The 72,089-nt window shown below is 32.2% G+C and overlaps 2 protein-coding genes and 2 long non-coding RNA genes across 7 annotated transcripts in view; all 4 read right to left on the minus strand.

Moving 5' to 3' along the window:
* LOC127714746 (uncharacterized) overlaps nt 1–2,559 on the minus strand; it is a 17,212-nt gene extending 14,653 nt beyond the window's left edge. For 3 of the 4 annotated variants that reach the window (XM_052220798.1, XM_052220799.1, XM_052220796.1), the window contains exons 1-2: nt 2,381–2,559; nt 273–600 (exon numbers count right to left, since the gene is read on the minus strand). In XM_052220798.1, coding sequence (XP_052076758.1) covers nt 273–592 — 320 coding nt within the window. In that variant the 5' untranslated portion in view covers nt 593–600; nt 2,381–2,559. The remainder of the gene's footprint in view (nt 1–272; nt 601–2,380) is intronic. The other variant, XM_052220797.1, reaches the window with a different exon arrangement.
* A 17,687-nt stretch (nt 2,560–20,246) lies between these two features.
* LOC127714755 (uncharacterized) lies at nt 20,247–23,636 on the minus strand. The gene is made up of 3 exons (XR_007987923.1): nt 23,578–23,636; nt 21,668–21,760; nt 20,247–20,352 (listed from the first exon to the last, which is right to left on the minus strand). It is a non-coding gene; the product is annotated as an uncharacterized LOC127714755 (long non-coding RNA).
* Nucleotides 23,637–35,143: 11,507 nt separating this feature from the next.
* Nucleotides 35,144–54,694, minus strand: LOC127714756 (uncharacterized). The gene is made up of 2 exons (XR_007987924.1): nt 54,549–54,694; nt 35,144–36,701 (listed from the first exon to the last, which is right to left on the minus strand). It is a non-coding gene; the product is annotated as an uncharacterized LOC127714756 (long non-coding RNA).
* LOC127714750 (uncharacterized) lies at nt 46,070–47,850 on the minus strand. Its single transcript, XM_052220802.1, has 3 exons — nt 47,690–47,850; nt 47,124–47,219; nt 46,070–46,710 (listed from the first exon to the last, which is right to left on the minus strand). The coding sequence occupies exons 1-3, from the start codon at nt 47,718–47,720 to the stop codon at nt 46,445–46,447; spliced, it is 393 nt and encodes a 130-aa protein (XP_052076762.1). The 5' UTR covers nt 47,721–47,850; the 3' UTR covers nt 46,070–46,444.
* Nucleotides 54,695–72,089: the final 17,395 nt, after the last annotated feature.

A 72,089-nucleotide genomic window follows, 5' to 3' on the forward strand; every position in this document is an offset into this window, starting at 1 on the left:
CTTATGTAGATCGGTTTTTGATTTCGCAGTAGTATAAATACACTTTTATTAAAAAGTCTACTAAGACAAACGATAGATTCAATTGATAATTCATATAAATACTAATTGCTGAATTGGAATTAAACTAACGCTTGAGTAAAAATACCGCGAATTAACATTTGGGGATTTCGGAAGTTAAACACTTATTGAGTATATATAACAATACAATTAGATCCACATTGGCTACCATGTTTTATTGGAATTTAGTCAACTCAGAAATTGAATTCACTAACCTTTTGAAACGTTCCGTGAAGTGTAATTGAGAACCTTGTATTTTATAATATCCAACAGGTGCAATTTCCCGCCAACTGTCAGTATTGCAACTAGCAAAAACCGTGTTGAGAAACGACGACTTTCCACAACCTGGAGCTCCAATCACGGCAATGTTTAGAGGTAATCTTCCTGATCTGTCATTTCCTACAAGTTGCTGGCACTCATATATAAGATTTAATTTCTTAGAATACTCGGGATCATTTTGTTGATTATTATATATATGGAACACTTCGGTTTGCTTTTCTTGCACATTAGCATTTTCCCATTTATCATCGTCCATTTCTATTCCTGAGAAAATGAATATAGGACAATATCATAAACAGTAAAAGTTAAAGCCTCTTAATTCGTCTTACAACAGAGCCGATCTAAACGTTAACTGAAATTCAGAATATCAATATTGTATGTGACCGTTAAGCGTAAATTTCGTACAGTACTAGGATATTTTGCTAAACTCAATACGGTAAAAAATAGTCCAGATATGTCTTAAAAAGTTGTTTTAATAGATTTCAACACATTTCTAGTATATTTTACCAAAGGGTTTATGATACAACCAATTCAAGGATTAGAAACAAACTTTGAGCAATCGCAATTGTGTTCTTACCGGCCGACAAAGCAGATTACAATGTGGTATTGTTATGACGCGATTACTGAACTGAGGTTCTTGGGAATGGAATTGTAAATTATCCTACATTGAAGGCAGTACGCTCCACAGAGATTCAAATAGTAAAACAGTCACCATCACGTCTCAAATTAACGCCTTCTCTAAATACCTTCAATGTATTGCCTACTTTAATTTTGAAAAAAATGTCAAATATCGATTCATCTCAGCTGTTTGTAAGTGTTTTTCTTCTTGTGCTGTTAAATTTAAGAAACGTGTTATAATTTATGCGGTACATCATATGAAAGTTATGAAACCCATTATGTTAAGGATTGTAAAATCTCGTTCGATATTATAGATCAAGTAATAGCTTTTGATTGTCCTTTCAATTTGGTAAAGTTTTTACCTCACGACACTCTTCAATACTAACACAGAAATGTTTTATTCAATAAAAATGATCTTTTAATAATCTGACTGTTATTGCTATTTGCTGCAATTCATTTAAAACTTTTTTATGTAACGTATAATATGATTTTTGTTAATGTTCAGAATTTATTGTCCTCCAGAAAGTGATGAGTATAGTAAATTATTCATAGTGTCAATTTGTTTTATCATATTTCTAGGCTCACGACGATTTATAGCTTGGCATTTTGTATATACACGTCACAACTGTTGATGAACATTTGCTGTCATCTAGATATCTTGCTGTCTGGTTTTGTTTCTGTCGTTGGGCATGGTTTTAATTATTGACAAAAATATCCTACGGAATTCACAACACAGTGTCGACTTCAAAACTAAACGTTTCCTATTCACGTCTTTTCGTGGACAAGTATTTTCCTATTTCCTATGCGGTAAGATTAAAGAGAATTTAATGATCTATAATTAGTTAGCGGGTGTGGATTAAATCTGAATTCTCAAATCAATAAAGAATAATAGAACCGCTTGAAATCTCAAACAATCTCCAATGCTCTTTAACTCCGTACTGTATTTGGCCTTAGTCTTTTTTATTCGAGATCACTGAGGAGGCTTTTGTAGAAGAAACGCGCGTCTGGCTTACAAAATTTTAAATACTGGTATCTATGATGAGTTAAATAAGTTCGATTTGGCGATCGTTTTTCGATTGCCGATGGTTTGATTGATTCTTGGTCAGCTGAATTACATCAAATGGTATATTAATCAACTCTCGTGCTCATATATTATGTATTATAGTAATAAAATGAAATTTGACGTGGGCTTTTTTGGTATTTTTTAATGGATGTTTTGAATTTCGTATATTATATAGTCCCTCATTATGTCATTCTTGATAATTTAGGTGTTAGAGTAGCCATATATTTAAGTTGAATCCTTTAAAGAACAGTTCTATCAAATTGTTCATTGTTTTAATTCAATCCAAACGGATAAACAAGTTAAATTATATTTACATGTCACATTCCTAATCAAAAACGAAAGTAGCAAAAAGTTATACCATACCTTATTTTCATCAAATTGTGTTCAACAACGAACAACGAATTGTCCTCATTAGCTTCCTTTTTTGTTTGTTTGGTTCCAGTTTAAAAATATGAAAACCATTTCAAATATTGTATACAATACACTATTTTAAAATTTACCTTTATTAACCTTTACAAAAAGATCAATTAGACCGTAACAACAAGGACATACTATGTAGTTTAAACATCGATCAATACCTTTATAAAGGGGAGGGCCATAAAGGGTTCATATTTCTTATACTAAAATCATTATCATTTAAAATGAACTTATCAAAGATAATGTTAATGAATAGATGTTTTGCAATTACTGAAGAAATTTATGAGGAATTTATGTGTAGATTTTCACGTGAGAGCGAAATTATACGTGTGTGTTGGGATCATATTTCTTAAACTGAAATAATTTTGATTTTAAAATGAACTTATCTAAGATAATATTAATGAATAGATGCATTAGAATCACTGCAGAAAGTTAAGAGGATTTCCGGTGTAGATAATGATTACCTTGTGAGAACAAATTTATACGCATTTATGTGTGTGTTTAGGGAAGGGGGTAAATTTATGTCTGTCTAACATCTAGAAAATGAAAATAGGGGGTCGATTGAGAACACAAGTTTACAACATAAGGCTAGGGATTATTACAGTTACTGTATGATTAACTTTTCATTTCTTCGTATCAACATTCTAGCAGATCCTTCTTACAGAGTATATATTACACAGTCGATACGAATTTCCAGAGTTGCGTTTCTATAATTATTTCCTTGATAGAGAGTTCTAAAAAGGATTTTATGGTTCCAAATAGAAAAAATGAAGTCATCTTCCGCTTAACGGACATCATCACGATTTGGCTTCTGTCACGCAGATTACTACGGATATGTTCCAATTGTCGTTACAACAACCCTGTCCTCTTTTCCTTCAATGTGACATAACTTATGAGACTCAACACAGAATGTGTACTAACGACGAAGTACATGTCGTTGTTTACTAATTGAGTAGTGCTGCCCACCCTTCCGAAGCTTTTAGGATCCCCACAAAGTTTTTTGGTGAGGTTCGTGTTCCTTAGTCTTAATTCTTATCTCATATTGTTTTGTCGACTTGTTTTTTGTCGTCTTCAGTTTTTTTGCCATTGGTTTACCACTTTATGAGTTATGAATGCCCCACAGTATTTTTCGACTCTATTTTTTACAGCTAAATGTATTTCTAAAACTTATCATCCGTCGATTGATTCTTTTTTTTTAAATGACAAAAACATCATGAGGTTGTCAAAATGTTTTGACCCTATTTGTGTTTTTTTTTTAACCCGGGAGTAGATATAGATATCTTATCATACTACATGCATTTTTTTTTTTTTTGATTAGTCTCGATACCCTTAGTAGCCTGGACATTTGACTAGGGGCCAATTAGAAAATCCTACGAAAACCTCATTGTTAGAGAAAGTATTTTGTATTCGCAATGTATCTGCTTTGTCATGATTTTTCTTCCACATATTGTTTTAAATGTTACATTCTAACATCATATCACAACCTAAACAACATCTAGCAAACATTTTTACTCGCACCGGTTTTATTGAGCGCCTTAAGCTTGCAAAGAGATGGGGTCGTCTATTTAAGGTTAGAGGTCTAAATGTGATATTGTGAAAATAAACAGTAATAAAAGAGTTGTTCCTATGCTTTTAACTTTTAAAGTGCGTGTAGAGATTATATATCATGAATTAATGAATTATCATGCCTTAATGTGCCTATGATTTCTTCTTATTTATTTTCTATTTCTTTTTCTAGACCGATACACCGATTTTTATCTATTGATTCACAAGCCACGATATTACTTTTGCCTCTTCAAGTCTTTAAAATGTAGCCACTACTTTTCGTCGCCTGTTAATTTGATTTGTAGATTTCTTTGTTAATGTATTACTTATAGTACAGACGTGTTGGATGGTCTTAGTGGTTATATTTTACAATGTCCTTCGGTGGTAAATGAGTTATAAGGTGCTTATTTCGTTACTTTTAATATCATACGTCTTGGCATCCTCGGCTTTATAGCGTTAGTTTCAACGTTTCTGATGAAGGTAAATCCATAAAAGCGCTTCAGACACACCAACTTACATAGAGTTATTTCCCATTACCCATAAAACATGACTGTATCCGATAAGTAAGAAACGATAACATACAAAATAAATCAGCAAAAACAGTTCAAAATTCAGTCAAATTCCACAAAAAAGGTATTTAACTACGAACAACTACCAGATTCGAATACATCTGAGACAAACTTACTTTATGACAATTGGTGATCATGGTGTTGAAGCGAAGCTTTTGGCAAACAACCTACTTAGTAAAAAAAAATAGAGAACAAGACTTACGTATATGGTACATGGTATTCTAAAAATAACGGACCACACACTTCAAATAACAAGAAGGATACTATTAATACTGAATTTAAAAGTAAATAAATATGGGGAAAATTTATTTTTTGAAAATAGCCAGGAAACACCAGCATTTGTTTCTTATTGTTCACATATATATGATGTTTAATAATAGGTAGATATTTTGTAAAACAAGTTTAACTCCACATCTTTTTAGGGGTTCGGGTTGTTCAATAAAGTTTTTTTTTTGTCTTTCGTGTTTTGCCTTGTTGGAGTTGTCAGTTTCACTTCAGCTTATGAGTTTTTAATGTCCCCTTGATATTTTCCGCCTCTTTTTTTTTTTTTTTTTCTTTTTGTGTGAAATAAGTTTGAAAAGCTGAAATATTATTATTTGAGTATAATTTTATTTTAAAGTTCAGGATTTTTTTTTATCATTAGACTATGAAATGTATTTCCCTTGTCAAATGCAGTATGCACAAAAACAGGGCTTCCTCGGTCGGGTTTGTGCTGCCGAGGGATATTGTATTACAGAGGAAATTTGATTAAACTGATTCATAAATGTAAAAAAAACAACTCATTATTGCGGTCGTTCAATTCTTTGTAATGAATTAACGTATGATATGTCTTCACAAATGTTATCACTACCTATAATGAGAACAAACGTATATTCATACTCTATCAGGCACTAGCACACGGACAGTTATGCAGTTTACTAAGCACAAAATTTACTAACCTATCACATCAAGCATGTTTCTACTTTTTCTTAAATAAGAATATTGAATGGGCATCGTTATTAACTACAAGAAGTTCATCGTTGTGATGATCGAAGTCTATACTCACGGGGCGGTCAATGCCATCTGAGCTATCCAAAATTACTCTGGCTATGGAGTTTATTGACTGCCGTACAAATATTGTGTCATTGCCATGACATGCTACCAATAAATTATCATCTTTGTCGGTTGTTAATCCCGTTGGATAACTTAGACCTTTGAGATGGTTTTTAGACCGTTTATAATTTGTTAGATTGTAAACGTGAATGCGCTTAGTACCTGATTTAACATAGTAAATATTTCCCTTATTACTCAAACGGATGTATAATTCGCTTTTCATATTATTAATCTGTTTTACTATTTTACCAGTATCTTCAATATACATTAAGCCTTTATGTTCACAGTTTACTATTAGATTGCTTTTGAAAAAAACGAGTCCGCGACAATCGTCATAAACATTAATTTCGTGTACAAACTGCCATTTATCTGTATCTATCACGCATACTTGTTTATTATAAATTACAGATACACCTATGTGATTGCTATTAATAATAACAATGCTATGTTGTATTCCAATCAGCAGAATTTGCCCCCTTTTCAAATCATCTTTGTTGTAAATCATACATCTAGGATTAGACTTCTCCGCTATAGCTATGTCATATTTGTTTGGCATCAGTTTTGCATCATTTATAACAATATGTTGGTTCCTTTTTTTTTAATAAAAACGAGTTTTTGAAAGCAAACTTGAATGATGATGAACCTTTTTTTAGAAATTGATGCCCATTGAACCTGCGTTGTTTCAGACACTGTTGAATTGAGCGGCAATTCTGCAGGCAAAGATGATTTATATGTAAACGGCAGATACAATGGTGATTCAGGAATTGATAAGGACAATGCTGAAGTAGAATCTACTGTTACGTTTGGTTCCCGTTTTACTGCTGAGGAGCAAGATATTCTGTCTACATTATCCAGAGATATATCCATCTTGTTATTTGGTTATATCAAAATGCGATCAATACGTATGGTCAAGGCGTCGTCTGTTTTCTCATAGGACAGTTTTTTGTTTGTAATAGATTTTTAACAGCATTCTTTTAGGGTCTGGTAGCGTTCGTTATAATTTTCATCCATGCATATCGATACTTCTACAATTCTTGAATGTTTTTGCCCTATAGACAGTTTTATAGTTTCTTCAATAAATTTTTTGTTTGTCGGTAATATATTTTATTTCGGCTGTAATATCTGTTACTTGTTTAATTAGTTCACCTCTGTTGTTTTCATACTTTTTGTTTATTTCTTGCTCCACTTCATTTTGAAATAAATCTAGTTGGTAATAGCCAATCTAGTATTTTTCAACTCTTCTTTGCACTTGTTATTGGTAATTTCTAAATCGCATTATCTGCTGCCTCAATGAAGCCATCTTTGCGCTCTTTGATTTCTGATAACAGGTTTTCTGTTGTAGTTTCCAGTTTGCTGTCGTCTGCAACGTAATCAACTTTGTTAACGTTGCAACAATCTTGGTATTGTCTTTTACAAAGTATACAACATAGCTTTTCGTGTTTAGTACAAAAATATTCTAACGATGTATCGTGATGTTTATCACACAATACCCATTTGTTATTTTTAACAGTAAAACCCTCTTTTTCCTTATCACATGATGCATTCTTAACGGAACAAGTAGGCAATTCGGATACGATGTGATTTCTGCCCAATTTGAATGACACGTGTTGGGATTTACAAATATGACATAGGGTTTTTCACAATCGGTGCACCAAAATTCTACTGATGAATTTCCTCCCTGATCATGACATGGTTGGCACTTCGTTATCTATAACACAGTTAAAATTATTATGTTTGAATGTAGCTGTAAGAAATTCAGTTAGCGTTGGTCAATGTCAGCTAAGAATCTACACCGATGTTTTCACATATATTATTATTTTTAGAATTTTAATTTCTGCAAAGACTGTCATTGTTCATGTTTGCCAAAATGATAAACGACAATTTGAGAACTGTTAAAGAGGTTAATGTTTTCAATGTTTTAATTTGTTCAAATTCAATTTCCAACTTGGACTCAAACAAGGGCAATAAAAGAGGGACGAAAGATACCAGAGGGACAGTCAAACTCATAGATCGAAAACAAACTGAAAACGCCATAGCCAAAAATAAAAAGACAAACAGACAAAAAATAGTACAGATGACACAACATAGAAAACTAAAGACTAAGCAACACGAACCCCACCAAAAACTTGGGGTGATCTCAGGTGCTCCGGAAAGGTAAGCAGATCCTGCTCCACATGTGGCACCCGTCGTGTTGCTTATGTTATTACAAATCCGGTAATAACATAAGCAACAATAATTCTTACTCTCACTAAGCAAATTGGAAGGTGTTTTCTCTCCTTGTGTCAATATTCATTTCAACCGTGTACTTTACCACACCAGGTGTGTTGGCAATGTACGGCTCGACTTGATTAAATTTCTGTCCCTATTAGAACAATAACAATAACAAGATGTTTTTGTGATTATAAAAAATATTAATGGAACTCACGGATTTATTCGGTAATTCTTTATCGCTTGAATGTCTATTCCCACAGCAAACGTGTTGTATCTGCCATCGGTGGTAATATCTAATTGAGTCATTTGTAGACGAAAACGCATCTGGTGTACACTATTCAAACCCTGGTATCTATGATATTACAAACAACAGAGCACTTGTGATTATATCGGTGTATCGGGTTCGTACTGGTGTTATTTCAAAAATAATTTGTTGGAAGTCCACACAAAACAAGATGTTGAAGATCATAAAAACCCGAGTTTTTAAATTGTTCCAAACAAGGGGAAGGCAATCTATTATACGTGGAATTAGAAACACTTTAGTGTTTCGAAAAATTTAACATTTTATAAAAGGTAAATTGATAGAAAACTGAACATATCAATTGTATAAACATACTTTCGTGCTTATATAGATTTATCTGCTTACATTATTCCAAAATTTAGTACAAAAAATATCTCTTAACCCAAAAATATATCCCAAAAGTATACAACGATTTTTGTCTTTTACAAATTCTCTTGCTCAGATGTCCAGAAAAGTAGATAAATAATACTTTTATATTCATGATGACTTTTGGTTAAAATGTTGGGATGGTGTCCACTATGTCAATCGTGACTTGAAAGGTTAAAAGTTTCAACAAAAAAAATACAAATGGTGGCCCAACGATCCAAAATGATTTGATGCCAAAAGATACCAAAGTTTATATTGATTCCCTAGAAAAAAAAACACTATACCATGGATCTCCATATGAAAGTTATCGCTGCTGAAAACTGTTATCATCGGTCCAAAGATGATGATATAACATACAGTAAGTATGATTTTTAATGTGATATGCCAAAACGAAGTTCTGTTGTATAACAAGTTATATCACACTATTTCTGTGTAAAATTGTAGTATGTTGGACAACTGAAACATAAATATTTTTGGCCAATTTCAGTCCTTCATGAACCTTCTCCGTTGGTTGAAGTAACTTGATTTCAGAGTGAGAAGGTTGACATGGGGAGAGGTTATAAGTTGTTGTAATGTCAGTTCCGAAAATACAAACTTGCGAGAATTTGCATGCGTTCTGACATCAAAATATTGCATGGGTAAATAAACTCATCATAGATACCTGGATTGAAAACTATGCTTTCGATTTCTTCTCTCTTTCAGGCTCCCCGAAAAGCCAAATGTAAAAGTTTCTTCAATCTTGTTAAATAAACTATTGTTTTCATTTTCATTCAAATTATGGAAAAGATTTTTTTAATCTTTACCTTTCTTCCTCGCCCTCCTACTATTTTGAGTCGCTTATGGCATTTGAAGTCTATCATTATATAATGAGGACGAGCAGGTCGGGATAAGCTTCATTCTTTCAAACATAAAACATAACTCGCTAACCAATGAGAGAAATAAAAACATATACTAGTAAATGAATTGTCATAAAGAAAAAGGGCAACCTGCGTGTTGTAGGCAATAATGCAAAAATACGTAGAATATGTAAATCCATAAATTATAAAAATGTATGAATTATGGCGGAACTTACCCTTAATATGTATGTCATAATTGTTTTGAGAACAATATTTGTATCGCCGAAAGTAAACACGAATCACTTTGATGGAAAGGAGACAAAATTAGATTTAAAGATAAAATGTGATTTGTTTGCTTATCTATTTTAAATCAGGTTGGTATTGTAAAATCACTAACGACTAACGTGTTCATGTCCTCAATTATAGATAGCAATGTTCACATGAACGTTGACATCATATAGGTATATATATATATATATATATATATATATATATAAATATATATATATATAGTCGTTCAGTCTGCAAATTACATTTCTCAGATGCATTTGCCGCATAACTGCGGGTCTAGAATGCGTTTACAGAATAGGGAAGATAGGGGGAGAAGAAATAAAAAGAATAGAGATTAATAGGCAATGATATTAACAATAGAGAATAAAGGAATAGATACAAAAAGAATACAGAAAAATTGGTCTAAATAGTTGAAGAATAACGAAATGAGGGATGATTCCAAATCCCGAAACTCATTGCAGTGGTTATGATATTAACATATAAAAAGATATCTTAGAGTTTAATGAAAATCAGCATTGATTATCCATATGAATTCCGCGAATTATTTGTACATTTTCTCTCCAAATCACAGAAATCAAAGTCAGTCTTTATCAAGGAAACAGTTCCTCAAATTTTATTTGGATTTGTTAACTGAAAATACAGTTCAATAATCACAAAACGAACATTTGTCTATGACAGGCGAAATAACCAAATACAATGTTATGTTTTCCCATGTAGGGTGAAAATCAGACCACGTATGTCAGAGGTATTTATCTTTTCTATTTTTTAAGTCTAGAATTCCAAAAGAATTGTTGTGTAACGATAGTATCTTCAAAAGCTTTCTTCGTTGATAAAGGCGTTTTTCATATCGTTAAATACAGTTATTTTATATGCCAACTTATATTATTTTTGTGTCCTGAGTATTCTTACAATATTCAACATAACATTACTATAACCAATAAATTATTTTTCAGATAATAAAGAATAAGCTTTGTCGACATATTTTAAACAAAAATCAAAATAATATCACCTTGTATTATTACATTTAAAATAGTAAAGACCAATATCTCGTCAGACACTTCACCTGTAGAATTGAGGTTATTCAACGTACGATTAAAGTTGATAGGAATTTATATAATACAATACACTAAGTGTGTCTGTTGGAAAATATAAAATTTATTTGTACGAGATTTAAGAAACAGGACATACAGCGAGCTTGTCTAGCCTTTCTTATGTTTAGTTTCGAATACAAATTAAATTTATATAAACCGACCGTGGATGTACTTATACATTTAGTTTAAGTCTGCTAACTTTTTTTTTTAATTTCAAATTGTTATCTTTGACATGGTTTAACGCGGACCGTGGAGATGACCACTAAATAAAATTTTATGTAATCAGTAAATGTTGCCATTGAGTTCGCTGTTGGAGGATAACGGCGACTTTCATTTGTAAAGTTACAAATAACCAAAAAAAAACATATGTATATCTGTTATTTGTTCAAGAGCAGGATTTACAATGTTGTTGTTCCCATTTATAGAATATAAAATAAGTGATGTTGTATGAATCTAATGAGACAACTAGCCAACAGTTGGACGGCCTTCAGTAATATGCAAAACCCATACCCTATAACAAGCCATATAAGACCTCAACATGACAAAATGTACAACAATTCAAACAGGAAAACCAACGGCCTACTTTGTTCGCAAACGAAGACAATAATAAACATCACCAAATGACAACCACTGAATTAAAAGCTCCTGACTTGGGATATGCACACACAGAATGTGGTGGGTTTAAATATGATTTTCGGACACCTACAAGTCCCCTTCAATGGCACAGTGTTGTAACAGCACAACATCAATATGTTGATCAAGCATTTTATGTATTGCATCTGTCAGCATTTTATAATATAAATTGTATACTTTCGTATCATCATAATACATGTTTTTAAGATTCGAAGATAATGTACAGACAAATGATGGAATAAATGAACAGACGGAACCCCTGTTAGAAAGTAAACAATGTGAAGTCTGTTTACCTTTCTGTGCTGTAAAAGATAGGCGAAAGATACCAATGAGACATTCAAACACATAAGTAGAAAACAAACTGACAACACCCTTTGCAAAAAAGGACAAAGACCAAAGGACAAACAACAGTATACAAAACTATAAACTGAGCAACACGAACCCAAACAACCAGAGGATGATTTAAGGTGCCCCGTTAGGATAGCCTTATCACTATTCGATAAGATGAAAACTGTATTTATAAATCGGTACATTATCTTGAGTAATTCAATGATCATGCTTTTCCTAGACTGTATGCCAATCTGATGAGTAAATCTATTTCCTTCTGGGTTTTACAGTTTGTTCTTATATTGTTCTGCTACACCACTTTCCAATGTTAGGGGTTGGTGGAGCGCTCACTAAACAGGTTTAATATCGACATCTTTAAGAATAATAAGATTTGGTATGATTGCCGAAACTATCAACCTGAGACCAAATGATGCGGTGTTTAAAAAAAGGTCGCTGTATGTTAAAAATCTAGTTTCAAAAGTCTCTCAAAATTGGCAAAACCTTCTCAAATGTCAGTTCGACAGTTTGATTTAGAACGTACATAGTGGAAATGAATTAATAAAGGGTGATATAATATTGTAAAGATACAATATATTTATCGCAGTCTATTTATAATACATATTTATCGTCCTATCGAATATAGTGCCTTCAAATTAGCTTTCATTTTTTATGATAAGGTGATAAATACAGCCATGAATTTTGTCAAAATCTGTGAAGTCCTATTACATGAAAATTTAATGATCTTAATTAAGCAAAAATAGTAGTGTGAATTCCATACACGAATTTCTTTCTCAGACGTGACTTTTTACTTTGTGTCAGAAAAAAAAGCCAGACTTTGAATTTAAACAATAAGTGAAATCAACCAATTTAATTATGGAACGCAATGCAATCTTTTGAGATAAGATCAATAACAACATATCAACAAATCATTTAAGACAAAGTTTAATGTTATGTCTGATATTGAGGATCATAACAGGGTCATAAGTTGTGTAGTTATATACGACAAAACCGGTTTGGGGGGGGGGGGGGGGGGGGTAGGCATACTTAACATATAACATCTTAGAAATAGTTAAAAGGTGTTAAACATGTTAAAAGTGGGTTCCAAAATTAAGACAACACTAAAATGAGAAACAAATTCATAGTTGGAGACTGCAATAACTTGATATATTTGGTCATGCATCATCATGACACAAATAAAGTTACTCTTGTGTTTTGACATTAGCTTTGATTGTCAAATCTCAATTATACAAACAGGTTCTAGCATATCGATCGTTTCAACTAACGTCAGATATCAAATATCTCTATTGAATGCATTCCATAAATGTCTAGCATTAATAATGTTTTCCCCATATCATCCATTTTTTGCTATCCAAAGAAGAGTTCAATAGCTCATAAAATGTCAATATCAAAATTTAAGCAGATTCTAGATTTCTTTTCTCAAGATTTGAGACCTAAATACCTTCAATGCTAGACATAAAGTAAAAGTCCAAGTTGACCCTTCTGGCAATTAAAAAAAAAACCAATATCTCGAAAAGGAGTTTTATAACCGATCAATATTTCTAACTTATTTTGTTCTTTAACTGATGACCTTTTTTTTATAGTATCAATTCTAAATTAAAGATTTTTTTGAATTTCACAACATCCTTATAGAAAGAAACATACAATATCAAACACTACAATATTAACGTCTACAAGATTTCGGTAAAAGAATCTTATAAAACGTAATCCCTGAAAATAAGAAAAACACCGAAAAATACAAATTGAGACTTAATTGTAAAAATAAGTAGGTGTGTATGATTGCCAATAAGACAACTATCCGATACAGTTAAAACAAAGCGGGTGTCATATTGTAATATGCAACTGTACGGCTTTTAGCAAGGAGAAAACCCCATACCGTTTAGTTGGCTATAAAAGACCCCGACATGAAAAAATATGAAACAATTCAATTCGGAAAATTAATGGCCTAACAAATCTATTTACGAAAAACAAATATGGCAGACATAAACCAACGACAACCACTTAACTAAAGGCTCCTAACTTAGGACATGCAAATAAAATATGAGGCGGGGATGAACATGTTTGAGAGCGCTCAATTCTCCCCTAACAACATAAGAACACCCTATAAAAATCAGTTGAAAAGGGCTTAACTCATCAGATCGAAAAAAAGCAGAAACACATCTAACAAAAACACTGACCGGACGTTGCAGGGTATGTATACATCGTTAACAGCAAAAAAGACACTGAGTACAGATCTGAGAGTAGTTGCAGTAACTGACAGCTAGTACAAAGCGAATAGCAACTATTAAAAAAAAACATGTATCTAAGACTAAAATATCAATCAGTTCACATCCAACATCCAATGGATTTAGTGTTTTCTATCGACCAAACACTTTCGTAAAGTCTATAATTACCTATACCACTATTAAGCTTTCATGTATAACCCCTTCGCATGATAATCAAGAAGAGAATACATTATTCATTAAATATAGTATAAAGTAAAGTATGACACTAATATGAATTGAAACTTTTATATTCGAAACAATAAAATTGACAATTTTGTCTTGATGTTTTGCATATATATAATAATTTAGAATGAGATAATTATTCACAATTATTCACACTGATTTCAATGCCACTGAAAATTTATTCAAAATCTACTTGTAAATGGCAAATAAAAAGTGAAATGACTCCAGAAAGACATAACCGACAGTATTGTTCATTGTTCACATTTTAACTAGGTATGCACATTTTCTCATTAATAAAGCATTCTGCATGAATATCACTATTTTGTATCATAATAATTTTACTTTTTCTTGAAAATGAATATTGAACTAAAATGGTTATTCACTACAAGGAGTTCATCATTTTCTTGATCGTAATCTATACTACTAGGCCCGTCAATTACATCTGGTATGTCTAATACTGTGTTGGCTGGCGAGTGAAGTGAGTGTTTCACAAAAATCATGTCCATTTCCATACATACAACAAATAAATTATTTTCTCTGTCAGTTGGAAGTCCGGTGGGATCAATTAAATTTTTCAAATAGTAAGTATACCGTTTATTGTTGATCAGATTATTCACATGAATATTGTTGGTGTTCATTTTAGCAGAGTAAAGATTTCCCTGAGTATCAACATGACAATATAAGTCCCCCTTAATATATTTATTCACTTTGACTACTTTACCAGATTTTGCAATACATATAAAACCATCATTTGCGCAATTAGCTATTAGAAGGTTGTCAAAGCAAACAAGTCCTTTGCAGTCGTCATGAACTAAAATTGCCTTTACCACCTGCATTTTATTAGTATCTAAAACGCACACCTTTTGCTCAAAAATAAGAGTAATACCTATAAGTTTGTTGTTCACACATGTAATAACTGCAATGCTATCGGGCTTACCACTTAACCGAACTTGACCTTTTTTCTCACCATCTTTGCTGTACAGTATACATCTAGGATTACTCTTTTCCGCTACAGCTATTAAATACTTGTTCGGCATCCATTTTGCATCAGTAATGCAAGTCTTTCTGTTTCTTTTCTCGATGAAAAACGAATTTTTGAGATAATAATCGGATGAGGATCCTTCTGCATAAAATGCTGCACAGGGAACCTGAGTTCTTAGTTATGTTACAGAGATTGACGATGAAGATGTCACTGGTGAAATATGCAAAAATTCTCCAGGCAAAGTTGTAGGACAAGTCATAAGCAACTTAGGTTCATTTATAACACGCGAAGTTGATGTTGAATCTGGAACGGGCAAAGACAGTGTCGAACTAGCTGTTTCTGATACATTTAGTTCGAGTTCAATGATAGAGGAACTTGATTCTATCTCATCTCTTTTGTCTTGAGAATTTTCCGTATCGTTATTGCTCTCCTTTAAACTGCGATTAATGCTTATGGTTATACTATCCCTGGCTATCGCATACGACATACTGGTCATACCATTTAAATTGCATTCCGGTAGAGTATCTGGACTTTCGGTACAACCACCTTCACTGTGTTTTAAACGTATAATCCTTAAATATTGTTGTCCTACAGACAGTCCAGATTGCTTTTTAGTATCTTCAATCAGTGTTTGGTGGTCGTTTATATATTTTACTTTCGCTGTAAGATCTGTTATTCTCTGATTTGTTCTTCTAAAATCGTATTCGTGTTTTTTGGAATTTTCTTTCTCGACCTCATTTTGCAATGAATCTAGATATTCATTAATGGTAATTCTAGTATTCGTTAACTCTTCTATATATTTATCTTTTATGGTTTCTATTTTCATCAAATTTGATTTTTCTTTAACAGCGATTTCTGTTAAATAGGTTTTGCGTTCTCCGATAGCAGATAAGAGGTCCTTGTAGGTAGATGTCAGTGTTGTTTCATCTACAATGTCATCAACTTTTTCAACTTTGCTACAATTTCTATGGTATTGGCTTTTACATAGAACGCAGCATGCGTTTTCGTGATTGATACAGATATACTCTAAAAATTTATCTGGATGCTCCTCGCACATATCGCATCCATCTTTTACTACACATACAGCCTCTTCCTTCACAATGTGAGATACCACAGATTCCTCGATGGAGGTAAATGTGGACACATTGTGACTTTTGCTGAGCTTAAATGATAGGTGTTGTGATTTACAGCTTTCACAAAGCGCTTCTTCACATTCGATGCACCAATAGTCTGCAGCTGTTTTTCGGTCCTGTTCACTACATGGCTGGCACTGCATTGTCTAAAAAAATTACAATACATCAAATTTAGTATTGATATGCATCAAAGTATTAGTGACGGTTATTTTTTGTCATCTATGGTCTTATTCCTTTGGAGGGTTTATTACTTATCTGTTACAGGGTTCGTTATTTAAAATATTATATTAATAAACTGGCTGTTTCAACATTTGTTTTAATCGTCCGATATATGAAGATTTACGGTAAGCTATTGGTAACAGATGTAACCCTTAACAAGATACATGTGGTCGCCAAAAAATTACTAGAAGATCGAATGAACCAAAATCAAGTCACACTTTGTGTTAGTTGACAATGGAGATGAAACTTTTAAAGAATAATCCTACTTAGTAGATTATTAATTTTTCGCAGAACTAACTTAGCACTAAAAAGGCAACCTTGAATCATAAGTCGTTTTTTTTTACCTTCGATCAATAAGACGAGTTGGGTCTTCCTTCACAGTATTTTTAATCGAAATTACAGGGCGTAAGAGTTACTGTGAAACTACTACTCTAGAGGTGTGATATAGATAATTATAAAAATAGAAATTAAATTACAAAAAATAATTAATCCCTATCCTCATGTTGAAGCTAGAGAAAACATACGAATTATCTACTCCTTACAATAGAACTAAAATCATTCCAAACATAAACTAAAAAACAAATTGATAATATTCATAAACCAGAATAGCAAAAAGTAAAATCACAAAAATACTTAACTCCGACAAAAAATTGAAAGTCCCTGTTCAGATAGCAAAATCAAAAGCTCAAACACATCAAACGAACGGATAACAACTGTCACACCGTATAGCAGGTTATTTTCGCGGGTGTAAAATTTCGCGATTTAGGGGCAACAAAGTATACGAAAAATTTTTGCGGTTTTTATTTTGGCGGATTCTTTAATCCCAATCAATTATTTTGTCGGATACTAAAATGGTTACAGTTAAAAAGTTGTAAACATTGAAATGTGTCTATTGTTATGGTTAAATGATTGTTTGACCTGCATGACGTCTGATTTACTGGTGTAGATGTTACGGTTGATTAGTTAGGAAATGGACCAGATCTTTGATGTACTGATAAGATCATACAATTATCATGAGTGACTTGTATTTCTTATATAATTTGACATTAATCAATAAGGATAACACACCTGACAGAGTACCTTACACTCTCATATTATCAAATATTTTATTATGGAACCAATTAACTAATTAACACCTGACAGCCAGGAAACAGTAGCCTATCGCATTCATGTTGGTTAAATTAACATAAACCATTATAGATCCGACGGAAGCTTTAGCTTTTGGAAAGTACCAAACATATGCATAAATTTCCGCGAAAATAAGCGAAAATAAACATCCCGCGAAAATAACGCGCTTTACGGTATTCTTGACTTGGAACAGGCATTTTCCTATGTATAAAATGTAAACATGTGTTTATCCCCTTTGTATTTTTTTCCTTTTCTGTGTCACAACATTTCAACTTAAAAGAAGTTCATATCCGCTAGTTGATACGATATTCGAGTATATGTGTTTCTATCATGATTTCCTTGATTGAAGGTAACTGCTTACAAATCGGTTCCAAGTTTTGGAATTAAATTATTTCTTTCTGAAGTTTCTACTTTTGGTGTATCTCTGTCACTAGCGTGTCGAAACTACAATCCCGTCCACTTTTCACTGAATGTTAGGTAAAGATTTATACGTATAACTGCATGAACTTGGTTTGTACAAAAATGAGCAACACGACGTGTTGCTACATGTGCAGCAGGTTCTGCTTTTAATCCGGAGCACTTAAGATCATCCCTACCCTCCAGTTTCTGGTGAGTGTTGCTTAGTCTTTATTTTTCTGCGTTGTGTTTCGAGTACTGTTATTTGTTTGTTGGTCTCTCTCTTGTTTAGCCATGGTGTTGTCAGTTCATTCTCTTCTCATGAGTTTGATTGTCCCTTTGGTATATTTCGTCTCTCATTTTCAGTACAAGGACATCATTTAATGTTACGTGTACGGATAATGTCAATTTTTTCTTCATTTGTTAAGCTTATTATTAAGTCAGCCTTAAAGAATAATGAAAATGGAGGCATGCAGAGGGACCATTTAGTTCCAATTAGAAATTGTATTGTTTGATGAAAATGCCTCCATCATACATATATATAGCCCTTTATAGCTTACTGTTCGGTGTGAGCCAAGGCTCCGTGTTGAAGACCGTACTGTGACCTATAATGGTTTACTTTTATAAATTTTGACTTGGATGGAGAGTTGTCTCATTGGCACTCATACCACATCTTCTTATATCTATGTAACAAACAAAATATTTTGATGTTGTCAGATTCGCGGTGATGCTTTATGTCGAAACGGTATGATTATTCACAGATTGTAAATCTTAAAGCAATTTATTCATTTTTCAGTGCATTGACCTTTTTATTTTATTATAAAACAAGGTTGTGTCAAATCAGTAAATACACATTTTAGTAAAGAATGAGAAAAACTAGTGTAAAAAGTAAAGTAATCATAAGTTTGCTCTATAGCAGTAGGAGATGTGTATTTAATCTAACAAATACATGTATCTTAATTTTCTTTAATTTATCCACATTTTATTTACATCCCCCTAGAGTATGCAGTTTCATTGTTACTCTGAAATCCGATTTTGATAGCTGATCAAATAGATAGTAACAATTTGGAAAGCAGCTTCCAGAAGTTCCAACGTTATTTTATGGACATCCAGTAGAATTAACGGATAAACTGTCGCGGAAATACACCTTCCTACTTTTTTTATTCAAGCGCCACGGACTAGTTTAATAAAGACAAAAAGCGCGTATTGTTTTATTCATAATTCTGGTATCTTCAATGAGTTTTGTTTCAAAATACCCAAACAGAAAATGAGACACCTGTAATAACAGACCCAAATGTGTCTTTTGTGGCGTCTAACCTGAAAATGGAGATACTGATAGCGGATTATTTTGGAATATGTCTTTGTTTCATTTCTCTTCATTTACCCTTGAACAAAAAGCAAAATGCAATTTTCAAAATGATTTGATATAACCCAGCAGGCACAACAACGTTGATTCAACATTGAATAAACGTCAGATTTCAACGTTGAATCAATGTTGAAAAGTAGTGTTGGATTGAAAATTGATATGACGTTGAAAACATAACGTTGATTCAACGTCAGCTTTCAGGTAGACTGTTTTAGGGTTAATTTAAGTTGAAACTCGAAATGTGGTACATGCTGAGAATAGGATGTTGAACATTGGTTAAATTAAGGTTTGATAACAGCTTAAATCATTACCCCTTATTATGTCCATCAATTACCTTTTATGTGTAATAAAACTATCGCAAAACTATATGTACTAAGTGAGAGTAGTCATGCGTCGGTGTTAAATGTACATGTAGTCTGTTGCAGAATTCAATATTTATGTCATTGAGATTTCTGCCTGTTCGAATACTTCCCTTTTTAAATTTCTCTACATTTTATGATCAAGTGGAAAATAAATCATTCTATTTGTTTTTGTAATACTGGTAAGGAGACCACTCATTTCTGAATCTGATGTTTATGATTCAAGACTTGACAAGAAGAACAGGAACAACTTATTAACCATGTTAACCTTGCCAGGCATAAATAATCGGAAACTTTATTGTTATGTCAGTTGGCATACATTTTTGTAACTTTATTTTGCTTTATAGACAGGATCTTATTGTGCTTATAACTATTCTGTTAATACACAAAATATGTTTGTGACATAAAACAGTAATTATATACCAAGTTGCTCACATATGCATCTTACAATTTTAAACAAACACAAACTGAACAATTAATTTTATTTAAAAATTTAGTCCTTCTGCTAGACACATTCCCAGATATAACAGGGGCATATTTTAGGTATCTTGCACAGTAGTTCCATATTTTGGTCTCTGTTGCACATTAGTCACTTGTAACTACAACATCTGCAACAGAAAAAACATATTGTACTATCTTTATCATAACTTCGTAAATATCATTATGCAGCTCTTATAAAGAAAACTGCTGTTATATGTGAACAAACTAGATATCATTGAGATGGGAGCCATCTCTGTGGGCCCCGCTGAGAATAATGTGCTTAAAAAAAAATTGTAACTTTACCATAGGACATGGGGTTGTCAACTGAAACCAAAGTTTTTGACCTTGAACTTTGACCTAGGAAGTTGTATATAAATTGTGACACACCCTCTGGTGTTGGTTTATATACATGTCAAGTATAAACCTTGAAATCATAACGGTTCTCGAGATATAGAGCGGACACGATCTTTACCATATGACATGGGGATGTCAACTAAAACAAAAGTTTTTGACCTTGACCTTTGACCTAGGAAGCTGTACATACATTATGACACACCCTCTGGTGTAGGTTAATATACATGTCAAGTATAAACTTTGAAATCATAACGGTTCTCAAGATATAGAGCGGACACGATCTTTACCATAGGACATGGGGTTGTCAACTGAAACCAAAGTTTTTGACCTTGACCTTTGACCTAGGAAGCTGTACATACATTATGACACACCCTCTGGTGTAGGTTAATATACATGTCAAGTATAAACTTTGAAATCATAACGGTTCTCAAGATATAGAGCGGACACGATCTTTACCATAGGACATTGGGTTGTCAACTGAAACCAAAGTTTTTGACCTTGACCTTTGACCTAGGAAGCTGTACATACATTATGACACACCCTCTGGTGTAGGTTAATATACATGTCAAGTATAAACTTTGAAATCATAACGGTTCTCAAGATATAGAGCGGACACGATCTTTACCATAGGACATTGGGTTGTCAACTGAAACCAAAGTTTTTGACCTTGACCTTTGACCTAGGAAGTTGTACATACATTATGACACACCCTCTGGTGTTGGTTAATATACATGTCAAGTATAAACTTTGAAATCATAACGGTTCTCTAGATATAGAGTGGACACAATTTGTTACGGACGAACGGACGGACGGACAGACGGACGGACGGGCGGATGGACGGACGGACGGACAGACTGATCACTATAGGGCGTCCGCCATTCGGCGGGATCCTAATAATCTCTGTGCAATGCTATTGTTATTTCTTTAAATATCTATTGAGAGCGACCATGTGTTTTCTTTTTAACTTGAGTTCAGACATGAGATAATAAAAATATTTCTAAAAAAAAAACAAAGATTTTAGAGACAAAGTGACAAAATCACACAATATTTGTAATATGGAAAAACAATGATATATATTTTAATACTCACCTCTTATTATTTCAAACTATTTGAATCACCGAAGGCATGTTTATTCTTTATACCCGGTATGTACTTTCCGACACGGGTTTATTTGTAAGACATCTACAAATAAAAATAAATTTTAAGTGCATCATTTCTAAATTGTCAACTCCCTCTTTAACTTGAAAACAAAAAGTTTCAAATGTGTGAAACGCGTACAAAATTTTGACTTCCAAAACCTTTCATAAATTGGATGAAAACATTTAAGTTCAATTATTTTTATTTTAGCATTACGTTAAACTTGTCCTCCATAATCCAACAAGATTCTGGAATCAGTAGCGAATCCAGAAATTTTCATAAGGGGGGCCACTGACTGCATAAGGGGGACCGCTACAGTCATGCTTCATTGATTCTTTATATAATCAACCATTTTTTTTCCTCAAAAGGGGTGCCCGGCACCGTCCCCAGCTCTGCCTCTGAGAATCAAGGGCTTTATAATTAATTTTAATTCTAAATTATAGTTTGAAGATCTCACAATACGCTAATGGGGTTTCAATTTTATTTATCTTGACCGTCACTTATCTTGAAAAACAATAATGCACCACAGGCAACAAGATCTTGACAGTCACTTATCTTGAGAATCAATAATGCATCACAAGCACCGAGATCTTGACAGTCACTCATCTTGAGAAACAATAATGCACCACAAGCACCGAGATCTTGACAGTCACTCATCTTGAGATACAAAAATGCACCACAAGCACCAAGATCTTGACAGTCACTCATCTTGCGAAACAACAATGCACCACAAGCACCGAGATCTTGACAGTCACTCCTCTTAAGATACAAGAATGTCCCTATATATACTTTTTTAGTGTTTCGGCAGATATATAAAGCTTTGGATGGTCATCTTAAGATGCTTTACTTTAATATAATATAAAATAAATATTATTCACGTATTATATATTAATATATATATATGTCTTTTTACATCTAAATTCTTCATCAATAGATACTGTCGGCATGGTTGCTAAACGCAAGAAGTAGTTCAACTTTGAACCTGTGTTTACATTTTCTTCAAGTTTCAATAAATTCCAGTCTTTCGTGATAAGTCTTATTTAATTTTACGTTAACATGCATATGAATTAAGTTTAGATATTAAAACTAAAGGAATATTTTCTATTTCCTTGAATTTTTTGCGCTGTAATAATTCAATACAGTCAATTGATAAAAGATCTATTTCGACGTTATCATATAAACCACTTTGAAATTGGTCAGATCATTGTGTATTAATTTGTTATGGTCACACATGTTTCTTATCTGCCGCTTCATTAATAAATCCTTGGAATACAAGCTGTGAGTGACATCTATTCTGACCCAGAGAAAATAATGTGTTTGTTTTAAATGTGTTGCAAGGTCAAGAATGCCATGTGTTGTAAATCTTTGACTTTTAATTATATCAACACATTAAACATGTAAAAGAACAAGTATGCGATCACATATGTGAATTTCACTGATGATAATTGATTATTATTATTTGCCAGACAAATAAATTCTTCAAGTCATCCGATGTTCCATAATATATTATGACTCCACCCTCCCAATATCTGCAACGATAGAATTCTTTGCCATACGCTTTTGTTTTTAATTACCAAATCATTGTTCATAAACACACTCCCCCTTTTTCAAGTCTTTACATAATAAGTTGCCTCACCCAATAAATGAACAAATATATCTTAAGGTCAACCTTGTTGTTCCCCGAGACTTAAACAATATGTGTGTATCTTATCTGCTGGAATATGACAACTACGTGTATAATTATAAATTATATCTGATCTGCTTAAATCACTTTACTCATATAATTACAGCTACACTATTGTATACATTAAATTATCATATAACTATTATTAAATCAAACAATAAATGAAAATTATACTTACTTTGCACTGCTGAGAGCAACTGTTAACTTGATGTGGTAATCAAATGGGGGCAAATAAATTCGAAGTGTCGGCCTCATACGCATGCGTCAATCAGAAAAAGATATCCGTTTCGAGTAATTATAATATTTTATCGCTAAAGATTAATTTATATATGCAACAGTAATCATTGAATTTATTTAAAAACATCAGTAAACCAATATAAATAAAAAGTGATTATTTTAGCAAAAAGGACTATACAAAGTTGGTTCAATCTCATCTTGAAGGAAACTTTGGTCGACACTTAAAGTCACCAACCTTAACTAAACCTTTTATCAACGTTATATTTTCAACCAATTAAAGCATTGAAAGCATCAACTCAAATTCAATGTTAATTCAACGTTGAAAGTTCAACGTTGATATTTTTAACCACAAATCAACGTTGATTCAACAACGTGATTTAAACGTTGATAGGATTGACGTTGATACAACGTTGATTTTACGTTGATCAACGCTACAACCAAATTTCAACATATTTTCAACGTTGGTTCAACGTTGTGTGCCTGCTGGGAAACTTCCGTTGAAAGATGTACTTAAGTTGTGATCGTCATCATTTTAAAGAAATTGACAGGAACAGACCAGTTTGATTTCAATTTATTTATACATACTTGGGAAGATCTCTTAAAACTTAATTAAAGAAACAACTGTTGATCTGGAAGCCATGTTCAAAATTTTATTAGAACAAAGTTATAATGATGTATATATAAAATAATACGGAGCTTCGTAAAATAGTCATAAATTCAAAGTAATCAAACATTCTTTATTTGTTTAAAACGGTAGATATCAATTTCGAAAGATATACAACTGTGCAAACATTTTGAAATTTGAGTAGATATAACATTGACAATGTCAGGTTCTATTGGCAGGTACTTTATGTGTTTGTAATACACATGCTACATTATGTGTATCATTTTGTATTTTGTTTTTTCACATGCGTTTAAACTGTATCATTGCAAAACGGCATATGTAAAAAAAATCAGGATCGCTTGACTGAATATTTATATGTACGACAAGATTACGAGCATCTGTACATGTGAATATAGATGGGGGTCTTAATTTAAATACAAAGAATATTTTGATAATTTGTCAAAATGTAGTTTATATCATGCTTTTTTCAAAAATGTAATAAAAAGTAAGGATCACCTTGCTTTTTTGTACGCTACGGGTTAAGCAAAATATTCAGATTTTGTATAGATTATACATGGAAAATCCAAATTTCGGTGATAAAAAGAAAACTTCACCATAGAATTTTAAGATAAAATATGAGAATATAGCTCTAATAATATGCTTTCAGATAAGAAAAAAAAAAATAATGGGGTCACGGGACTCGTTTTCTTCTACATAATAAAATAGGTAAATTTCCACAACATATTCTTTTATAAAAGTTACTTTATCGAGTTATCTCCTGTTATATCTGAGTTTTCTACCCTTATATGGCAAAATTAAAAAAGATAATAATAAAATAAAAATAATTAGATTATTGTAAAATACAGCCGTAAATATGATATAACACATTATTTTCTATATCAACATGAAAAGTCTTACACATGAATTACATACTATTTTCGAAATTTGCAAATTTCATTAAAGATCTAGACCGATTGTTATCGGCCTTTTTAAAATCCAAGATGGAGGAAGACACCCTATCTACCTTAAGCTAACTAAAGCAATGCAGATACTTTTATAAGGAAGATCTAGGATCAAAAATCTAATTCCATCGGTTTTACAATATGTTGTAAGTATTCATTCCTGTCTTACTTTTTTATACGCCCGTTTACCGTAAGTATTATATTATACAGTTATCCGACCGTCCGTCCGTCTGTCCGTTCGTCGTCAACATGTCGGACAATAACTCAAAAACGCTTGAGACAATTTGCAAAAAACTTTGGTGAATTCTTTATATCTATTGACGTGTGCTCCCTTTCAATTTTTAAAAATTTTAGATTTTGTGTTTCCAAGTTATGGGTTTTTTCATTACAAAGGGGGGATTTTCCAGTTTCGGACAATAACTCAAAATCACTTACACCAATTTGCAAGAAACTTTGGTGAATTGTTTATATCTATTGATGGGAGCTCCATGTGAAATTTTATGAAATTTTGATTTTACGTTTCCGAGTTATGGGGTTTTATTCATATAAAAGGGGAGATTTTCCAGTTTTCGGACAATAACTCAAAAGTGCTTTGAGCGTTTTTCATGAAACTTTGGTGACTAGTTTATATTTATCAAAATAACTTTCCTTTAGTTTTCGATAAATTTCTGATATGACACCGTCAACTTATTGAACGTTATTCTTTAAAAAAAAACGACGGGTGTATATTGCGCTCATGGCGTAGGTTTTTATTATTCATAAAAGAGAGACGAAAGATACCAGAGGGACAGTCAAACTCATAGATCGAAAACAAACTGACAACGCCATGGCCAAAAATAAAAAAAAGACTAAGCAACACGAACCCCACCAAAAACTGGGGGTGATCACAGGTGCTCCGGAAGGGTAAGCAGATCCTGCTCCACATGTGGCACCCGTCGTGTTGCTTATGTATTACAAATCTGTTAAATAGTATAATTCGGTAGGTCACATAATCTGACATGTTATTGCCATTTCAAATCGATTATTTACCTTAATCAAATATTAAAGATAAAGTAGACTTTTGCTTTCATTCAAAGGTAAACCAAAAGTAGTTGATAAACATAGACTTCTTATCCTCTACTTATAGGCTAGAAAATACTTGGTCATGTTTTATAAAGAGTCAAAGCCCAGGGCGTAGCCGAGGGCTTTAAATCTTCATACATCATTACCAAGTATTGTCTGACTAATTTAGAACATGTTCACACTTTCGAGTGACCTTAAAAATTATCCGTTCCCAGTGTAATTTTCAAAAGTAAATAAGAGTTCACTTTATATAATTAAGTAAATGTATAACATAGGTAATGATCATTTCAATGGATGAAATGAAATAGCACTGGCATAGATTGTGAGGACAAAAAGGATAAAATTGTTAACACATAATACTGTTATATCCAAAATTTCTGGATTTTATAAAGCATACAATGTTATATAAATCCGCTTTTTGAAAACATTTTTTTTTTTATAATTATAAAACTCATGGTAAATATATTCGAACTCAGACCATTCAATATTAGATGCTTACTTTTTATTGATAGATGTACATGTATTGTGGGTTTTCTTTTCGAAAATAAATCCTTTGCTTTATATATCAGCAGTCTGACATTGGATTCTTGAACGAAAAAAATAATAATTGACTCGAATGTCAGGTATGAAAATTGAATAAATATTATTTTACCAACATCTTTCCCACCATTTCATTTTTTGTGTATTATATATATATATATATGTGTGTACCCTGTACCAAGTCTTGAATATGACAGTTGTTATCCATTCGTTTGATGTGTTTGAGCTTTTGATTCTGCCATTTGATAAGGGACATTCCGTTTTGAATTTTCCTCGGAGTTCAGTATTTTTGTGATTTTACTTTTTCTATTACAAAATGTATAAACATTTGCAAAATTCAAAATGTTATTTTCTAATTCTTTTCTCTTTTATTTGTAATCAGTAAGCTATTTTCCAAAGGAAAATGCCTCAGGAGATTGTACACTTTGTTGGTTTAGTTATGAAAAGTTCACTTTCATAATAAATCTACAATGAAAATTCATTCATGTATAGCATTTTATAGTGCACGGAAAGCCATGTACTATGAAAAAAAGAGGGGGAAAACTAACTTTTCATTGGACGAGAATTGGTGAGTATGTTCTACAAATTACTATTTCTCCCATGCTACAATATTATTCCTCGAAATAGGTATCAATTAACAGTGTTCCTTATATCGAATTTGTATCTAAGAATATTCACTGTCATGGCATTTTACCCTAAGATACAATGAATAAAATGTCATCTGGATAAAAAAGAATATTTTGAAGGAAAAAACACAGAAATTGAAGGCCATAAAATATAATTGTGTTTTCAATTGAGGGGGAAATGTTGTCATTCTAATGTATTTTTATAATGAAATACAAAATTCAATTTTACATCACTTTTAATTTATGCCTGATTTTTGGTACAACAAACATAGATGGAGAATACACCCATAAATGGGAATAATAACAATATTGAAGATCTTCCTAAGCCCATTTTACAGAAAAGGCTTTTAAAAGAAGGATCCTGTGAACACCTTTTATTTCTTTTTTTATGTTATTGGTTGCAACGTCAAATGAAATTTTAACAAATGGTACAGATCATCAGACAAGACATAATCAGCGAAAATATGTTTCAAAAAAGCTAAAGATGAAAAATTGTTACTAAAATTTAAAAAGATAGAATATGATGGTCATGTATTAATTCTTGATAAAAGTAAAACTTAATCTCACTTGTTATATCCGATGTACGTCCTAATGAAATACATTTACATAGCTCTGAACTTCTTCCCCGTATAAAAGTGGATTGTGTGTTGCCTTTTCTTTCGTTGTTATTTATCTAACCGTTAATGTGTCCTTCCCTCCTTGTCTAATGATTTTCAATTCTCTATTCGTTTGTATGTATTGCTATTTTTATCACACTGTATAATTGATCAATTTAAGTGCTTTCAAGTCTAGAAATAGGTGGCAAATTCGTTAATCATTTTATGTTCTCAAAATGTTTTTAAACTTCAACTACTCAATAACTTTCACATACCATTTTATATGATGTACAAACATGGTGAAAATTTTTAAAATCCACTCAGGTGTTTCCGTTTGTGATCGTTTACTGCGCCATACTCTTCCGCCTAATCTTTTTGATAGTTTGTATTATATCATAAATGTGTCTTACAGTATAGGTAAAACTATACGTCGTGAGATATAAATAAAACCGTTTACCTTATTTTGTATAGTTAAATTCCTCAGAGATACCAGGATTGAAATTTTGTATTTGCACCAGACGCGCGTTCCGTCTACAGAAGACTCAACAGTGACGCTCGAATAAAAAAAAAAAAGGCAAAAAGGCAAAAGAAAAGTACGAAGATGAAGAGCATTTAGGACTAAAAATTCCTAAAAGTTTTGCCAAATACAGCTAAGGTAATCTATTCCTTAGGTGAAAAAAGCCTGAGTTTTTCAAAAATTCAAAGTTTTGTAAACAGTTAGTTAATAATTATGACCATATCAATGATAATCATGTCATCAAAGAAGTGCTGACTACTACTTATTTCGAGTAAATTGAATTACTGTCGTACTCACTTCAACTCTTTCTTGTACAATATTTAATACATGCCTCAATTGAACTGTCTGCTTTCGTTTTAACAAAATGAACAAAACAATGTAAATAAACTTACTAATGTTTAAATGTTCCTGGATGGAGTGTTCAGTTGGGTAATTAAATTCCCGTCAGGACTTTCCGCAGTCATGGCATTAAATCGATTAACTCATTAACGACAGCCCATGAATGACCATAATTTCGGAGGGAATAATCATTATTTAAAACAAAACTATCTAAATCAAACACGGTTTCTGAAAATGACATAATCAAGATACTTAACATCTATATTGACAACATATTTGGTACGTTTTTCAAAACATAATTGGAATTCCTATGGATATTTCGTTTTTTTAACATAACTTACAACTTCAATTATTGTGAGTTTACTAAACGCATCTTTCCCATAGATCCTGAAATTAAAGTTAATAAAGATACAGTCAATTCTGCCTCGTATCTTAGATACCATCTAGAAATTGACAAGAAGGGTCGCTCAATAACCAAACATAGTTACAAAACAAATTATTTCAGTTTCTCAGTTTCCAATTGTGAAGTTTCCGTTTTTATGTTACAACATTCGTTCAGTTTCAAAATATACCTCAAAGTTGATATGTTATCCCATACCTTGCCTTCCTTCTCGTGATTTCTTTAAAGAGGGCTGCTGCTTCAAAAAGTCTATTGCATCACGGGTATTAATAGGTAAAGTCGAAGTAATCACATCGATTTTTTGTACGCACGCAATCATGAGTTGGGTTACCTTTATGGAATATCTTTGTCAAAGATACCCACGGGTATTTTCAAATTGTTTTTCTAGAATCCCGGCTGCTATTAAACGATAACGTCTACAATGAATGAGACTAATTCACTTGATGCCGATTTCTCTCCGACGAAGGATATTTTATGTTCCGCCGTAAAAAACACCAATTTAATTATTCTTGCCCAGAAGGTTTCTAAAAGCGCACCTGGTGCAGTATGAGTGATGTTGTTAATATCAGTCGGTTATAGTAATTTCCATATGCCGCCATGTTGAAGGTCAATGTGAAGAAGTCAACAAAATTTAACTTGTTATATGAACCGTTAAACTATCGAGAAGGTTGTTGTTTTCTGAACAATTTTAATTAGTTCTAGCTAAAAATACTTAATTACTACGAACTTAGATGAATCTCGCATAGGACTTGCTTCAACTATATGTATGATTTGGTTGAAATACCTTTCTCCTTAAACGAAAAGGATGAATATATGTTAAGAAAATATGAATAACTACTAACCCATTGAAATAATAAAACTCCATTTTTGTTATCTATTCGTTTGATGTGTTTGAGCTTTTGATTTTGCCATTTTCTTAGTAACTTTCCGTTTTGAATTTTCCTCGGAGTTCAATATTTTTGTGATTTAACTTTTTAAAAAGAATAATAAGAGCTTGTCGACCAGATCGTCTTATTTAGTCTTATATGAATTTAGATTTTACTCCAAATGATACGTTCATTAATTTATTCATTGCTATTCAGGGACAAAAATTACATTATCAGAAGGAAAACATGGACAGGCTACTGGTACATAATGTATCTTGATTTTTGTGTCAAACTGCTAACTACAGAATAACAGTCCATGTCAGACTTTCTGACACATTACAAGGTCTCAGGGACAGGTCTTGAAGTGCTGACATGATACCACAAAATAACAGGTCAGGATGAAATACATTTCTATAGTACAAATCTGTCATCTACATATTTTCTTTAAACAAGGAGCCTAACTTTCAAAGTTACAAATATAGCGTCGTAATGTTGTTGTGAAATCGTTGAGAACAAATATTTGTTTCTTGTATCTAAAATTATGGGATTAGTATCGATTTGCTAAGATACCTTGACATTTGACTAGAGATAAATAAGAAAATCCTGCGACATCCCAATCGTGCTTGTTAGACAAGTGATTTCCTATCATATTCTCCACTGTATCATAATTTCGGTCTGAAGAACTAACTTCTGTTAAATGTAATATTCGTATATAAGATTAGTATTCTGCTATACAAGTTTATAGGGTCCTCAACGTGTAGTGATATTTGATCGGTTGTTCATTGTTGCAAGTCTTATGTTATATTAGAATAAAAAAAATGTACTATTCCTTTGCTTTCAGTCTTTGTAAAATGGTTGTTGTTATTGTGTGTTGTAAATGTACACACCATAACTGATGCATGATTTTCTGTTTTAGTCCTAAAAATTCGTAAGAGTTCCGCGGAACCCAGTGTCTCGCCTACTTTTTCTGTTAATCGCAGGCTCAACAAAAATGAGGAAGTAAATCAATAAAAATATTCCTCTTGATACTATCTTTTGATTGTAAGAAGGTTCTGTCCAAGTTTGGTTAACTGGAAGAAAACAAAATTTCCTTCTAGATACTAGCATTTGATCATAAACAAGCTCCTGTCCAAGTTTGGTACAAATCCAAAATAGTATAAGAAAGTTATTAAAATTTTAAAAACTTTAACCACAAAGTGAATGTGTTGTTTCCTGGCAGAAAATCTAAGTCTATTTAAAAGTAAAATACGGAAAAAATGATTTATTTTTTTACAAAATTTCCTTCTAGATACTAGCTTTTGATCATAAACAAGCTTCTGTCCAAGTTTGGTACAAATCCAAAATAGTATAAGAAAGTTATTAAAATTTTAAAAACTTTAACCACAGAGTGAATGTGTTGTTTCCTGGCAGAAAATCTAAGTCCATTTAAAAGTAAAATAAGGAAAAAATGGAATTTTATTTTTACAAAATTTACTTCTGGATACTATCTTATGATCATAAACAAGCTTCTGTCCAAGTTTGGTAGAAATCCAGGATAGTTTAAGAAAGTTATTAAAATTTTAAAAACTTTAACCACAGAGTGAATGTAATATTTCCCGGCAGAAAAACTAAGTCCATTTTTAAGTAAAATACAGAAAAAATGGAATTTTATTTTTACAAAATTTACTTCTGGATACTATCTTATGATCATAAACAAGCTTCTGTCCAAGTTTGGTAGAAATCCAGGATAGTTTAAGAAAGTTATTAAATTTCAAAAACTTTAACCACAGAGTGAATATTTGTGGACGCCGCCGACGACAACGACGACGACGACGACGCCGACGACGCCGACGGAATGTAGGATAGCTATGTCTCGCTTTTTCGACTAAAGTCGAAGGCTCGACAAAAATGAAATTGTGTCATTGACCCTATTTGGGTTGTTTAATATTATTTGCAAGTATCTAAGCTGCATCAAACTATCCGCCCAGTTGCAATTGGTTAATGGATACAACTAAAAAGCATATCTATTGATTGAATTTTATTATAATCAATCTGACTTCATGATGAACCCTGGTTGTCTCTGAAAAAAAAATGTTTTGGTTGTTTCTGAAAGATGAGCAAAACAGATTTTATACACAAAAGGACACAGACGAATTCTCTATAATCACAAAATCAAGCCACGGTAAAACCAGTTGTCGAACCTTTGCACAAATTTGTACAAAATAACAAATCGAATACTAATTATTAGCCTTAGGCTATATTCACATTCTCATTCAGGTGTTAACTTGCTAAATAAAAATGACAACGAAGATATCGATAATTTCTGTCCAAATCTGAACATATAGGCTCACATAATACCACAAATGAACTGATATCGAGCGCAGAATTCTGCTTAAAAAGTGTAAAGAGTCATATGGACTTGAAGAGATCTAGAGGTTAGATAATTTGCTCCGTGTTAAATGTCTTACTGTGACATTGGTGTGAAGAACAACAATACAAATTCCGTTTCTTCAATGAAGTAAGCAAGTTGATGGTTAGAATGTAATCCGCCCAGTATTACAAACTTTAGGTCACACATGCATTGTGCAATTCGATTGTATTATAACTACAATTATGTTGAATCGAATATAAAACCTGATTTGTTCTTAATGTATCGATTCCTTAGTGTACACCCTAATCATATTTCCATTTTAAACGATACACAATTATCCATGCACAAAATATCATTCCTTATTGCACGATATACCAGTCCCCATTGCCGCATATAAAATCTATGTACGATAAAGATCGAAATATTCTTATTCTAAATAAAGGGTTCCTGAGGAGCAACGTAATTGATGACAATGATTTTTTTTTTAATAATTGAAAGACACGTATAAAATCAACTTATTTTATTATCTTAAGCTACTCTGACAGTTGTATCAGAGCCATAAGCACGTGTTTAAAAATACCCATTAATAACACAGATTATATATGATATTAATAGAAAACATTCTTAATGGGGAGGGTTGAGCGCTTACAAACATGTTTAACCCCGCCATTTTTTGTTTGAGCCTGTCCCAAGTCAGGAGCCTGATTGGTCTCTAAAATTCAATCTTACATACTTATTTTTTTACATTTTTTTTATTTGACCAAATCACTTCTTTTCATTAAGATGCAGAACGCATTATTTTAAACATGTATTTTCATCCCCTTACTTAATATTTCATGCATAAAATATAATGAAATGAATTTGAATGTGTATGAAAAAAGTTGCAAGTTTTACACGGTTCACACCAGTGACTATAATTTGCAAACAACAAAAAGCAAAGGACGATAACTGTGTTCTCGGACCATCAGTCCATTCCTACACTTTTCAAGTTTTATCAGAATCCTTTAAACATTCAAATTGCGTTTGTATCAGATTATTGACTTATTCATGTTATTTGATTGGCAAGTTACATATGCATATTTCAAATATACCAATGATTGCACAATGCGTCTTCTTTTTGTCATAAACTGGCACACAAAGTCTAATATTCTGACTACACGAAAAAATGTATCGAAAAATTAAGCATATTGTTTTAATAAATGTATGTTCACCTGTATAAATGACTTTTGATTTGTTTGTTATTGTATAAGTCAATCACCAATTGTTCTGGTGTGCATCACTTTGTTTAAATATAAGATAATATTTTGTTTTTCAAATATTTCTAGTACCTGCCATATGAACTGTATATTACAAGCTTGGCTTGTGAGTGAAGTGACTGCTTTACAAAAATGCTATCATTGTCATTACATGAATAAATTCTGATCTCTGTCGTTTACTTTCCTGTCGGATTATTTAGACCTTTTAGATGGTATATAGAACGTTTGTAACTAGTCAGGTAAGATACATTGACCTTTTCAGCGGAGTAAAGATTCCCGTGATTGTCAAGATGAAAGTATAATTCTCCTGTAATATTACTACTTTGTTTGACTATCATTTATGCAGTTACCAATAACTTAATTCTCAAAATAGGACCTATTTTCGAGTGAACTGATTTATGATGAATAATAGTGCCCAAATTGATTGCATCGATACATTTGTTGGCCAACGAAAGTTGTAGAAAGGTTATTTTCCACTTTTCATCTTTTCATATGCGACCCAATCATGTTGAAAATATGTGAATTAGCAAAATCCAATAGCTGTTTATAGTTTCTATAGATTTGAATACGGTGTAAGTTATAGTAGTTTCCAATTAGAATTTGCACAGAAAATGAAATTTTTAAAGGGGAAGTTAATAACGTTTCGTGCGAATATGATGAATACACAACAGCTTAGCATAAATGACGTAAGTTCCTTTAGAGACAAACAACAGTACACAAAACACAACGAAGAACAAACTAAAGACTGTATGACCAATACGAATTCGGAAAAGGGGGGGGTGGGGGGGGGGGGGGTGGGGGGGTGTCTGAGGTACCCAATCATCAAATCTAGTAGTCCTTCTTTTTTCTAAGGAGAGGAGTTGCAAGATGATGATTGTTATTTCTGTTGTATATCTTTCGATGATGCGATCTCTCATAGAAATGATAAATTATTAGAATGATTAAAATGATGGTGAACGCTGTCATTTGTAATGTTGTTTAAGTCTTATCGGTGACCGCATATACGTTTATTGAGCCTTTGTTGTGTTTCACCGGCATATACCAATCCATAAAAGGTAAATAACATTCTTGAGCCATTTTAAATAAGGTTGGATTTGCATGGCTTGAAGGTATGGTAGGATACGCTTACTTTATCAACGCACCCGGTCTCGCTCCTTTTGGAGTTCCTGTGATTCCCTAACTTGAGTTTTTGATTTACCTAAATCTGTCTTATCTCCTTTGTTGATTTCAGAGATTTGATAATCGATAAACTACTGCTAGTTGAATTTATGGTTTGAACTATATTCAATAACATTAGTTTTAAGAGAAGTTATATGATACGAAGGCGTTTAAATACAAAATTATATGCTAAGTCAAATCCGAGATTAAAAAAAAAACGGTAGCAAAAGAAAAGGTGACAAAACTCGAGTTTACTTGACACGGAAATGATTATACACAGTAAAGATCGTCATACGCATTTAACGTTATGAACATTGGCTTTGTTACTTTTTCTTGAATATAAATACTGAACGTGAATTATCATTCATCACGAGCAGCTCATCATTATTGAGATCGTAGTCTATACTCCATGGTCGTTCAATGCCATCTGAACGGTCTAATACAACGTTGGTGGGTGAATGAAGTGACTGCTTTACACAAATTAAGTTATGGTCATTACATGAAACAAATAAATTATTTTCAACCTAGGATTCCATTTTTCTGTTATAGCTATATAAAAACTGTTTGGCATGAATTTTGCATCAGTAATGCAAATATTTTTGTTTCTTTTTTCAATAAAAAACGAATTCCTGAGAAAGAATTCGAATGTTGAACCTTCTCCGCTGGCTGCTGCACAAGGAACCTGAGTAGTTTGAGTTACAGAAAATGACGACAATGTCACAGGTGATGACACTGATGACAATTCTGAAGGCAATGTAGAAGGACATGAGTCAGGCATAGAAGTCGCATTTGTCTGAGGAGAAGTTAAATCTGGAACTGGTTCAGGCAATGCAAAACTGTCTGCTTCTGGTTTGTTTGCTTCAAGTTCAACTACAGAAGAGCACGATTCAATCTCATCTTCATTTTCAAGAGATTTTTCTAGCTTGTGATCTGTCATCGGCAAATTGCGATTAATTCGTATGGTTATACTATCTTCAGTTTTCTCGTAAGACAATTTGAAGTTACTGATACCAGTCAAATTGCATTCTGGTAGGGTCTTTTGACTTTCCATATTACCATCCTCCAAATGTTTCATATGCATTATCATCAAATATTTTTGTCCCAAAGACAACTTTGATTGGTTTGCAGTGTCATCTATATTTTTTTGTAGGTCGGTTATATATTCTATTTTGGCTGAAAGATCCTTTACCCTTTTGCTTAATTCCAAACTGTCGTTATCATACGTATTGTTTATGTCTTGCTCGACCTCATTTTGCAAAAAATCTAGATGCTTATCAATAGTAATTCTAGTGTTCTTTAATTCTTTAATACACTTAACTTTTATGGTTTCGAAATCTCCCATATGTGATATTTCATTGTTTGCAGCTTTTGTTAAAACGTTTTTGTGTTTTTCGATCCCTGATAAGAGGTTTACTGTGGCAGTTGCCAGTTTGTGTTTATCTACAACGTCATCAATCTTTTCAACTTCGCAACAATCCCTATGGTATTGTCGTTTACAAAGAATACAACACGGCTTGTCATGTTTTATACAAAAGTATTCTAAATATTTATCTTGATGTTCATCACATATGAGCCATTTGTCTTTTCCATTATCTCCCAGTTCTATCTGCTTGTTGGGCGATTGGTTTCCTGAAAGGGGTGGCAATGCAGACACGTTGTGATTTCGGCTAACTTTGAATGATCTGTGTAAGAATTAACAGTTTTCACAAAGCGCTTCCTCACATTCGGTGCACAAAAATTCTGCAGATGCGTTTTGACCCTGTTCACGACATGGATGACACTCCATTATCTAAAACAGAGTAAATATGATATTAATCAGGATGAATCATGTCGAAGTCTCGTCTTAGGCTTACAGTGTTCAGAATTCTTATTTCAACACTTTCCAGATGTTGTCCTTTTTGATATTCAGCTTATAATGGCGGTCATTTTGGTTTGACTTGGCAAATTGGTAAAACACATTCTGATAATTTTACATGTGATATACATTAAGCAGTAATTAGTACTAAGGGTAGGGACTCATTATTAAATTATTAACTATTCTACTATATAACTATATGTCATTACCAGCTTGTTCATTATAATTATACATGCTTTCTTCTTGTCATTTATACTATGCTATGCTTTTTTTTGTTTTAGTCGCAAATCGTAAAATTGAATTAAATTGAATTATAGTTGTCTAAAAAAGTGTTAATAAAGCAAATTTTAAAGTGATAAAAGACCATACAAGCTAGATAAGGACGTCTGGCATTGTTTCAGTAAGAATAATATATATTAATAGAAACTAACTGTATACTTTAACTTTAATATTTGATTATTTAATTGATATATTTTGTTAGGTGTGTGTGTGGATTTTGATAGATTATCCAGACTTGTTGCCAATAGAAGTTATCTACCTTTACTTCAAGCATGTTAAATCTGAAACCATAGTTATTAGCAGTACATTTAATATACTAAAAGAAGATATTTTATGTTGTGTTACCTGTTATTCAAGATTCAAAGTATAACCTTTTATAACAAGGTTAACAAAACACTGAGAAAAGAAACTTTTATATTATTAAACATCATAAAAATTTACTGTTTATTAGATCTTAAAGTAAAAAATCACTTGTTGGTCACATCTTCTAACCCGAAATTGTTTCTTCAATCTACATTTTTCAGATGTTCTCAGGTATTTCATCAACAGAGAACACCACAATTTTGACCGAAAAACTACAATTTTGACCGAGAACACTACCACAGTGTGTTAACGGAACTGTATTCGGGAGACTGTCAAGCGGGGCTCTGACATTCGAAAAAATAACAAGTTGCTAGATGGAAGGTTTGATGAACTCAACTATTACTATATAACGTTTCTGGTTCAAGTTTTGGTAATCAAAAAATTCTCAATTTAAATATGATCGAATCAATCAGATAATAAACACGATATATGCATCCAAACGTTTTCCTTAGAATGGTGGAGCTTCGAGTAAATCGATCAAAACTGTCCCATAACAGCGATTAACAATGTCACAAAAACATTGAAAAACCAATCGTCGTTACAGAATTTTCACATGTACCTTTTCTGATATAACGTCTTACCTGTCTGAAAGTTTAAAGCTATTGTCCCAGTAGAAATTCAAATATATTCATTATCTCAATGTCGGATATTTTAATTGACTGTACAATCGCTTTCGAGTTTACAGTACAATAACTTAGACCTTTCCTGTAAAATCGCTTGACCAACTTCAAAAGTTTGGTAAACAAAAATTGAAAGGATGTAGAAATTATCTTAGTTAGCTTGATTTGTTTGACGCGTAATTCAATGGTTAAAAATATTCTTTATATAAACTGGCTCAGCATTGATATTTTTGTTTGCAGGTTAAATAAATGGCACAAATATTAAAATTATTTTGAATTATCATATTTTCGTAATATATAGCTTTTAGTTTAAATAAATTTTATTTGAAATACATGAAACACAAAATATGATTGCAGTAATACACAAAGCGATTCGAAAACAATATCGTTTTTATATTGATCCGTCTCCCTGTCAAAAGAAAAAAGGAAATGTAATGGTTAAAAAAATGTCATCAGGATATGTGTTTCAAGGCTTTACCAAATCCGAGATAAAGAGGAAGTCATTATAGACCAAAAAGCGATTTGATATTTTGATAGAACAGAATAGTTTCTAATTCTTACCTTTTCGGGCGGGCATGTGATTAATTATGACACTCAAGTAGGAAATGCTTACTGCTATCTATTCTGTTCGTGAATTGATTTACTTTCCATGCGATTTCTATCAAATAAATGTTTATTAAATCTATAGCAATCTAATGCAACATATGTCTGTCTGGCGTGAGGGTTTTTCCTTTTTTGTTACGATTTAATAACAGTAATTCGGTCTTGTTATCAAATTTTGATTTAAATCTCAATTACGAATTCGAAAGTGTGACTGATGCTTGAATGTTTTATTCTAATGGATGCAGTCTGCATTAGTGGATCCGGGGTGGGGAATGGTGTTCTGGTGGTTCAAACCCCGCTTTTTCGATCGATATTTTTTTTTATTGTGTGCACGTTTCATGGTGTTCCGGGGTTTGGAACCTATTTTTTGGAATGGCTGGATCTGCGACTAGTCTGATATCGTCCGTGATAGTATTACATGATGAACTAATTATTGAACTGAATTTTTATATTTTTGTTCTTATGTTGTGCTGTAACACCGGAGGGTTGAGCGCCCGCAAACATATTTAACCCCGCTACATTCTGTATGTGCCTGTCCCAAGTCAAGAGACTGTAGTTCAGTGGTTGTCGTTGGTTCATTCTGTCATTTTTGTTTTTCGTAGATTGTTTTGTTATAAAATAAATTGTTTTTTTGTTTTATATGTTTTCATATCGGGGCCTTATATAGCCGACTATACAGTATGGGTGCCAATAATTGCTTACATCCACTTCATTTGAACTTTGGTGGATAGTTGCCTCATTGGCAATCATACCACATCTGCTCATTTCTATATTGAAGATAGAAATGAGATTTGATAAAAAGTTCTTATTAAAAAAATGTGTGTTGTTCTTTCGTCGGATGTTATAGTTAGAAATATTGAAAAATTCCTGGATGGTGATACGTAACCGCTTATTATTATGAACAAGTTCATGAAATTTAAGGATTTTCTGATACCACCACCAGCTATAGCTTGTAATAAACAGATATATCGTTGGATAATTGTAAGACATCTTCTTACTTTTATATTATGTTTGTTGACATATACGTGTCTTTTCATGGTTCCGTGAATAGCTACTACCACTTCACATTCGAATGCATTTATCAAGTGAGAATATCCCGGTCTTCTAATGAAACATTCTTTGTCGTATTATTTATATACGTATATATTATTCTTTAAAGAGTTGGTAAATAATTAATTCAGTAAACTTCAAGATAGTCCTACCCTTCTGGAGCACTTTGTCATCTTTTCGGTTATTTATTTTGTACGAGCATTATTTTTCTTATTAGTGATTTCTTTACATTTGTACTGTCCATTTATTTTGTCTTGTAAACTTATTGCCCGAATTTTGATTTTGTCTCTAATATAGTCACTCTAAGGGTACCTTAAACAGGTGCCCTTGATAGAATCTTAATCGGCAAAATGACTGAATTTGTGTTCATTTATATTTCAAAAACCATAATGATAATAATAGGACAGACAAGGAACAAACAATGAAATGTATATGCAATGTATTTTATGAATATGGCCAAGCGATTGTACAGAAAAGGCCCAAGTGATTGTACAGTAAATTCACAAGCGATTGTACAGTCAATTAAAATATCAGACATTGAGAAAATGAATATCTTTGGAATTCTACTGGGACAATGACTTTTAAACTTTCAGACAGGTAAGATTATATACCATAAATGGTACATGTTAAAATTCTTGCAGCAACGATTGTTTTTTCAATGCTTTTTTTTTACATTTTTTATCGCTGTTGTGTTACAGTTTTCATCGATTTACACGGAGCCCCACAATACTTATGAAATCGTTTGGATGCATATATCGTTTTTATCATTTGCAGTCCGGATTCTACTTCCTCAAAATTATCTCCCCATTACGCTAGTTAATTTTCACAATCGTAAAAATGGAAGCCATTGTAGGGATGACGCGCTGCCAATTTAGCTCTTGAAAACCGATAAATTTATCCACATAGCACCATTACGATCCTTATATGCCAGTTGCATTTTAAAAGAAAAATGTATCTACTAGCTATTGAGCATCATTTCATATACTTTTCTGCATTCACACGGTAGTTAAAGTGTCCGCCTAGAAACGTGGTTTTTCGAGTGAATCGGTCCACTTTTTTCGAGTGTAGATCGGGTTTTTTTCGAGTGATAAAACATGCGACAGGGTCAATTTACTGCTATTTCGTAATTATAATAGTTTTTTACATTACTGCACATCTTATTTTATATACTATACATGTTTAGAGCAACAAAAAAGCACTATTTCCTTGTATTTAACCAAAAAATTCAGTGTTTAATATTGTCCGGGTTTTTTCGAGAGCAACAGTGAAACCGTCCGGGTTTTTCAACAAATGGTCAGGGTTTTTTAAAGAAGATTTGAATAAGAAAAATGGTATTCTTGACTTTAAAAAATGACTTTTCTAGTTTATATCTGTATTGAAGGTCAATATCATATATTCCCAATAAATCACTAAAACATATTACTTAGTTGATCAAAATGAACCTTTTTCAATTTAATGCACATTTTCTGTTCGGAAAACGTTCTACCACAACTTTCCAGTGTTAAATTAGAAATTACTAGATCCTTTATAAAACTGTCTTTAGAACAGGGGACTCATAATCTTTTCAACTTCATTTAATGCTACTTTTGATTTTACAGTTAATAATATTTCTTGTGGTGAATCCCGGAGATTTTAAAAAAAGGAGTAAGAAACCTACTGGACAGCAGAGAAGAATCAGAAAATGCCATGTAATAAAAGTATACTACTAAAAGAGGCCTGCCCCCGCCTCCACAAAAAAAAAAATCAATTGATAAAAAAAAACCACACACACACACTTAATCCGCTCGATCCATTTTTATTCCCATTGACAATAAAATTTGAATTAAATTTCATATATAATTAACAATGAAATGAATATTTCATCAGCTTAACACACTATATGTATGTGCGTCTCAATCCAAATTGTCTATGCTTACATTATATTGACGTTGACATCACAAATATATACTGTACATGCACAGGCACTTGTCTCAGAAAAAAAAATTCCTATATACCTTAAGATATTAAGGTTTATAGGAATTTTTTTCTGAGACAAGTGCCGGTGTGTACGTGTAATTTATAAAATGTGACAAACAACAATATATATAAATGAACGATACTTTATAAAATGTAAGTGTTTACTTAGTACACCATTATCAAACTGATGAATGCATTGGTTTCGTGCCTTTAAAAGTACTGAATTTGAACCTTTTTTTTATTGTTTTTAAACGTAAAGACACTGACACATAACATTTTAAGCTATAAGAAATTTGTATAATCACATTTCAATAAAACACGGACGCACTCGAAAAAACCCGGACATATAGAAATGAATTTAGTCTCAAAATGTCGTTTTCAATGCAATAACAAGAATTTTTGTAAAGTGTCTGTATATCTAAGGATATATAGATTCCATGTATGCATTTCCTTCGAAATTTGCATTGGTATGTGTATAAAAATGGCTTTATTCTGTATTTGGAATAAAAGCATTGTAAGGCTAAATTCGACTTTTTTAACGAAAAATAATAGCAGATTGATTATATCTTTTTATCTCAAATACTAACATTCCTTGTATAACTTTGTATATTAAACTCAAGCTTCTATATCACGTCTTGTCAGAAAGGAAGTCTGTTTGTTTACATTTTTGATCATATTCACTCGTAAAAGAGTGGTCACACTCGAAAAAACCCCGATCAAATCACTCGAAAAACCACGATCCTAGCCGGACACTATACCTACCGTGATTCAGTCAACTTAAAACTTTTGTCTGATCGGTTGTCAGGTGGAATTTTCGAAAGTTCAAAAACATTTTAAAAAATTCTAATTTAATATTTCGTGGAAGGGCAGACTAAAAATTTTCAGAGGTTGAAGACTATTAACCCTAGAATATAGTTTTTTTGAAGTTATGCATTTTTAAGATCCAGTTGTAAAGTCTGTCGTAAAGTACTTTTAGTAAAAAATTGTTATTCGAACACACCTACTCTGTTGTTATGACTCATTAGAAAGGTATTTCATTTGACCCATATATTTCATTCTTTAGTACTGTGTATTTTGTATGTTATTAATTAAATCAACCTGTAGCCTAAATATATAAAAATAATAGAATCTGAAGCGAGATGATGTATCAAATATATTTGCTTTATACGTTTTCAATACAGAATAGTCAACTCAAACACGCCCGAACATAAAAAGGTGCACTCGACTTTCTCTTTTCGATGCAATTATTGCCCATCTTTTGGATTTTTTTTCAAAACAAAAATGTCGCCGGGGGCAGAGATAAAATTAATGCTTTAGAAAGATCAATCTATTATCTTTCTGTGGAATTTTTTCGGCGGAATTTATGCTTATGCACACAAAAGATCCACTTAGATTTGAACCTGCCACAATCGAATGTTTTATGAAAATGTTTCCATAATTTAAAAGTTTACAAATATCTCGAAGCTCAATACTATAATTCAAATAAAAACACGTATATAAGATGCATAAAATCCTAAATTATGCACCTTTATTAAACTTTTAAAGCCCATAGAAACAGATGTAAACAATCCAAATATACCAATTTTGCTTTTTTCACCTTCTCTAACAAAGAGCTCCATTTCTTTTGTTTAATTTCAACTGGGTTTCCGCCTGTTGATTGGTTTATATTTACATTTTTTTACATATAGAATGTTTGGATTACCAAAACTTGAATCAGAAACGTTATATAGTAACATTTGAGTTCATCGAACTTTCCATCTAGCAACTTGTTATTTTTTCGAATGTCGGAGACCCGCCTGACAGTCTCCCGAATGACCAAAAAATTAAAAAACCGTACAGTTCCGTTCCCACACTGTGACTACTTTGGTGTTGCATAATCTCAAAGCTGTAATATTGAAGTTTTCAGGACAAATATATACAGCTCCAGTCAGGGAATTTCTGAGAAACTTGTAGAATACATTTTTGAAAATGTCATATTTTACTCAGCAATTTACATTAAATGCAAAAATACTGATAAAGGATCAAAATATTTGCACACTGGAGTCATAACAACATTGTTTGTAAAATAGATATAACTGTTTTTATGGTTGCCAATACATGTATATCTCTGATTTCTGGGAATTAAGAAATGCGCCTGAAGGTTCATCTTTATCTATAGGCAAAAAATGCCGTGTTTGTTCCACACATATCACTAAGAGTATAGACAAACGTGTCCATCTGGAGAAGTTTTCAGACATGGGAGGTCCTAATTCATATACGATTGTTTTTGTTTCAGAAAATTAAAAACTTAACTGGATTTTGCCTATATGTAAAAATTAACCGTACACAAATGATTGAAAAGCACTTGTTTAAGTAATGAGGGGGTGGACAGGGGTAAGTGAACATGGGAATCAGGGGATGGATGCAAAAGGGGGGGTGGTAGTCAGGGAGCGGGAACTTGTGGCAGAGGGGGAGTAAAAACAGGGATAAGCTGGAAAAGTTTCTTTTTACCGATTTTCGTCTGGGAGTACAATACAAGTGTGGAGGGAAGTGGGAGTTGGGGGTAGGGTTGTGAGAATGAGGGACCCCTCAGTAATGCCCATGACTAATATGAAACTTATGAATATAAGTCTTTAAAATGTATGGATTCCAGTTAAGTGTTGAAAGAAATTTCAGTTTTCATGTTACTGAATTATTGTCCTACAAACAAGTCATTTAATAGTCATTAATTAGTGTTTGTATTTTAATGACTGTTTAGGGGAAGGCATTGAGGAGGGGGAATTTTTGTACATATTTTTTCAAAGTAAACCAATTTGAAGCCATCATTGATCGTTATTATTTAAAGATATTTGATATATACGAATATTTCAAAACTAAATTACTGTTAAAAATTATTGAGAGTTAATTTGTGCTTGTTGTTCTGCAGTGGCATATCTTATTTCAGATAACAGAACCTTCGTTCTGGAAGTGCTGCAGTAGATTTTATTTTTAAATTTGTCGTTTTGCAAACAACTTTACCTACGTACCATATTTAATATTTAATAATTCCAAATTGATATTATATTCATTCGACACGTGACATATAGATCTAATATTTATATGCTATTAATGAAAGAATTTACAGGGCTGAAATCATTTGTTTTAAAATCGTTTATGAAGTTGTTGTTTTAAATGCCTTGTTTTATATTTTGACTTTTGAATGGTGAAAAAGGAATCTTTTTTTCTGGCAATGTTTTGTCCTAGTGTAAACATGCAATGACATCTTTTCTGTAGGGTTAGTATTCCCGTCTGAGTATACAACAAACAAGATCGAGAAAGATATACATGATATACACAATAACCCATTTCAGTTTACCTGATATTTAAGAGCAATTCTCTGTAACCACCAAAGAAATTCTAATAGGGTCACATGGTCTCAGATTTTGATGAAACTTTTATATAATAGCCAGTACCATACCTAAAGGCAATAACAGGCAGCAAATTGTTCCGGAATATTCCGGTTGCCATGGAAACCACATAGGTTGATTTAAGCAATAAAAGGTCTTATTTTAACTCTTGAAAAAGTGAAAAAAAGACATTTTGCACTGTTTAGTACTTGATTTATGTGTAACATATCCTTTTTTTCTGAATAATATAATATAACTGACCTTTAAGCTGTTTGAAATTCACATATGTTTTACTTTTACCATAATCAGTTATTTTGCTACCAGCTAGTAAAGATATGCTAAAATGGCAAATTTGGATTTCAGTGAAAAATGCGTAAATACAGGGTATTCAAGTGAATTTTTTTCTTGAATGCAGCGTCTCCTAGTAAAATGTTAGGTATATTTAGAAAGAACCAATATAGGTCTTTCAGAATATAAAATAAAATCAATGGGCAAATAATTGCAAAAAATATTTTTAATGAATGAAAAACACAAGATTTTCAAATTCTGTAAATTGTATTTTTCTACAAGTCAATAATGATCCAAGTAATTTCCATATTTTAACAATACAAAGATGGCATTAAATTTCTTACAATTACACAAAATTGATCAGTTAAATTTTTCAGTCCAGAAACATAGTTTTGTTTAATGAAATTTAATAAAAATGGTTGCTATGGTTACCGAATTTCGAAAATTTTACAATTTTTTTTCCACAAGCAATGTGGGTAAAATGCTGGTCCGACTTAAATATTTAAAATAAAGTAAACCACCTTCTAAGTACATGCAAATTTCATTATATTAAACTCATATTAGTGCAATCATGTGTAGGTAATTTAGGAGATAACTGTATTGTATTTTAACCTTTTCTGACATAAAATGTAGATATTACTGTCGCAAATTGAGTTTACCTAGCGACCTGTAGCAGAGGTAGGTAAACAGATAATTGCAACAGTAAAATCTAGATTTACGTCCACAAACCTTAAAATACAATACAGTTATATCCATTCTAATGCAATAGTCAATAAAGATATTGTTTCTGTTTTTTATTTGGACATATAGTGGCTTAAAATAAAAATTCCACAAAATTTTGTTGACCTCTTTGGCACATAAACTTCATAGCAACATCATGACTTCATATGAATACTTCAAGTGTAAAACTGTAACATAGTATGTTTTGGGGCTTTGTTTACGCTTCAAATTTGGATATAAGCTATTAAAAAGTAGTTTAAGGTAGGCGTTTTTTTTCTGTTTCGCCTATTTATTGGGAAAATATAATGTCGTTGAATCCAATATGGCTGCTTCTTGCATCCTTTCAAGATAAATAAAATAAATCCGTCATGAATTCTTTCTGTTTGATGCTAATAAATAATAAAATCTTTTTCTTTTTCACTTTCAATGCCCATCACATTTCTTTGGCACTCAAGTCTGTAGTACATGCGTTTTCTAGTAAGACTGCTTGCATATCAGGACAATGATGTACATTATTTGACAGCTTTTGGGCATATAGAACTTTTGCCTGATCTTCAAATGGGCCTTTCTCTAGCTTATATTCACAGCTGCCTTGAAGGAGGTGTTGATCAAGACTAATCTGGTTCTTGAACTCTTGAATGCAGCCATCCATAGAACAAATGAATGTCTGCTTCTGTTGTTTTGAAGCCTGTTCTGTTCCTAAAAAGAGGATAAATAAAATAAAAATTGTTTCCCAAAAAAATAGAAAAATTCAAATTTACTACATTAACCAAGTTCAGTTCCAATTGGCCCATTTGTATCAGAAGATTTTTGAAAAAGTTTATGCCAGACGGACTCAAAATGGGCCAGGTGACCTAAAAAGGACAACGATACAACATGTATAAAATTCTCTTTCAACAATGGACAGCCTGATTATCTATAATAAGATGCTGTCGATACCCATAATCCTGTAACCCACAAGCAGGGAATTTAAATGATGCATAACAATGTTTATTGAGTTTTGTGTTGGTTTTTCTCGGTTGTTGTGACAAAATATAATAATGATCATTGTCTTACAAGTGTGCTAAAGTTTTGTACATGACAGTTAGTAAATGAAATAATTATAAAATTACCTTCAGTAATGAGGTCATTAAAAGACATCTCTGTCCAGTCATTGAGTACTTTTAACTGCACGGAATTCTTTGTTGATTTTAAAGTCACAAGCTTTCCTGAAATGAAAATTGTAATTAAAGAACCTGTATTCATTTTATTGTTTGTTAAATTGATCAATATGGAAGTTTAAAAAAAATAACCAACTTCAAGATCATAAACTCTATAGATTTTTTATGTCGTTATGATATAAAATTACATGAATTTTTATAGCATCCATTCTAGTCTAGGAGTTTGTGGTCTTTTTATCAATAGGCTTAATGCAACCTTTTTATTAAGATGATTTAATTTTTTATGTTTTAAGATGAAGTGCTGAGCTTATTGAATTAAGTATTGGTATTGCTTTTAATTGTCTTTATATACTTTTAACCTCTGAACCAGGATTTCGGAGGAGGGTTGAGTACTTATAGACTTCTTTTACCCACCTGTGTACAAGCCAGACCCTGTATTTTCAGTGGTTGTGTTATGTTTAAAACTATACGTTATTTGTAATCTGTTTTTTTCTTTATGTTGAATATAAAAGTAATACCTTCATCAATATTGTATGTCTGCCACATCATCAAATGACTGCTCTCAAATCTAAAGTTGTAAAAACTTGTAATATTGGTTATTGTTTCTTTATTCTTGGTTACATCTAAATCAAGGATTGTGTCAACAACCTTCACCCTGTAACGCTCCCTGGTACTTTATCAAGTGCCTACAAAATATTGGATACTAAATGAATTCTGATAGACACAATATAAAACAGGATGTGCTGTGAGTCATTGCTCACTAGTGATATCCCTGCTTTTTTATAGGTAGCCATCAAACTTTCACATTGATTTGTGAAAGCCTTTTTTATTTATTTTGTGAAAACTGTTTGTGACGAACAGACTGAAAGCTGATTACTATAGGGCTTCTATGTCTGAATAAAAAGATAAGATATCAAATAAAGTTAATGAAATATCTTATGTCTAATTTATGAGATATCTTATAAAATAAATAAGATATCTTATGAACTAAACAAGAGGAGGCTCTGGGGTCCCCCACTGGTGCTAAAATATAATATTTCAATAAAGCACTTGTGACCTTGACCTTTGAATGACTAGAAACATCAAAACCAATAGGGATCTTCCTAACCTAAAAACATTCAACTGTGTAAGTTTGAAGAAATAATATGAAGGTGTTCAAAAGTAACACTCCAGAAACCGATTGTCAGCTGAAAATTCAACATCATTAAGTATCTGTGACCTCGACCTTTGACCTATAAACATCAAAATCAATACTGATCTTCCTTACCTAATAAACATTCAACTGTGTAAGTTTGAAAAAATTATATGAAGGTGTTCAAAAGTTACGGTCCAGAAACTGATTTTGGACGCACGGACACCGGTATTTCTATGTCCCCTCCGGTGGGGGACAACAAGAGATCTTATAAAATTGTTTTATAAGATATCTTATAAATTATATCAGATGTCCTATAACATTCATTCTAATGCAACATTCGTTGTAACGTAGGTACGTCAAATTTCATTAGATAAAGTCGTAATTTTCAGGGTATATATCAATCTGAAGATTTGGAGCCATCAATCTATGATTTGATGGTCGCAAATATCCGTTTACTGGTTCCGCTAACGTGTCACTAGTAAACTCAATTTGCAACCATCAAATACATGATTGATGGCTCCAAATCTGCAAATTCAATACAGTTAGCTCCTAATTGGATATCTTGAAAATCTTATATCTTCTAAAGTTTATGAGATATCTTTATAAACTTCTTTATAAGATATCTCATGAAAGATATAAAATATATTATCATATACTTAGACTAAATAACATATGATTTTTACCATATGATAATAGCATTACATTTAGGTATATTCCATATTTTTTCGAATTGGTGCTTAGCGGTCTGATATGAAAAGTTTATCACATGCTTCGACTTTTATCACATGCCTTTCCGTAACGTTATCGCATGGCATTCCGGTAATACTCGGCAAATTCTGGAAAATACACCTCAATGGTACGTTTTCAGTGAAAAACATTACAAAGTAGGGTACAAAACAATTATTTGGATACTGGAAAGTATATTGTGTAAAATGGAAAAAAAACAAACAATAAACAAATGATAAAATAAATGCATTTTTAACATAATTAAGAAAGTTACTTTAAAAATGTTGACTTTTCCAAACAGTGTTTATTATGTATATTGTTGAATTATTTTTTTATCGTCCGTATTAAAATATACCATACTGGGTTTTTTTCTTCATTGTTGAGGCATATGATAGAAAGATTTCATATTGATTGTACAACATTTGGGGTCTTACATCCGTGATTATCTTACCTCCTATACATTTCTAGGAATAGGATTGGTTTAAAGCGTCCGCGTGGAGACTGTGTATATTTCATATTAGGTTAGTAGGTAGGCAGGGCTTATTTCATACACGGTTAGTAGTGGAGTTACGTCCCTTTATATTCCATATAAGGTTAGAAGGTAGGCGGGGCTTATTTCATACACGGTTAGTAGTGAAGTTACGTCCCCTTTATATTCCATAAAAGGTTAGAAAGGAGGTTAGTAGTGGTGTTGCGTCCCTTTATAAAAACAAAACGGTATTGAGAAAACATCTTAAAGATTTCAACAGACTAAGAAATTGATGATTAAGATTGAAATGAATTCATAAAACACATTTAATCCTAACAAGTTGTTATTGTTGGCAGCTGTTTTTGTAGGATCAATGAGAGAAGTTTTTTAATGCTAAAAGTATTGAAGACTTCAGTGCTCATTTTGATAGGTCACTAGTCTCAATTTCACACGTTAAGATAGTCGGTAAGATAAATTCGTTACATAGTGTGCTAGTGACATAATACAGTATATATGGGGTCAGTAAATTCCATATGGGGATTCGAGCTTTGCTCTCACCCCATATGGAATTTACTGACCCCATATATACCGTATTAGGTCACTAGCACACTATGTTACTTATAATATTTCACTCTTTGAACTGCTATTTAAGAACCACGTAAAACGATCAATATATTAATCTGTTATTTTTCTCCATTGTTGAAGCATATGATAAAAAGATCATAGCATGTCATTTTTCATATCACATGTATTATCAGCCCTCGGCCAATATCAGCCCTCAAGCCATGCGGCTCTTGGGCTGATATTAAACCTAGGGCTGATAATACATGCGATATGAAAAATGCCATGTAATAATCTGATATTATACAAGATATCTTATAAAGTCAAGTTTATGAGACATTTTATAAAGTGTATGCAATGATACTATTTTATATACAGTTATACCTACCCTCTTTCTTTAACATGTTTAAGGTGATAGTATTTCAGCTTCTGCAATCTTGTTCTTTGTATTTGTCTCAATAGTGTTCTCCTAAATTAAAAGAAAAGAAAAACTTTTTAAGAATATTTTAAACAAGGTACTAATTGAAATTGGAACAATAATGAATTCTGGAATGCACATGATAATATTGAAGCAAAAACCAACCTATCTTAGAGGGTTTAGTAATATATGAATGGGTTAGGGTTCAGTTGAGGTATATTTTATACACAAATGATTTAGAAATTTACCCTTAATTTACCCTCAATTATGCATGCATGAATGCATAGTTTAACCCCTATTGGCCCTAAGTGTACATGTAAATTAGATCAATTAAAACCTTGGTTTTTATTTTAATAGATTTGCTAATGCTTAATGATGAAACTAGTTTACCAAATAAAATGTGCAAAAGCTTAGTGAATATGAAGACCAAATTGGAACTTTAAAGTTTAATGTTATTTCTGAATTGAAAGATCTTCTTATTCTCGTCATAGTAAAACTGAGTACATATGCAGTGTGACATGTAGTTACAATATGGATCCCATACATACATGACATAACAATAAACTCACTATTGACTATTGAGTATACATGTGTACAGGGAATCATATTTATACATGTATATGAAAAGACATACCTCCTCAACATGCTCAATACTGTTATTTCCAAATAGTTTTTCTCTACACAGTCTACAAATTGCTGTAATATAAAAGAAAATAGATACACAATTGATCTCATTCTGTGTATCACTATCAAAACTATTTAGGCCAAACAAAAAAATATGTGTGTTTACTGTCACTTGCTGAAAAAAAAAGGGTAGGTAGGTAGGGATTTATTTTTTTTTTTACATTGAGTCTATGGGAGCAACATTGTGACTTTAACAGTACTTAATCAAAAATAGTCAAAAAAACTTTAGGGTAGGGGACAAAAAGTAGGGTAAGTAGGGGTACAGTAAACCCACATACTTTTTTGTTGGATCATATACATGTACATGTACGTATGTACATAAAAACATGAATTTTAAAACATACCTGTATCTCAAGTAAACATGAATAAAAGAAGGCTGTCCGCGCCCTTATCGGAATATAAGCCTTCTGGCGCATACATGTAGTTGTGACAACATTAGGGCTATGTTGCGGCTTCATTGCACCAACATGTTGTGGCAATGATGCTGCATTAGCTTATTTCATATGCAAATTAGTTTTCTGGCACTGGTGCCAGAAAATGCTGTGGCTTCGTTGCCGCAACATGTTGTGGCTTCAATGCAGATATTGTTTTTTATTTTGTATGCAAATTAGTTTTCTGGCACTATTGCGCCACTAATGCCTTTAAATTCTGGCTTCCTTTAATTATTGACTAAAAAGGTAAAGTAACGTCTGACCAGGCAAGTTTAGTGCTAAGTATACAGGAGAAAAAGTTTTAACTCCTTTATTTAACGTTATGATTTTTTTGTGTGCTCAGGGTTATTATTATAACTTTTTCTTTTAAAGTTCTGTCCTCAGAAGTTATTCCTATATGTAATGTACTTAATTTTCCCACATTGAGGAAAAGGAAAGTTAAAATGTGTAACTCATGAACTGTCAACATGCAACATCTATACCTTCAATAACACCAACATAATTTCCATGATCCCAACAGGAGCCCCTTCACTTCAGTCAAAGGTGTTGTGTTTTGTCTGATAAGCAATCTAAATTCGTGATTATACTACATTTTTTGCAAACAAATAACACTTTCAAGTTAAGCCGTCTTTAGAGGGTTACAAAGACATAATTGACCAAACTTCTTTCAGCATGCTCTGTAAAATTTTAGCGAGGGTTAAATTGAGAAAGGGAAGAGAAACCATGACTTATGTTTCAGAAGGTACCAATTCGCCCCATTAGATGATAGTTCGTCCCTGTTAATTAGGATTTTTTGAAAATGCTCTCCAGGTCTATCAGGAAGAAGACAATTTCCTTGATTTAATTAAATGAGAGATTGAACTTTTATATAATGCATTTAATAAATCATGTTAATCTAAGTTTACATAAAAGTCTTCACAATAACAGAACACCCAATTCTTCACTAAAATCATAAGCTCAAGCAACATATGGTCCACTTCTAACACACCACCATGACCACAGTAAAAAGCTCAAACACTGGTGACATCATCAATGACATTATCAATGTTCTGACTCTATTCTGGCATCATTTTAGTAGATTAAGAATGAGAAAATTATATGTGTGCTTTATGGCAACATTGTGGCGCTTTTTGTCATGAAAGGAAATAGCGCTGCAATGTAGCCAGAATGATGCTAGCGGCATCATTCAGCACTTATCCGGCGTCAATTTTCTGGCAACCTGATCAGCAGCCGCAACATTGCAGCATTGTTGCTGCAACATTTTTTATTTCATAAGGACCGGTATGAAATGATGTGATTATCATGTACAAAACCTTACAAATCTGGTAAAGGAAAGGAAACGTGAAACAGCATTCATGTTATAATTTTTGTCTCTCAAAAACAAGATTCAAAGAACTTCACATAATTTTATGTTTTATAGTTTAAAAAAGGGGTATTAAAGAAGTTCATATGGCTGTCACATGCTAAAAACAATAAGTTTAAGGTTCATAGCCAAATGGTAGATAATATTAACCTTAAGGTTTTTTTTGTTTGTTTTGTTTTTGTTTTTTTTTTGGGGGGGGGTACCTGACAGCTGCATTTGATTTCTTTTTTATAAGAGGTTTATCACTGTATCTTTTTTAAAGAAAAATGGTATTAGGTAAATAGTATCTACTTACATGTTCCAATAGGAATGAAAATGCCTGTTTTTGTAACAATTCTTTGAAACATCTCGGGTGTAACATGTCGATCCACTGCTTTTGTAGTATTATGATATTTCAAAATGACATTTACTGAAGGCACACCACAATTTTTCCTTCTATATCTCTTGTTATTTGTTTCGATGATAATATTTCTATGAATATCACAGATCCTCAGTTGTGACGTACAATGTAATGTCAGATTTAAGTAAAGAAATTTCTGACAAAAAATAATTATACATGTCTCTTTTTCCAATGGAAGCATTTTCAAAAATACCTGTCGTCACTGCAGTTGTCACAATTGCCTACGAAATCTTTTATGCTACACATTTTATAACAATTATTCGAAGATTATATAAATAAATACATTAAAAAAGTTAGTTACGGTAAGCAAAATAAACTATAAAATACACTGTCTTAGTACAGACACAGTTCCATTGTTCTGACAATATTTTCAAAATATGAGCAAATCACACCAACTTAACCATATATATAAGTGTAGGCTACTGTGAAAAATTTATCCATTTCCCATTATGCTTGAATATAAAACATGAAGAAATTCTCAAAATAACATTGTTGTCTGCATTTGTTTCTCCTGTTTTTAATTTGTTTCTCTACAAGAGAACTCCGTAAAGGGAGGTAATTTGATTAGGTAAATACAGGACAACTCAACTTTTCAGGGTCAATTAATTTCAACACAGTCAAGTTTGCCCACTGATTTTTTTTTCTTTTCTTGTATAACCTTAATCCATTCTCTCTATTCATATAATCAACAATATAAGAAATGGCTGCATTTTTTTACAACAACTGATCAAAATAGACTCTAAAACCCCCCTTTTATTGCACTTTTTACCCTATTTTAGCTATATAGATTTTTTTTAAGAAAGTTTACTGTTGAACACAATTTTTATTTGTTTTTTTTTAAACTGAAAAAAGTTTTAAATGTCTGAATATCTATATTATTTTCTTTTTATTAGACATAATTGATCATAATTTGTAAACACGTCTGCATTTTCCCTCTTTCTTGCCACTTCAAGTCCTGTTACCAAGGAAACGGTAAACATATGGGGCTAAGTGTAATAATATTTTTTGTTAAGCTCATGTGGCTCTATTGAACTAATAAAGTTTAAAACAAATATTTTTTAGTGCGTGCCGAAATATTTTGGTGATTACAGAGAATTAAATTGCTCTTAACACGCATGCAGGAATGAATACACAAAACATTAACATATACATAATGCAAAGGTAATAGTTGAGTCAGTGGCTTGAATTACCTGATTTAATTCTTCATAGTTCGTATAAACCTTCTCACAGAGAACAGGAACTCATAAATCTATGAAATAATTATGTACTTTGACTGCATCTTCCCGTGAGGACAACTGTGAACTGGTCGTAATTCTCTTGTCTGATTACGACCTGATAAACAGCGATCAATATAATATATACGACAGCCCGTAAATGTCCATAATTTCAAAACAAATTTATCGTTATTATATGTATATTTATAACTATGTTAGTTGATTCGTGTTTATCATTTTCATATTACGTAAAGTTTACCATGTTTACAAAGGCGAATTAAGAGGGGTTAGGTGCAGCATATGTCACCTGGTACCCGATGATTCGTAGATGCAATCTAAATAGAAATATATATGAACAGAAAGAAATGAAGAAACGAGCGAAACTATGAAACACTGGGACCTATTGGTTAATCATGTTAATTAATTGTTCACACAAAGTGAAGATAGCTATGACATAGTAAAGAACAGCCCCGGATTGGTACAATCATTATGAATTTATTGAGGAAACATGGGAAAGGGGGGTTTTAGAAAATGAGGCAGCAAACCAACAACATAAGTAACCAACAAACATTTAAACGGCATTTCATACCAAAGAAAGAGGTTTATACAATATCGTATTTAAATTTATCATTAAAAGTCATGATAGCATGTTGCTTCTTATGCTTATCTGCTTATATGTTTCATCATGCATAATGCTGTATGTGGATACTTATGTCATATGTGTATTGTTTTGTCTTAAGTGTCAAATTTACTGTATTGCTTTATGTAGACTCAAATGGTCCTCAGAGCTTAAGTTTTTGTAAATGATGCAAATCGACTTACATGACTTTGACTTTGACTATCCCAGGATGAACGAGGTTCGTGTGTTCGTAAAAGAGGCCCAAACACAGGCTCTACACTGGATGATTATGATCCTCGCCAGTAGTTTTCTTTATTTATATTGCAATATTTTTTTGTCATTTAGGGAATTAATTGGTATATATAGCAACTCTTTGGTAGATCTATTTTCTAGACTCATAGCGATTAAGGGCTCGACATAGACACTTGCCAATGGATACCTCTCATTTTGTATAATTTGTTTCCGGTTTCACATTGCATTCATGTTAACACACCGGTACCAAAATACCTTCAGGTTATTTTTAATAATTGTCAATCCAATAAATCATTCTTTTATTTATGTATATAGGTATACCAATATCCCATAAATGATAAAAAAAAAAAAAATACAGAAAAATCTTGGCCACAACCTACGTTCCAAATTGTTTTTCTAACAAAAGATACGTTATATTGATTCCCTAGACAGAACAATTTCATGGTACACCACACCACTGTCATCGAAGTAACCGATGCCAAATACCGTGTAATTGGACCAAAGATAGCGTTACAACATAAGTAATGCATATTATAGGGTTCATAACTTCGTAATTTATAATATGATATGCCAAACGATTTTTTGTATTACTTGTTATATTACAACTTTTATTGTTTAAAATTTGTAGTATTCTGGCCAGATAAAAACAATCTTTTTGGCAGTTGTAACCTTTCAGGTAAATTCTTCTTGGGTATAGTACCCTGGTTCTAGAGAAAGGGTTTGGGATTGATGAGAGAGTTGTCAAAATTTTTGTTCATATGTTTTTTTCCGAAAATACAAATTATCAAGTATTTACACGCAATTCAGAAATACTCCCAAGAAGTATGGGCAAAACTATAAATTTTAAGCCCTGTCGTCAAACTGAGATTCTTTAACGCTGCTCTTTCCATTTGTCTTTCCGTTGTATTTTATTCGGAAAAGTGAATGTTTTGACCTTTAGAAAGATATTTTTCTTTTCTTTTTTGTTTAACTAATATAGTATAGTATTCGATGAATAAGCGTTTTGACGAAGGACTGTTCTATATAATATTAAGGAAATTGTGAACTTTCTTTTTTCTATAACTATTGTACAAATCTACAATTAACTAATGTTGTTGGTGCATGTCTTCATATTTATATATCATAAGTTATTATATTTAGGAGAAGACTATCTTAGTTGTAATAACTTGTGTCTGATCCTTATTGTTATATGTAATAACAAATAAAATATGTTTAAATCAACTACATGGCTGTGTAAAACTACGTTTAACAAAAATTCATATAGATGGTAATACCTCATATGTTTTTGGCTAGTTTTTTATAGTTTTTTTTTACTCACTTTTGGATGTTTGGCGCCTAAACATTTATACGTCCTAATATTTGACTCCGAGCATTCATTCGTGAATGTAAAACAAGATATGTGTTTAAAACGAAGAAAAGATAAAATCTTTACTTTGTTTTTTGATAATACTCAACTGTTCATAAGAGCCAATTGTACCTATCAGCTGCTGAAATGCCTTTAATATATACATATGTGAATTTGTCTTGAAGTATCGAAAGTTTGAGTTGTAAAGGTAACTTTTTTTTTATGCAAATAAACTTACATATCATGTTACCGCTTAGAATATAAGCAAACGTGTTTTGTCTAATTTTGAAATAGGATGACTATCTTTTACACTATTTCGCTTTCAAATCTTCGGATGTTTTTGATAACAGCATTGGCTAATACTTAACCAGAACTTTTACCGGTAGGAAATGGAACGGAAGTATTCTCAGCGGAAAGTTGTAATGCATGGAACCTATTTCCATTTGGCAAAAGGTTTGAATTTTGTATTTGTAGTTTTGAATAGATGAGTCTGTGACTGGTGAAGCCCTTACGTGCATGCAATTTACATTGCGTTTAAAAATACTATTGAGTTCATCGAAAACTAAAATATAGGGGCAAAGTTATATAAGTGATTTTTTGTCAACCAAGCCAACATGAATAGAATTTTTTTTTTATTTAAAGTTTTTGAAGTAGTTCATCCCCGTCTTACTGTCATATTTTCGTGATTATTTGATTTGGGAAGAAAATATTTTCGAAACCGGATGAACACGAGTTAAACATCTCGTGAAATGCACGATTGTAGAAAGAACAGCGCTTTGATTGATGTTCTTAATCTAGATGTGAATTAAAATCTGATTTTCAGGGACACAAATATTCATTTGTCGGAAAACATCGCGTTTGAAAATATGATTGAAAGTAGGCAAATGGGACACAAAAAGTGGAAACATTACAAAGTTAAAATGGAGAGTCGGGTAGGCTCGAAAAAATTAGCCTCTGCAAAGGCACCTTAATTACCCTTACTCTTAGATTAATGATGCTGGAAGGACTTGTCATGCTATGACCTTGGGAGTCTTTTAAGGATGTTCGCTTGTCATGTTTTGGAATTTTTGTCAGATTTTCGGAATCCTCTGGTTTTATCCGTTTGAATTCCTTAAAAAATTTTGCCCACTAACCCCCATTTTTCTTTGTATAATTATAAGCCATCTGTAAAAGTCTTATACAATCTTTGTTACTTTTTAATAGTTTTTGAGAACTCAAACTTGTCATTGATAAAGCTATGAAAAATCAAGAGAGAACATTTTCCCGCAAAAATTTTAATGGCTAATATCTCGAAAACAAGCACACGGACCTATATTTTTTTTCGCTCTTTTGGTTCCTTTATTAATCCTCTATCAATATATACTAGCGTTATGAAAAGCTTGTTATTTTGAAACGGAGTAGCGAACTTCCTTAACAAAGGTTGAGAGCATAATTGATACATCCAATACAATAGCGGATATCATTAATAGGGTCATTCCCGTCAGTCGGAAAAGAAAGAATTTAATCACCCGGGAAATTGAATGATAGGACAACTTGGAAAGTTCTTCAGTACAAGTTTGTTGTTGATGGAGAATGGTGACATAATCCCTCAAAGGTACTATGTTCTAATCTAGACATCTTTATAAAAATAAGAAGATGTGGTATAATTGCCAAAGAGACAACTATCAACTACAGATCAAATGACGTTGATGTTAACAAATACATCACTGTACACAGCTTCAATTACATATTTTAAAACGTCCAATTGTCATAAGTCTCTCAAAACTGGCAAAGCAGCTTTAAATATCAATTCGAGAGTGTACAAATTCCCGATAATTCAGTATCTATATTTTATATTTTCGAGAAGTCCTTAGGGAACACAGAGCGCAGAATAAATATGGTTAACCTTAAGTTTCAACACCCATGCGGTGCTTATGTTGTCAATGTCAATGTTGCAATTTTGTCTCATTTGCACTCATACCACATCTTCTTATTTATATATTATACGGTGTTATTGATTGTAAAATTGTTCAAGCTTTCGCTGTTGATTACTTCAACATGTTCAAAGGATTGTTGACTATGGGTTTCAAAATGCTGTGGCTTTTGGTATAATTACCATTTAGAAATGCATATTGGTGCTGCCTACAATTGCAGTTTGTTTTCTTGTAGATACATGTGTATATATAGTTTTATATTATCTAGTTGAATAAAAATAAAATGTATCTTCAGCCTGAAAAAGCTTTAGCACCATTTTAATTCTACCATTTTGCAACCCCTCCGTTACTGGAGAATTTATTGAACAATAGGCGCGTCGTTACAGAGTGAGAGAACCGATATTTTTCTTCAAACCCCTTAAATTATATGTAAATGTTTAAGTCCCTTTCGACTAATTCTAAAGAAATATTTGTGGTATTAGAACAAAAATTAATACCTATTCTTTGATTTAAAATACAATTTTCACAAATATTTACTTTTCCACTTTAGAAAATGGTTTATATTCTAAATTTAATCGTTCTTTTCCTTTTTAGCCTATACATACAGATAGTTCTTGGAACATAAACAACGTTATACTTGTGAAGAATGGTAAAGAAATTTCCCCATCTAAATCTTCAAAAATACGTATTTCTAAATCAAAGCGCTCTAAGCCACGAACACAATATACGTTATTGTTTTCTTTATGCATTAATTTGTTAAACTAAAATTAAAGAGCGAAAACATACTTCGCTTTGTCCCAATGAAAAAAAAATATAACTAACATAAAACACAATATCCGCTTTCAAATCCAAATAAAGACAATATGAGTTTAGTGTCATTAAATATCGGCTTTATTTGTACGAGACTAAGAAACCTGTAAAATGCGAGCTTTAGCGAGCATTTCCTCTGTTTCAAGCCGAGTAAAACTACTGCTGATATTTGAAGAAACTATATTGGCTCTATCCTGTAACTCATTTGGGTAATATTGTTGTCATCAACGTTAGACTTTACTTTCTAAATAAAATAAAACATACTGAATGGCCCAGTGACCACATCAAAATGTATTCTTCACTACAAAATATATCTACCTTAAAAGTCAACAAAACAACACAAGATACACTGCCTGGCAGAATCTTGAACAAAGTCATTTTCTGTAACAAAATAGATTCAACACATTTAAGCACTGTACCTTAGAGAAAACAAAATACAAATATTTTTGTAAAAATAATAAATTTCTAACTATACTAAGTGCGTTTGTGTGGTCACTATCCAGTCCTCGATAACTAAAAAACCCGTGCAATTAGCTTAAATACTGACCGACAAACCCGTAAACGGGAAGAGTTACACAACCTATATAAAATCCCCATTATAGAATTATTACGCAATCTTTCAAATTTATTCCGCATACCGCACATAAATTCATAGAACCACTCATGTTCACATATCACTTTTAAGTAAATAATTATTTACTGTAACATACAATTAATTTGAATACTAACTAACAATAATAAAACATTGTTTAACATTGTGCGGAAACGTTATCTCCTTCGCTTCGATACTGTAGGTATATATGAGAATGATTTTGATTTGGTGTGGGTGGGAAACGTTTTCCAACAAACTGCAGTTATTTGACACATTATATATATGAACAACTTTAAAATATGTTGAAATACTTGCAATTTGAAATTTAGAAAAATTATGAAAAATTGTTTTCTTGGTTCTACAATTTTATGGGATTTGTAGACTGGTTTATTGTTGCTTGTTTTAACGTTCAGTGGCAAATATATCACGCATAATTAAACCAACATTTATATGTTTCACGACTGTTGATGAAGTAGCAATAGTTAGAATTTATCAATTGAGATTGGTCCTGCAATTAGAATTATTGCCTTTGTATAAATATAACTATTTTTAAAATATCTTTATATATTCAGTTTCTAAGGCTATATTTTGCTATCTTTTTGAAATGGTAACTATGTTTTTATTTTCAAGAGATGATTTTGATGACGAAAATGGACAGGTAAGTTAACAGATGGAGAAACCAGTAGACAATAATATATATACCATAGAATGCCTATGGAAAAGCCTTTCCATGAGTTTTTCAAGGTCTCTAGACGTCAGGACAGGACCATATTAACAAAGCATTTATGTAAAAGTAAAAAAAATCTGTTTTATTTTACGTTTTCCCTGCGATGCAAGACACCTTTCGACAGCATTAAAAAGTAAAATCACAAAAAATACTGAACTCCGAGGAAAATTCAAAAAGGAAAGTCCCCAATCAAATGACAAAATCAAAAGTTCAAACACATCAAACGAATGGATAACAACTGTCATATTCCTGACTTGGTACAGGCATTTTCTTATGTAGAAAATGGTGGATTGAACCTGGTTTTATAGCTAGCTAAACCTCTCACTTGTATGACAGTCGCATCAAATTCCATTATATTGACAACGATGCGTGAACAAAACAAACAGACACAATAGGTAAAAATGTTAAAAATAGGGGTACAGCAGTCAATATTGTGTTATCATCTTAATCACTATAAAAACAAACAAATGTAACGGAGAAACACAAAAAGGCATACATCAAATTTAAATATATATATATATTTACTATATCACATCAACAAGGGAGGTTACTACTTAACTGACAGGAAAAGTAGCCCGGTGTTATATAGCCATTTTTCCCCCGGGGGAAAAACTGGCAGAATCTAAACCCCTCTGCCCCCCCCCCCCCCCCGGAAATTTTGGATTATTGCCATTCTTCCCCCACGGAAAGTTGGCAATACGTATACATATAGCCACTTTTCCCCCATGCACATATTTCCCCAACAATATATATCAAAATTGCACTGCCATTATATTCTCCGTATTTTCTTTTTTGTTTTGTTCGGCTGGAGTTGCATAGAAGAAGTATTTGGTACAAATTGTGTTCGTTTTGTCGACACGCGTCTCACTTAAAAGGTTAGGGTCAGGGAGTGGATGTGGGACACCTATATTTTGTTACAGGGGTGCCGTTTGCATTCGAAAAATACCCCATTCATATATTGACTCTGTCATACGACCTTTTCGTATGGCTGACATGAAAATCATGGCTCCGTTCAGTCATGTTATGCTGATTTGCAATTCCATTCTCTTGCGAGTGAAATGTGAAATGGAACGGGATATGGGGCCATGGTACGAAGACAGCACAAAACTACTCAATGCAACACGCAAACAAACGCACGCGGACTGTCTCGAACAATATATAAAGAAATCATATCCAAGGGCAGATCATAATTATGTTCCAAACATATCTATACAACAAAGTTACATCCGACAAATTGTTGGCTTCATTGAACTAGAACAAATGTTGACCATTGGGCCTTACGACCTACTACAGAAAGTCACGAAACAAATACCAAGGGTTCAAGGAGGGGAATGAATATGATCATCACATCAAAATGTCCTTCAATAATTTGAGTATGCCTCAACTTTTTTAATGATGGTATCCACTTTGGTAAGTTAGTCAGACAATCGAGTTCGATCTTGACCTTTTTGACAAACTACCATAGTTTCCGGTTATGATTCTGCATAAAACCCTATGGGTATTTTTTTGGGAAATTTTCTTAAAGTATATTTGGACTTTTTATAATGTTGTAACCTGTAATGCAAAGATGTGAAATTTAATTATATTAAACACAAACCATTTAGAAAGTACAAGAAGAAGATGTTTTATTTTCCATCAAATCAATGGGATCACAAAGAGCATATTACAACATAAGACATTATTTTAAACAACAGCAAAAAACAATAATCAAGTAAACATACGAAGAAAAAACAGTTTGAACATATATAAACTACATATGAATAAATATAAATTTGTAAGTGTAATGCCTCTGTCTCAGGCAACCCCAACATAAAAAAATGATTTTCGCAATTCAGTGGATATGTTACTTAACTGCAAAAGCCATCAAGGGAGTTAGACGCAAATGGTATATATAATAGTATTAATAATTTAGTTAAAACATTATGAGGAGATGCACAAAACTGCAATGTCATCCTCGTGCCTCATGCAGAGGGTTGATACAAATTGTAAGGTGACCCGACGAAGGAGGCACTAAGGAACATGTAATGGACAATGTACTAATGAAAAAAAAAAAAAACACAATTAGACGTTTTACCGTATAAGCCTAGTAATGTCATGTCAGGTCACATTTGTGCAGTATTCACAAGTTCGGTTGAAATTCGCAATTGCTTGTAATTGTCATTCTATGTCTCCTTGTCGTCTCTCTCTTGTACCTTAAATTCCTCGCGGCAGTTCTCAAAAACCACAAGTCAGATGACAAACTTGAAATATGTCAGGCTTATTTTTTTGGTATGCATATATATTTTTTTTGTGCATGGTATATAAAGGAGTTCTTTGAGGGACCCATACAAGGATTTGGGATTATAGAATCTAATTAGAAAAAATTCTGATTTATATTTTTACTCTTTTTAATAAAATGAATTGTTGAATAACTTAATCATGTATACCCGTAACAGATATTTTAAAATGGGGTTTCGAATAGTCAATCAAAATTCAAAATAAATCAATAAATAAATAAATTATAAAAAAACTGATTTGTAAGCAAAGGCCTGCACAGAAACAAATAAACTTCTCATTCCCCGTAATTTAATTAGACATGAGGAATTTGGTTTGTTTTATTGTCGAACTTTTTCTTACTGTTTTTTTTTAAAGAAATATAAATTGCTGACACCAGCAAACAATTTTGAATAGCATATTATACCTACAAGTCATTTTTGTTGTTGAAATCTTAGCACGAAAAGCAAAACAATTGTGATCTCTAAACGAAAACTCCGTTTAATCAGCTAATTTGTTTTCCTTTGTGTGTTTTTTGGACCCACTTTTGAATAGTTTAATATAACCATTATACAATTTTTGTTGAAAATCTAATTTAAAAAAAAAAATAAGTTTCTCAACATTTGTTTTATTTTTCACCTTTTTACCCCGATCTTGTACAAATTCATTTAATAAAATCGAAAGGGCCTTTCTTGAATAGGTTTCAACACTGTAATTAATTGTTCGAGACAATATTGACTTATATTACGACATAAAAAGTGCTAACGGACGGACAAACAGTCAGGGTGAATACTATAGGGTAGTACCGACTTGTCTTTAGGGCCCTTTTAAACTATGTGAAATTGCTTAGTGGACTAGCACGTATGTCTCAATGTCATCTATAGACATCACACAGTACATAGATGAGGCAAAACAAACTCTTTATAGTATCAAGGCAAGATAGTGGCAGTTTTGAAATGGAAAGGACGGAGACGGTGAATCAAATCATAAAAGAAAATCAATACGTACACAAAATAAAAACAAAGAGAAAGGAAAGGCGCCTTCGTTGCCGTTCTTCATATCATTCATAGTCCAATTAGACCGTCAAAAAATTACTTATGGTAATAACCTTGTTTCTTTTTTCAATACGAAATGACTTCATTAGATAAAAGTAAAATTGTGAACCGTTTCCAGAATCGGTTGTAAACGGAAGATGTGTAGTTTGGATAATAAAAGATGACGATAAAAATCAAACTGGTGAATTATGTAATGATTCTGCAGGTAAAGAAGTAGAACATGTCAAAGGCAAAGACGGTGCACTTGTCACAGGAGAAGTTAATAGTAATTTTGATACTGGATGAGACAATTCCCAATTTGAAGCTTGTGATTCCAAATGAACGGTAAAAGAACCTGATTCTACTCCGTCTTTATTTGTATCCCCGCGTAAAGTGTCCGCCCCATTTTTTGGTGCATGCAAAGTCCGATTAATGTGACTTATATTTATACCATCCTTCATTTTCACGTAAGACAGTTTGGAATTGGCGATAGTTTGTAAATTGTGTTTTGGATTGGTCTTGTGGCTTTCGCCATAACCATTTTCCAAATGTTTCAGATGCATCATCTTGAAATATTTTTGCCCTAAAGACAACGCAGATTCTACAGAAGTGTCTTTTATAACTTTGTACTGGTTAGTCATATATTTTATTCTGGTATTAAGATCTTTTGTTTATTTCCCAATTGTAAGTTTGATATTTTTTATTCATTTCTTGTTCGACATTATTGTGCAATAAGTCTAGATGTTCATCAATGGCAATTCTAGCATTATTTAATTCTTTATTAAAGTTAGTCTTGATGATCTCCAAATCTCTCAGATTCGATCTTTCGTTATAGGCAACTGTCGTTAAGCGGGATTTGCGTTCTTCAACAGTTAATAAGAGGTCCGTTGTGAATCGAATTACTCTATACCGGCATTCAAATATTCATAACAAGACATTTTGTTTTTCAGAGAAGGGTAAAACATTTAAACTTTCACAAGTTGTTTTCAAAGTTGACACTAACATATCGTTCGTTGCTTTTTCTGTTAACATTCATATTTTCGAATTTCTGATGCCAAACGTCGTTCAATTTCTTGAAGACGCTGTTTTCTGAATATAGCTTTTTTGATTGATATATTGAATTTTTTCAAGTAAAATGTTTTGGATAAAATATGCAACATGTCTAGAAACCCCAAAAAAAAAAGTGATATGAGTGTTGCATCGATCACCAATAAAGTTTCCATTGAATGGCAGGTAGTATATTAAAACCGACTTTATGTTTTTAGTCAATGACAGTTAATATTTCTTCTATTTGATTAATGGTAGTTATTTAATTAAGTTTGAGGCAGAGAAACTATTAGATTGATCGGAACTTGATTAAAACAAATATCTTCTATTTCAGACTCAACCAATGTTCTTCGACAAACGACAGACAGACAGGTCGAGATACTAGATTTTTTTTTTAATAACCTCATGAAACTCAAAACTTCATTTATTCTAGGGGACTCTGTACTTTAGGTTAAGGGTTCAGTTAAAGGTTAGGGTAAGATAAGGGTTTTCATTAGGTAAGAGTTTTATTAGGGTTAGTTATTCAAATCTATATTTTTATAAGGTGTAACCTTAGTCCTTTGGCTTCGTTACCATTTTACCAGCATGGTATCAGTTACCATACTTATCATGTTTGTACATTATTTTACCAGCATGGTATAAGTTACAGTTCTTATCATTATAGTAACATTTCACCAGCATGGTATGAGTTACTTAGTACTATACTTATAATGATAGTCTATGCAATGATCTACGTGCATATATTATATAATAACCTTTTTTAACCATTGGTTGTCTATTGTCTTCTATGAAAGTTTACTCAACTTGACCGCATTTGATATGTAAACAAACCTATAACCATTACTGACTAAGCTTACGCTATGGTCTTTCCACGACTACTAATAAAACAAAAGTTTAACCTACAAATGGCAACATAGAGTGCATATACAAGTTTATTTCATGCGTTTCTTATGCAATACAAGTCAGTGCATAACTTGGTGAAAAAACACAGAAATGAAAAAAAGAAATAGGACGTAAATGTGTGAAGTCTATTATGGTATACAAAATAGGACATGGATTTAATAATAAGACACATATTTGATGCTTCATATAACAAAATGTAAAATCACAAAAATACTGAACACCGAGGAAAATTCAAAACGGAAAGTCCCTAATCAAATGGCAAAATCAAATGATAAAACACATCAAACAAATGGACAACAACTGTCATATTCCTGACTTGGTACAGGCATTTTCAAATGTAGAAATTGGTGGATCGAACCTGGTTTCATAGCGCCAAATCTCTCACTTGTATGACAGTCGCATCAAATTCCATCATATTTACAACGATGCGTGAACAACACAGACATAATAGGTAACATTGTCAAAATATGGGTACAGCAGTCATCACTGTGTCACAATCTCAAAACAAACAAACATTTAACAAAGAAGCACAAAAAGCATCTATCAAATTTAACAACCACATTCATTGCTTACTTATATATGTATTTTAAATCAACCCATAAAGGATTGAAATATTTAAAGTCCTGTGACTGCAAATTGGACTCTTACATATGAAAAAACGAAAATTAATCGATAAAGATTGACATTATTTAGAGAAATAAACGCCTGTATATCAAATGTAAATGTATGAAAATTTGATACTCAAATAGATAGTTTAGCGTAAATTACAGAAATAAAAATATGTTATTTAAACAGTTTAAATCAGAAATTTACCTTATGTGATATATTTTTGCTTTAAAAGGTTCGACTTTCATACAATAATGTTTTGGCAGGGGTTATTGATATGAAAAGTTACTATCTAATACTTAAACCAGTTACTCCTATTTGAAATTCAATTATTCGATTTACTTAATATGATACCCCCAAAAAAGTTATTTATTGTAGGTAGAACTGATAAGTGGATTTTACCACAAAAGCTTGTATACCATCAATCAATGTTGGCAAAATGATTAATACGTAACAACATGGGGCTTGTCTTCTTCGTTGTATGAAATATGTTTGGTTTAAAAGGATATGGAATCACCTGATACAAGCGATAAAATATACTTCCTCAGAAAAATTTGGTTTACTCTGAACGTTGACAATGAGACCGCAAAAAGATTCATATTTTGGGATCCGTGTTGGTGGAGTGTATTCCTGATATATCCCTCTTCTTCATTAATATAAGAAAGAAGATACAAAGGGCATTTAAAAAACAAAAGTTAAAAAAAAAGCACACAGCCTAGTGGCCTGAAATATAAACTATAAAAAAGACATGCTCCTAAATAAAACCTTACGCTGAAAAACCAAAAATTAACCACAACGATCTCCACAGAAAATCTAAGTAAACCATGCCACGTCTACTCTGTTTTTTGGGAAAGGTTGTGCATCTTCAAACTATTTAAACCACGCCACATTCTGTATGTGCCTGTCCTAAGCCTGGAGCCTGTAATTCAGTGTTTGCCGTTTGTTGCTGTATATCATATTTGTTTTTCGTTCATTATTTCGTACATAAATCAGGCCTTTAGTTTTCTCATTTGAATTGTTTTGCATTTGTCATTTCGGGGTCTATTATAGCTGACTATGCGGTATGGGTTTTATTCATTGTTGAAGGCCGTACGGTGACCTACGGTTGTTAATTTTTGTGTCATTTGGTTTCTTGTAGACAGTTGTCGCATTGGCAATCATACCACATCTTCTTAATTTCGTAAACACATGTTTTCCAGAAGATAATCATGTTTGCCTCACAAATAGCAACCGACATTGCTCATCCTAGTAAGTCGGATAAAAGGTCGCATTATGTAATATCATAATCGAGAAACGAAGACAGGATTGTGGATGCAAATGGAACATATCAGGAGTATACTGTGACATAGATATTCCGTATCGGTTAATGCAATTGTTATGGTGGCGTAAAACTTTCGAAGATATTCCTTCAACTTTGCTCACTTTGAACCATTGTTTTAATTGCTTTATTGCAAGCAGTAAATTTCTATAAAGGAAACAATGATGGGATATGACCCTAGAAGAATGTCGTGTCAAATGGGGGATTTATACTCCACAACTGTTGTTTGAAGTTCAAATACAGTTTGGTCTTTTGACAGTTGAACAATTAATATTTCACAACAAAAATAACTTAGAAAACGAAGGTAACTTTTAATGTGTTTCTCCGGTAATTCTTTTAAAACATTGAATTACAGCAAAATCGCTTTTCCATGGCAAAATGTGTTTCTTTCTCGCAAACTTAATTTGTCATTGATTTGGATATTCTAGGATATCATGAAAATTACTGTTTACAAACTTATTTGGAAACAGCATACCATACGTTGCAACTAATGATTTTTTAATCAATATGACACAACAAAGGAAATTAATTTACAGAATAATAATTTGATATATCAATCAACGAATGTGCAGAACAAACTTATGAGTCATAGTTATCATGCATTCATATAAAGTAAATGCCTCGCTGTGTTTCTCAGCATCCAATTCTTTGATATTAAATAATAAATTGTTTTGAAAGCTTCAAGTCCCTGACTCAAAATTTGCCTATGTTTCACTCCCTCGGGCAACATACGTGTTTAAGTTTTATTTTTTGGTGAGCGTCCTGGTGAAATGTTATCCAGATAAGCGCATAAAACTCACGGAATTCATTAAGTGTTTTGTTTAGTTACTACCACTCGGTTCCGTTGCTGACCCTATATAAGGATATCATCAGTTCAAGTTTATATGCTCTGTACTGACATGATTTAAAACATACTCTTATCGAAATCTCTCTAGATAAATTAAAAAAAAACTGTTCAGAAACTAAAATTTAACTCTCTCAGGTAAAGTTGACCCTAGATGGCTTAGGCTATTCATGTTCGGTCTACTTGGGTATATAGTCCCTGACATGTATTTATCATCTCTTGATTTAAATTGTTTATATATATATAAACTTGTTCATCTTCAGACATCTTATTTTGCGTCGCTGTGCAAATTTCCAAGTAAATATAAAATAAGATTATGTGATATGATTGTCAATGAAATAACTCTCCACAAGAGACCACATGACACAGAAACGAACAATTATAGGTCACCGTACGGCCTTCAGCAATAAGCAAAGCCCATACCGCATAGTCAGCTATAAAAGACCCTAAAATGACAAATGTAAAACGATTAAACGAGAAAACTAACGGCCTAATTTAAGTACAAAATAATGATCGAAAAACAAATATGTTACACAGCAACAGACAACAACCACCGAATCACAGGCTCCCGACTTTGGACAGGCACATACAGAATGTGGTTAAACTCGTTTGATGGCACTAACCCTCCCTTTTGCCTTGGACAGTGGTATAAGCCAAATTGCAAATGTGTTTTTTTTTTTCTTAAAATGATAGATAATCTTCTTCAAGTTTTTATTTGTTATTTTTGTTAAATACACGTTTGTTTTATTCGATGCCGACAATATATAAATATGCGATATTCATTTCTTAAGCGTAAATTGTTTCTAACTGTCATATAATACAATTTAGACAGTCTGATTTTAGAACAAAACATAACATTAACATTGTCTGTATATTTCTCGGAAAATGGTCGATTTAAAGCATCCATTTATGTATAGTTCACGCTGTGTGCTTTTAAAGGTGGCAATGTTTTTAAGGGTGTTCATTAGCCAATACCTGTCAGAAACAATTTAGTTCATAAGGGAGAATAACATTAATTCGGAATTGACGGGAGTTCAGTCTAATCAAGAAGATATTTATCTAATGAATAATCTTATAATGTTAACTATTTCTATGTTACATTTTCCTTGCACAATCCCTTATTCATGATCCAAAACAGACCATGTTAAGTCTCACTTGGTATAATACAACTTATAATAGCGATGCTGAAATAAATAAAAGTATCTTAAACTTTAAGAAAATAATATACGCTGCTTCAAAAAATGAAAAATGTGTCTTTATAATTTAAAATGATAAAGGAACATAAACACAAATCATAAAATAAAACAAAAACCAATGCTGTCGTTATATTTTTTCAATATAAGCACTCCATTCCATTCTGGAAATGTTTAACTTGTGTAAAATAGTCATTTTACATTTCATAAAGTAGAAAACTACTAAAAGAAATTACCTGATTGCAAAAATCAAAAGTGTGAATCGACTTTATACTTCATACATTTGGTGCTCCCGAGGCGCTTTCGTGGCTGGATTAACCCTAATCAGGATCGGTGAAATTCAAACATGTGAAAGCCAAGGATATAAAAAATCATAAGGGTAATGCATAATGTAACAATAAAGATATTATATTGATGTTCAATTTTATCTAATAAGATCCTATATAAAAATAAGAATGTTTTCATTAAATTATACGAAATTCGTTTCCATCTAAAATAGCAAGACCACATACATACACATTACAGACACACTCATAATCAATATATAATCTGAATGTTTTGACACATTCATACAAATTCATTCAAAATTCGGCAAAAAAAAAAAGAAACGTTTAACAACAAACCCATATGTCATAAAATAGAATGCTCAGTGTGAACGTTAACAAATTGGATCATTGAACCTATCTATGTCCTCTAAAAACCATGAATACTATATATTACACAGTTCACCAGTGACTTTATGTGGTAAATACATGGTCAGGAAATTTAACATATATATGTGGTGAGAGCGTAGTCTGAATCTCTATACAGCTTTTACTGACCTTGTATATGCCATATCAGGTCACTGAGTATCTGTTACTAACTTTTAATATTTTAAAGATGCCGTCTAAAATCAGGCAATGTCAATAACAATATCTTTTGTTCATATAGTGCCTTTAATATATACACGTATGTACGTGACATCGATCAGACAACCATTTTAATTCTTTGAAATCTTAAAGAGGTAGGATATACATTGTAATATACAGTTTGTAGTCAGCATGCATAATCAAAGAAATTATTGAGCAATTAACAAAACATATAAAAAAGTGAAAACCAGAAAATTGAGTAAACGTTACATTGTAATGAGAAAAAAAAAAGAAATGATAAGACAATAATAAAGAAGGAATTCTATCATTTCAAGATTACTGGGAAATCGCTTTGCTGCTTAATGAATAAGAGTGTTTTTTTATCTGCGTTTTTTCCAACATATAATGTTTATAAAATATGCACTTTATCTGTCATATTTAAACTTATTTGAGCAGTCATAACATAATTATCATAATAATCTATATAGATCGATCATTAAAAAACGAACCATCTTTTATATACAACAGTCGAAATTTTGTTACATGTTGTATCCTTAACGGTTCCATTTCTAAACATTTTTTTAAAGTGGATATATTGTTTTCGTTATATTTGATTTAGTATCAAAATTTTGTTAATGTGCTCAACTTTCAATTGTCAAGAGGAGGAATGGCATGCATTGGATAAAGTACCAACTTGGATATTACATGTATTATCAGTCACATATAATCAGTTAGGAAATGCAGTGGAAAATAAGTAAATCTATACAAATCTGTTCTATGTTAAAGCTTTCAGAATTTGTTCTAGGGTAGAACAGTTCACATGTATGTAAATTAGGACAGTTCTTTGCTCGTCATTTAGTGCAGGGGCAGTTAGATGAATTTTCCCTGTCAGTCAGATTAATTAATAAGAGCTCTAACATACTGTTTACTCTGATAACCAAAATATATGATGGGTGGCAAAAACATTGCATACATACTTTTGTGGTCCTTTAAAAAATAGATATTCTCTGTTTGTATTCGTAACTTGTTGACTCTGATGCAATGTTTAGCTTTTCAAATCGTTAAGATACTTCGAAAACCGCATAGTTGACCTATAGCTGTCTTTTGATTTTTCCAGTTGTTGGGTTGCTATCTCATTGACGTATATTTCATTTCTCTTTTTATCCATATCTTTTGAAATTCAAAGGTAAAATCTTCTTGTTTCTCTCTCTGT

This window comes from Mytilus californianus, unplaced genomic scaffold (genome assembly GCF_021869535.1).
Source record: "Mytilus californianus isolate M0D057914Y unplaced genomic scaffold, xbMytCali1.0.p SCAF_9, whole genome shotgun sequence".
Lineage (NCBI taxonomy): Eukaryota > Metazoa > Mollusca > Bivalvia > Mytilida > Mytilidae > Mytilus > Mytilus californianus.

Bases quoted from the DNA above. Each gene is read 5' to 3' on its own strand.
- LOC127714750 (XM_052220802.1), bottom strand. From the start codon at position 47,720: ATGATGTGGCAGACATACAATATTGATGAAG. The intron at 47,220-47,689 runs GTATTACTTTTA...TTTTCATTTCAG, and splicing joins GACATACAATATTGATGAAG to GAAAGCTTGTGACTTTAAAA. The intron at 46,711-47,123 runs GTAATTTTATAA...TCCTCTTTTTAG, and splicing joins TAATGACCTCATTACTGAAG to GAACAGAACAGGCTTCAAAA.